At 42.3% G+C, this 70,478-nt stretch overlaps 8 protein-coding genes and 1 pseudogene across 14 annotated transcripts in view; 1 reads left to right on the forward strand and 8 right to left on the reverse strand.

Moving 5' to 3' along the window:
* Window positions 1–15,656: 15,656 nt before the first annotated feature.
* LOC125896755 (leukotriene B4 receptor 1-like) lies at window positions 15,657–22,623 on the reverse strand. The gene is made up of 2 exons (XM_049589611.1): window positions 22,520–22,623; window positions 15,657–19,679 (listed from the first exon to the last, which is right to left on the reverse strand). The coding sequence occupies exon 2, from the start codon at window positions 19,584–19,586 to the stop codon at window positions 18,681–18,683; it is 906 nt and encodes a 301-aa protein (XP_049445568.1). The 5' UTR covers window positions 19,587–19,679; window positions 22,520–22,623; the 3' UTR covers window positions 15,657–18,680.
* On the reverse strand, window positions 22,190–26,983 carry LOC125897563 (leukotriene B4 receptor 1-like; annotated as a pseudogene).
* Window positions 26,984–28,557: 1,574 nt separating this feature from the next.
* Window positions 28,558–54,830, reverse strand: LOC125896754 (leukotriene B4 receptor 1-like). Of its 4 annotated transcripts, XM_049589606.1 has the most exons (4): window positions 53,497–54,830; window positions 48,904–48,994; window positions 38,378–38,421; window positions 36,161–36,264 (listed from the first exon to the last, which is right to left on the reverse strand). In XM_049589606.1, exon 1 carries the CDS (start codon window positions 54,549–54,551, stop codon window positions 53,646–53,648), a length of 906 nt encoding a protein of 301 aa, XP_049445563.1. In that variant the 5' UTR covers window positions 54,552–54,830; the 3' UTR covers window positions 36,161–36,264; window positions 38,378–38,421; window positions 48,904–48,994; window positions 53,497–53,645. The 4 variants fall into 4 exon arrangements, with proteins under 4 accessions (XP_049445565.1, XP_049445566.1, XP_049445563.1 ...); XM_049589608.1 differs by lacking the exons at window positions 36,161–36,264; window positions 38,378–38,421 and adding an exon at window positions 28,558–28,577; XM_049589609.1 differs by lacking the exons at window positions 36,161–36,264; window positions 38,378–38,421 and adding an exon at window positions 33,124–33,143.
* LOC125896752 (leukotriene B4 receptor 1-like) lies at window positions 30,954–43,884 on the reverse strand. 4 transcript variants are annotated; one of them, XM_049589605.1, is made up of 2 exons: window positions 43,838–43,884; window positions 30,954–32,121 (listed from the first exon to the last, which is right to left on the reverse strand). In XM_049589605.1, exon 2 carries the CDS (start codon window positions 32,060–32,062, stop codon window positions 31,226–31,228), a length of 837 nt encoding a protein of 278 aa, XP_049445562.1. In that variant the 5' UTR covers window positions 32,063–32,121; window positions 43,838–43,884; the 3' UTR covers window positions 30,954–31,225. The 4 variants fall into 4 exon arrangements, with proteins under 4 accessions (XP_049445562.1, XP_049445561.1, XP_049445559.1 ...); XM_049589604.1 differs by lacking the exon at window positions 43,838–43,884 and adding an exon at window positions 41,508–41,555; XM_049589602.1 differs by lacking the exon at window positions 43,838–43,884 and adding an exon at window positions 37,859–38,168.
* On the reverse strand, window positions 33,336–35,235 carry LOC125896977 (leukotriene B4 receptor 1-like). Its single transcript, XM_049589982.1, has 3 exons — window positions 35,137–35,235; window positions 34,487–34,496; window positions 33,336–34,344 (listed from the first exon to the last, which is right to left on the reverse strand). Exons 1-3 carry the CDS (start codon window positions 35,233–35,235, stop codon window positions 33,383–33,385), a joined length of 1,071 nt encoding a protein of 356 aa, XP_049445939.1. The 3' UTR covers window positions 33,336–33,382.
* On the reverse strand, window positions 42,511–45,523 carry LOC125897564 (leukotriene B4 receptor 1-like). Its single transcript, XM_049590966.1, has 2 exons — window positions 45,496–45,523; window positions 42,511–43,478 (listed from the first exon to the last, which is right to left on the reverse strand). Exons 1-2 carry the CDS (start codon window positions 45,521–45,523, stop codon window positions 42,511–42,513), a joined length of 996 nt encoding a protein of 331 aa, XP_049446923.1.
* Window positions 49,143–52,347, reverse strand: LOC125897565 (leukotriene B4 receptor 1-like). Its single transcript, XM_049590967.1, has 2 exons — window positions 52,267–52,347; window positions 49,143–50,075 (listed from the first exon to the last, which is right to left on the reverse strand). The coding sequence occupies exons 1-2, from the start codon at window positions 52,345–52,347 to the stop codon at window positions 49,143–49,145; spliced, it is 1,014 nt and encodes a 337-aa protein (XP_049446924.1).
* Window positions 54,831–57,596: 2,766 nt separating the features above from the next.
* Window positions 57,597–58,928, reverse strand: LOC125896756 (leukotriene B4 receptor 1-like). Its single transcript, XM_049589612.1, has one exon. It carries the CDS (start codon window positions 58,735–58,737, stop codon window positions 57,832–57,834), a length of 906 nt encoding a protein of 301 aa, XP_049445569.1. The 5' UTR covers window positions 58,738–58,928; the 3' UTR covers window positions 57,597–57,831.
* Window positions 58,929–69,204: 10,276 nt separating this feature from the next.
* The window catches only part of LOC125897327 (serine protease 23-like), a 6,012-nt gene continuing 4,738 nt past the window's right edge, over window positions 69,205–70,478 (forward strand). Inside the window, exon 1 of the mRNA XM_049590568.1 lies at window positions 69,205–69,454. The gene's annotated coding sequence lies outside the window, so the exon portion shown is untranslated. The remainder of the gene's footprint in view (window positions 69,455–70,478) is intronic.

Genomic DNA, 70,478 nt, shown 5'->3' on the forward strand with positions numbered 1-70,478 from the left:
TTTATCACTTGTCGCTGACTACCGTACATACTTTTTACAAAATAAGGTCTTGTAGGGGACACAAGAAGGGGGCGGACTTCACCTCTCTATTGTGATGTAATAGCATCCTGAGCAGAATAAAGCACTCCCTCTATGGGTGTCGTTATTTAAGTTCCTCTGTTGAAAGAAAAAAAACAAACAAACACTGGGTAGTTTTTTTAGTTTCTCCAAGTGTGGGGTTTCAGCTTGGATATCTGTAGCATCATGTTGGTATCTGCAGCCTACAGAAAATGAATGGATTGTGAAACGACAGAAAATGAGTGAAGGACATACAGAGGTCATACAAGGACAGAGACGTTTAAAATAAAAATCAAGTGGTGAAGAGACATTATTTTTGGCTGTAACTCCAGTTGTTTTTGTGCTGTGAAACTTGGCAACAAAGCTAACCATCTACTTCATACAGACAGAGACAAAGACGCCTAAAACACACAGTGGAGAGGTGAATGATTTATCCATGTGTCATTATGTATGCAGTAACTTTGCCAAACTGTCTCCCACTATCTCACATGACTGAGTGGAGCTTTCTGCTTCACTCCCAAAAGTGAACCCACTGCTTAAACAAGCTGGACGGCTGTCAGAGCATATAGCATGATATAGCACATGGTTGCTGCACACACAAAGAAAGAAGTAAATAAGAGCAAATCTGGTGACATAAATTAACCAGGATGTCAGTGTTCATATTTCAAGCCTGGCAGGTTACACTCAAATATTTTCAGACAGTGTGCCAGCTGTCAAGACTCTTTGTTTGTTCAGTCAGTGCCATGGATTCAACATGCACAGGCTGTGTGCTGGTAAACACAGCTCATAGTAACCACTACATGTGCCAGGTCTTCATCCAGCACGGTTTAAAAGCATGCATTGGTAACAGACGCATAAAAAGACACATGTGGCCGTGATTTAAACATTTAAAAATCAAATCTGAGCCGCAAGGTTTCCACAGAAGTTGGAAATGTCTGCCATCATCTCGACATATTTCTTTTTCTTGGAGCTAAAGCAGAAGTAACATCTCTCGAAATCTGAGTGGGTGTGTGCATCTTCTGCTTAATCACTTCCTAATCGGAGAGCTTCACCAGCTAGAGGGCGTCGTGTCTGAGGCCAGATTACCATGCAGCAAAATTGCCCTTAAATTACATTCATGCAAGCTTGTAGTGTAACTTTTCAAGGTACTAAATCCTCATAATCGTGCTAAAGACACATGTTATTTAGCACCGCACCCTGAGACAAAATGCAGTTTAGCAAAATGTCTGTCTCCTACAAAGTATACATCCAAGAAAAATATTGGCCTGTGTCTTCGTATTAAACTGTAACCAAAAAGAACCGGTTCTCATCCCAGTTTAGTTTCTTAGGAAAGCTCCAGACAGACAACTTTCTTTCCTCAAAATTCCACTCGTGGCATAAAGTCAGTGCATGTGCTATCAATATAATGCACTGATTTCATTTTCCAAGATGTCAGATGCTGTAATTGCACCAAGACTACAGCTCCCAGCTGGTGACTTCTTGCTGCAGACAAATACGGATCCAATTAACTTCCTGTTTTAATGGGGAGAAGTAAGTAAATTACCCATGACTTAAGTCCACATTTATTACAGCCATGGGGGGCTTAGTCAACTTTTTCACCTTTTAGAAAAGACACACACAGAGTTGTTACTCAGCAAGGAGGAGGAGAGAGAAACATTACATGGTCAGAAGTATGTGGACACCTGAATGTTGTTGAAACAAGGCTAAACATGCTTTTACGCTTCTGCGTCAGCGACAGCCATGTCGGAGGCATCGGTAGCATAGTGGATAGTGCCGGCGCCCCATGTATAGATGTGATGCCTCGCTGCAGTGAGCATTTGTAAAGCATTTGTTTTCACAGACATGGAGGTAAACTGTTGCTGTAAACTTGACTGGTTTGCAGAGGAATACAACATCAAGGCAGTCAGACTGTCTTACCAAGGATCAGTGTTCAGGTTGTTCCAACTGCTATACATATGGTGATCAGATTTGAGATGCATAACGCTCTGATAACAGAGAGTAAATACAACAGCACTAACAATTGACCCTTATGATGGCAGAGAGTGTATAAACAGAAACTATGGACCACACACACTTGTACTTGAACACACAGACCGATAGAAACACTCGCACTCCAACAAACATACCAACAGCAGTATGGACATCCAAGTCCCACAAACACAGATGCGCACATCTGTTTTGGTTTGGAATAACAGAACAACAAAACATCCTCCTGTTGGAGTGATAACACATTTACATTTTACACATGGCTGTAATCCGCCAGTAAACAGAGTAGAAGAAGAGGAGGTTGCACACCAAAAACAAACAAGGTCTCCTTGGCCCATGTGACCCATCTACAAAAGAAAAACATAGATCAGTCTCCAGGGATTTTTTCATTTGGGAAAGTTTGAATTGTTCCTTCATGTCAGCATGTTTCATGTTGTCTGGGGACAAAGTCTTGCATTATTTCTCGTAAACTGTCCCTGTTTTTGCTAGGGCCGCCTCAGACTAAGAATTTTCCTAGTCGACCAATAGTCGTCATTTAGAGCCATTTGTCGACAATTCGCCCGCATGTTTACGATATTAATTTAATTATTAAATGATATATTTTGGTGGTTTGAGTTGAAGGTGTGAGAAAGAATAGTATCAGTAACATTGTTAACACTGTGCTACATTACAGAGAAACACAAAACCGTACTAATGAACCTTCATTGATATAGGCCTATATTTTATCTACAAGTGCACGTCACACACTGAGCGAGCCGCCTGTTAATGACGCTGTGGGCTAATGGGCATGTAGCTACTTCCATGTTTCAGATGATACGTCATGTTTGTAGTCGACCAATGAAGATGAGTTTACATATCACCTTGGGTTCGTCCTTCACCTTCTCAAAATGATCCCACACTTTGGATTTCCTGCCCGACATGTTATTAACTAGCCTGTGGAATAACCGCAGGTACCAGCCCTGGAAATTAGAGGCCGTACACATTATGTGTCTTTAACCACCTGGAAACACAAGGTCGGGCGCTGGGTGCTACTCTTGTGCCTTTTCTGTGCCAGCTTTCAAGAGCATGGTGGCAGGTTGAGTCTGAGTTTGCTAAGCAACCTTGACAAGCATCACATAGCCTATTTACCTGTGTAGTGAGTGCAGAGCTTATCTTCTTCTAGATGCTGTTCATAAGTGTGTAGGCCTATCGTCTGTGGGACAGATGTAAAGCTCTGGGTAGCCCTGCACTCACATGATCAACTTTTCCGTATTTATCAGACGAAATATTTACAGAAGAAGAGAAAGATATCTGTCAGCTGTGATTGGTTTGAAACGTGACTCCTGTCTGACTGCTGAGCGTGGACACTTCCTGTGTCTGTCCTTTCAAATTAAATTCCCACATGGTCCAGTCATATAGGGTTTGATTTATTTTGACATGGTGCAGCTCCTAATAGAGTTTCATGTTTGTTTGTTTTTTTCTGAGACTAAGCGACCAATGAAATCTTGCCAACTAATGACCATTTGGTCGACCATGAGGGGGCAACCCCAATATGTGCCTTATTATTAGACCCTCAAAGTGTGTATGACCAACATGCTCACAGTGGCAGAAGCCCTCTATGCTAGCTGATGAGTGTTGTGCAAAATCACCTCTAAAGCAGCTTTAATATTATTCTTATATAGCCCATTCTCACCGAAAAACAATCACACAGGTCAACTATGCAAGCAGCTTATTACAGCCAAAAGACTTTACGTTAATTATACATCAACGCCCTCCAGTGGCCATAGTAATTATTATAGAAGCAGAGCAGGAAGTGATGTGACGTAGCATAAAAAGTGACAAACTGTGCATGATGTACAAATATCAAAAAGGCCCTATAGCCTAGTATGCTAGCACGTGTAGCATACTATGGTAGTGTCATATCTGATGTATGTTACGTGACATATATCACATTACAGCTTGGTGATGATGTTCATGTTCATGATGTTTTTCCTGAACATAACCACATGATTTTGTTGCCTAAACATATTTGGAGCAGAACTGTGACCTTTTAACGATGTTACAGACTATTTTAAAGGGCCTGTGTGTAAAATGGGTTGAAAACAGTGACATCAATGGTCAAATTCTAGATTGCAGGGCTAACTCACTCACCCCTCCCGTCGGGTAAATGACAGTGGCCTCGTAGGGACAAAAAGCCTTGCGTAGACACGAGTTTTTCAGGAGTAGGTCTATCTAGCGACGAGGTGAATATTTATTTAGAAATCTAAACCATGTTACGATATTGTAATGAATCCCTCACGAGCAGGAGACCAGAGGAGTGTTCGGGAAAAAGGCCAGTTTATTTGAGCACTCCAAAAACTCCGGTAACACTCCAGGGGGTAAAAGACTCTGTCCCAAACTCTGACTCTTCTAGTGTAACACACACACTCCATACACACATTCTCGTTTACAATACCAAGCGGAGACCCCCCTCCCCTCTCTGCTCCACCAATCTCCAGCCTGCACACCGACTGACAGCGTAGCCTGTAAACAGAGCTCAGCTGTTTATTTAGCCTAGCAATATCTCCGGACTATAGTAGCTGCAATGGACGACCTCGAACGCGATTTTGAAGAGTTTCTTGTAGCGGTCACAGACCCAGAGCCATACCTGTTTGAGCCAGAGCATACAGATGAGGAACTCCATGTGTTTGATGCTGAGCGGGCGAGAAGAGAGGCTGAATGCACAGAACAGGATTCGGTGCTACTGCTGCCATCGTTGGGGAGATACATCATCAGGAGGAAAAGCACCGCAGAGAGTGCATCACAAGGAGTGAAGTTGCATCTTCTTTTCCTCGCAGATGACGGTTCGGGTTCATTCTCTCCTGTTGCGTGGTAAGTGTGGTCCATTTGCAAACTTTATAACTAAAAAAACTTTTCACTACTCTCTATCGACGAACTACTAACACTCTCTGCTGTTTCCTCCTTCTTCCTTCCTTCCACTGTCTTTGTTGGTTTATTTATACACGCGAAACGTGTTCTCTGGCTCGCTGGATTGTCCGCTCGGGCTGCCGTACATACATGGCGGTGCAAGATGGCGACCTCTGTAAAGCAAGGCCCTTGCTATATATATATATATATAAAAGCATAATTATAAGGCTACGAAAACCAAACAAATTTTATTTTATAGCGATTATACACTTGTATAAACATATTAATGGGTAGAATATTCAGATTCAGATTCAGATTGACAATAAACCATGCCAAATATTACACACTGGCCCTTTAAGCTGCAACAATTTAAACGCTGATGCCGTTTTGGGCCCGGTCATATAAGGCCTAGTCCACACGGACCCATGTACTTCTGAAACTGAAGTTTTTCGGGCTCCGGTTTCCAAATAAAATTCATCCACATGAAAGGTGTGATAAAAAATATGATATCAAAACCGCAAAATCGGCTACCAAGTGATGTAATACACATGCCAAAGCAGTAGGTGACGATGTTACTTCTAATGGAAAGGTCATTTTAACCAATCAGAACTCAGAGCCAATACCGAAATAGGGAAGTGTGGAAAATAAAAACAACCCGATCCACAAAAATAGCGTGACCTAATTCAACAGCAGAGGCGCCTCAACAACCAACTACATTACCACGAAAGCAGCGACGGGCCTGCCAACAGAGGTCCGATCCGGCCGGATCCAGAATCTCCATTGGCAGGCCCGTCACTGCTTTCGTGGTTGTATTTTATACATATGATATTGATTTTGTTTACAGATACCATACAGATACCCCCCATTCAATTTAAAGCATAACTGATTTGAGTAAAGGCACAAGAGCAAATCTGGGTATATAAACGGTTGTTTCTTCAGTTGGCAGTTACACCTGGAGTGAAGCTACTAAAGACCAGTTTTCATTTATTCTTTCAGGTGGGTAAATGTCACCTAAGCACCTTCAGATTTTATCAGTAGTGTACCCTTAATAGATAATGTGTTTATATAGTTTGTGCACTCATGTTCTGTATTAAATATTATCTTGACTTCATTCTAATGTCTCTCCTGATTAAAATGTGCTGCAAGCAAAAAAATTCAGAATGACTTCATATGTACAAAAACAGTAAAGTTTATCACAGTGAACTTTAAATATCTTGTCTTTGTACTGTGTTCAACTGAAAACAGGTGAGAAAGAATTTGCATATCATCGCATTCTTTTTTAATTTACATTTTACGCAGCGTCCCAGCTTTTTTGGATTTGCAGTTGTACATTAAAACCTCCCTGAATACCGGTGTAATCAAATGCAGCAAAAGCTGACGCCTACATAACCAGCTGAAATGACTGGCATCTACTCGTGGAATACTTGTAATACTTGTGGCATGTTGTGGGCAGTGAATAAAGCTCTTTTATATAATTATTAATAACAGTGTTATTGTCGGGAATTGCAACATAATTAGATCAGTAAATATACTTCTTTGTCCATGATCTGTTAGAAACATTACTTATTGTCCAAATATCCACAAAAATGACTCATATTGACGGTATTGTTAAGGATTTCCAGTGTCTGCTGTCTGTATCCCCTCTAATTTAGTCCACATTGTTTTCTGTTAGCTGAAAACACTGGCCAAGAAAATACACACCTATTTCTTCATTACAGCCCTTCCCCTGGCATGCAACATAAATTCTCCACTGAGGCTGCAGAAAGCTGAAAAACACAGTGAGCTCAAATTGCCCATAACATCGATGCTGTCAATTCATTTCAGAGCTGTGGGTGATTTGTTATCTCTTACTTAAAAGGTGTTCGTGGAGGAAACTATAGGCAGCAGTGGTAAAGTCCCTGTTGTGAGTTACGGAGGAAGTCAAGATGAATGTCCCTGAACTGATGTTGAAAAAAGGAAACATATCAGATCTCATTTAGATGAAAATAGAGTTTATGGAAAGCTGTGTTTGAGTACACTGCTCTGCCGTCTGGATTATTTCAGGCTAATGCATGCTTGTTTTTCATCTGAGACTTTACTTTATATCAGCCAGTCAAATGGTTGCAGATGTACATATTCACACTGCAGAGTTGACTGTGTACTAATGTCACAGTTACTTGGCTAATTTAGGCTCACGTGTTAAACATGCCATTATAAAAAGCCTGTGGGTTGGGTAACCAACTTGATTGCTCAACACAGACTGTATCTGAGCTGCTGGCTGATGCCCAGTTTTTTCTCTTTCACTTTACTAACAGAAGCAGGCGTTGATCATGCCTCAAGTTTATGGTTTAAAGTAGGAATTCACAGCTGTACAGTGGCGTGTGTGTGTAAATGTTTGTGCATGTGAGGTTAATTGCAGTGCACATGCATGTATATAAGTGGATGCACATGTGTATGCAGTGTTTTTTATTTGTGCATTAAATGTATTTTCTCAGTGCAAGCACACAAAGCCCTGCAGAACTGATTGAAAGTCTGTGTGATAGAATCCATGGTTTAATTTAATCTGTGTGTTTGCATGTAATATGAACTGTGCTGTCATTGTGCATCCAGAGCATTTTGGTTTACTGTTACTTCAGTCACATGCACTGACACCTGCATGAGGCCAATGTGTGCTGCACTGATGGGCACTTCAAAAACTGTGTCTATTGTGCAGTGGTGGAACGTAACTTTGTATATTTACTTAAACACAATACTAAAATACAAATTCAAGGTACTTGTACTTCCTTTGAGTATTTATGTATGTTATGTTATTTAACTTTTCAGTCCAGAAACAGAATACTCTGCCTCCTATCCCAGGCCTTGCAAGGTAATTCAGCCACCAAAAAAGTTCCCTATCTGAAACAAAACTCAAATTTTTCATGATCTAAATACTTCCACCACTGGCATTATGTCTGCATTTGCTTTTTTTTTAAAATGTCAGACAGTGTTTAGGTGTTTAAGGCCTTATCTTATCACACAGCACAAAGCGGCACACAGCGCAGCCTAACAGTCATTACTACTTTCAGATCAATGCAGTTGTCTTTCTCATGGCCAGCTGGCAAGTTGAGTAAGTGGCAAATGTACTTGCAGTTATCTGTGGTCATGGGCCTAAAATGAGGTGTGCTCAAGTACAATACTGGTACATTGCTATTTTAAGGCAGCAGGAAGTGATTGTGCAATTGACCAACAAAAAAATTGGTGAAATTTACTGCAATACTTTCTACTACGCAGAAAACGGCTCCCTTCTCCAATTCGCCTAATTCGCAGGTGCAGCTGGCCTTTAAAATGAATTGTAGCTGCTCACACTTATTAGAGGCAGTAGCTCAGTCTGCGGTGACTTGCTCGAACCAGAGGGTCATTGGTTGTGTGTGGACTGGCAGCTGGAACTGTGCCTCTTTGGCGATAGCAAGGTACCAAACCTCCAAACTGCTCCACTGACCCTGTGCTACCCCCTTGGTGCACGTGTGTGCTGTGTACGTAGAGAAGATTCACGAAAAGATGCATTTTAACTGCCAACTGCCTGAAAAATTTGACTGACAAATAATAAGCAGTAGTGATCAAGGGACTCATTGCACCCAGATTATGCGCTGTTTAGCGAGCAAAAGTGGATTTGTACGCTCCCTGGATTCACTTGCGACCATGCACTATAGATCATTTAAACAGGACCGATCATGTGATTTTACATCCTGCATGGCCTGTAAAATAAACAAGTTAGAAGCCACACATCCTGCAGGCTTTTCTACAAGCTATCAGAGCAATATTATGTAATTGTGTTTCAAACAATAACGAGCTGCATTCTGAAAGGTACATAATGCTGTTGCATAATTACAGCTTTGAGTGCATGAACTTGCATGAATACCTGTCTGTCTCTATGACCCTGAAGCAAATCACTAGGAATGATCAGTCTGTATAAAAACAACTCATCCAACAACATGTATCCACACGAAGAATTAACCAAACACACACACACACAGTCATCTAAAAAATATTCCTCAGATTGTTTCATCTCACAAACTTTTCTCCTCCGATGAACTTTAGCAAAGAAAGGAGCTAAACACTGTGGATTTATCACAAGTCACTATATTTACATAGCTCTGTTGATTTATCCTTGCAGCTGGAGATATCGGAGCATCCCAAGGCCACGTTATCTGAAATATCACATCCCCCGACTCAGCAGGTCACACGAGCCTGAATATTCTTCTTAGACTGGTGCTGAGGGGGAAACTTTCCACTTAGCTGCAAAATCCCACTCTAACTAAGAATTAGAGTTGGACATGAACCAGTAAAGCTCTATTACAAGAAGACACAGGGAGGTATGGAGGGCCAAGATAAACCAGCTCCTCTTCTCCTCCCTGCTTTCACCTCACTCTCTCCAGCACCTGGCTTCTGTTAACACTGCCAGCTGGAGAGTCGAGAGAGAGAAAGAAGGAAAGACAAACACTCCCGATGTCTTTTAATAAACCTTAACAGAAAGAAGGTAGAGAGAGTGAAAGAAAGGGCAGGATAGATTAGAAACTGAAGGACGAAGAGAAGGGAAAAAGGACAGCAAATCCTAGATGCGTGAGAAGAGAGGAATGAGCAGGCAACAGTGAGTCATCCACCATCCCAGCGCAGTAACGCTAAATGTTATCACTAGTCCTCCACAGACTTGACCTGACTTATTTTAAAACTTCTCATTGCGTCACAGTATCAGCTTCTGCTTCCTTCCCACATTTTCAGTTATTAAATTATCTGGAATAATAAAAGCATGTTTTAATTTCACTGAGTGAAGGCCGTCACACACCACGTCTGTAGTTTTTGTGTATTTTAAATCAGTCATCTGATAAAAATTATTATGCACAGAAACCATGCACACTGAGTCCATTGTGTTTTATTCTACTGGTTGGGAAAACTCACAACTGACCCTTCACACGGATGCAGACTGGCCAATCATAACGTAGCACTGGGCCGGCTCAGACCAGGGTCCGACAACAACACAGCTGTGCTCCATTGACTCTAATGCAGTCGTTTCAGATTTCCTTCATTTTCAGGCTGGTTTTGTGGATTTGGAGCTAAATGTTGTGCCTGGGGCACGTCGTGTATTAATGATACTCGTTACCTGGAGAGGTTGGAAAAAGATGTACGTTTCTTCCCTGTTCCAAAACCAAAATCAAACCCTGAAAAGTGTAGGGTTAGCTAGCTAGCTACTGAAGATATAGCCTACTGAATGTATACACATGCTGCTTTTGCTTTTTAATGATTATAACAGTGAAACAAAGACCGACCCTGCTGTACAGGAGCCAGTGAAGGGAAGCAGGGGAACTTTGCTGATATTCAACCAGCTCTGTGTCATCGCATTGTGTGCAGATGAACATTGTTTGACTTTCCCCAGAGGTCCCTGCCTGTCCAGCAGAGGTCCAGGTGCTGGCAGCGGCACGGGGGTGAAGCCAATGACCGTTCATCTGCACACACTACGATGCCACACAGCTGGTTCAGAATCAGCAAAGTTTCCCTTTATATTCATTGTCTTGTGTGGCGATCAGCAGTGATGTGGTGGTTCACTTTTACACTGTGATCTGTAGCCTATAGTTCGGCTTTAGCTTCTAACTATCTTTGTCTTTTTAACCTGGTGTTGCTGCTGAGTCAGTTTGACATCCTGGATATATCCTTCAAACACAGACTGTAGACCCCTCTGTCTGCTTCTCTCTGGAATCACTCTTTCATTTCTCCAAAAATATGATAATATTTCTTCAGGGAGTGCAGTTAGTTACAGTGTGGGCTCCATGCTTACTCTGACAGCTTGTCGGATCATCACAAAGTGGCGCGGCTTAGCGAAAGGTCAGTACGAGGCAAAATGTAAAGACACATTTTCTCCCTTGAGTCATCTTCCTGGCTGTCACCTCTCTCTGCCCACAACTTACATTTTGACTGACTTAGGAAATGATGCTACTGAATTAAATTAATTTAGAAAGGAATGGATCTTGTAAGATTGATATGTTTTGGGATGGTTTTGTATTGTTATATGATTTTTTGGTTAGTGTTTCGGATATTTATTACGTATTACTTTTGTGACTGCAGTGACTGGGAGAGTTGGGTCACGTGTATATGGGCAGTGACACTAATAATCTATATGAACATCTCATGTCCACCTATGTGGTTTTTTTTTTTTGGTTGGGGAGAAAGGATGAGTGGGTTGCCGTGTTTAATGTTGCCTGCACTTTTTTGTTCACTGTGATCATTTTGATTATAAGTTTGTGCACCTTATGATAAGTTGATTCTTTTTTATTAAAATATTTATTTAACGTATTTTTGGTCACAGGGACAAGAAACTCTCTACGGGCTTTTGAAGGATGCGATAAAAATGAGAACATTGAACTTTGAAAAGAAAGTGAATGCTGGTAAGCATATTATGTGTGGTTATATGTGTAGCGGAAAAGTCAGAGCCAAGGAAATGAAGGCATTGCAGCAGCTGACATCACAACAACAACAACAACAACAAAATAAAGGACAAGGGTCCAGTATAACTACTGGGTTGGTCAACTCCATAAAATGGACAGGAGACTTTACTCTCTCGAACATGCATCTGGTTGGGTCTGTAATATCCCCAGGAAAAATGTGTCAGGTGTATACAGTATATATCTTTCAAAATTATTTGGTTCAATCATTGCTCCAAAGGCCCCATCAGTCCGAAAAATATCCATTGCGGTCAAAAGCCCATCTCTCTGACAGCTTGTTATCCCCGAAACACACGCCCATTACTCTGAAGCCCCATTTCTTAGAAAGTGCACACTCCCTGCAGCTAGTTTCAGTTCCCCAGCAACCACCCAAAAAAGGGTTTGTTAAGTCAAACCAGTGAAGAGTTATTTTAAACAACCCTTTGCATCATTTCCCAGCAAGGTGTGTGTCACCGAGCCAGGTTTTTTTTTTTTCCACTGACCCGTCCCTGCTTTTCTAGTGACCTTTGTGCCACCAAACATGGGTGTTTTAAGCTAAAACATGATCTCTTCCAACGATAACCAACTGGTTTTTGTGCCCTAATGTAATCACACATTCACCACAATGTTGTTAACAGATTATGGTCTGTTGGAGAAATGGGCTTTCAGTCCGTCCATCCATCCATCCATCCATCTTCATCTACTTACCCAGGACTGGGTCGTGGGGGCAGCAGGCCAAGCAAAGCACCCCAGACGTCCCTCTCCCCAGCAACGCTTTCCAGCTCCTCCTGGGGGACCCCAAGGCGTTCCCAGGCCAGATGAGATATGTAATCCCTCCAGCGTGTTCTGGGTCTGCCCCGGGGCCTCCTACCAGTGGGACATGCTCAGAACACCTTCAACAGGAGGCGCCCAGGAGGCATCCTGATCAGATGCCCAAACCACCTCAACTGACCCCTTTCAATGGGAAGGAGCAGCGGCTCTACTCCGAGCTCCCTCCGGATGTCCGAGCTCCTCACCCTATCTCTAAGGCTGAGCCCACAGAGGAAACCTATTTTGGCAACTTGCACCCGCAACCTCATTCTTTCGGTCACTAGCCAGAGCTCATGACCATAGGTGAGGGTTGGAGCATCACTGCAGAAGCTGCACCAAACCGCCTATCTATCTCACACTCCCTCGCTTGAGGCAGAAACTCTCTCCCAACCAAGAGGGGTCCAGTGGGACATTTTTCTGACTAACGTGGCTTTAGAATTTTGGGCCATCAGAAACAAAGGCAGTCCCCGATGACAGAGACAGTGGCGCTGATGAAGACCTGAGAGTTGCAACGTGTTGGTCTTTCTAATTTATACTGCCATGCAAAATAAAGGCATTTTAATATCTGCACAAACCCTACAGTGTGCCAGATTGTTTTGAAGGGGACTTGCATTTTATATTTTTTGATAGAACACATACGTCACTCATGCAATGAGCCCTTCACAAGATGGAATGGGCAGTCCCCATTTTAGATCCATGAATACCTCTATTCCCTACAGGCGGGGTGAGCAGAGGGATATTCAGTTGGTTGCAATCTGCAACCGCGAGATGCCACTAAATCCAACACACTGCTCCTTTAATTAAAACCACAAATTAATTTCCCCAGACACACATGAGGCCTGACTAGGAAACACTTTGAGACATATGCTTATACTGTATGTGAAGGCTGATCCCACTCTCAGCCAGTGGTATCGATCTTCTCATCCAGCTCTCGGCAAGAAAGCAAATAAATGCATTTCTCAAAATAAATCTAACATCAGACTTTTGAGCAAAAACAGGAACAAGTTTTGTGTTATTGTAAATACTCCCTGATTAGATGGATTTAGCAGTGAGTTGGAATTTATCGTGGTGCAATCAGTGACTACAATCTAATTATTATTTCAAAAGTACGAGATGTGATTTATAGGCTCCATAACCATAATTACACCATAATTTATTCTTTGCATGACTAAACATCTTTTCACCACGCTGTATGTAGTGCACTGACAGAGAAATAATAAAACAATTTGCTTAGAGGTTGTTTTAATTTTGTTTTCACGCTCACAAACACACCACTACACCACCCTTTCAGCATGCACGTTTATAAGTGATTCTGTCTCAGATGATTTCTTCCTCTGTGGGTGAAGATAGCCCCCTTCTGATGACCAGAAATGTGTGTTAAAGATCACGAAAAATTGTGAGCGAACATCTTGGCAGCGGTACATGCGCTGAATTTAGAGGAGAAGTCATGTTTGCATGGGAAAGGGATGCTTTCTTTGTTGAGAACCGGCCAGAGAAAACCCTGCCTGGGCCCAAAGGAGCAGCTGGGGGAAACACTGAGTCACAAACGGCACATACACAAACTCCCCCGCAACAGTCTTGACCCTTTGGTTGGACTGGTTTTTATTAACAATGGTGTCTAGACAGAGTTCAGCACAAAGAGGATTACTAGCTGACCCAGCCTGCTGTCCACACAGCCTGAGGAGAGAACGTAAATGGAGGTGTTTCCTCTGCCTCTGATGGCACGACCGGCAGAATAACTCCATGAAAAAAGCTCCTATTCTCAGCCACACACAGGGGAACACCTCCCCGAACCTGGTTTACAAAACATATCAAAGTGTCAGTTACAGTCCCGTCGGAAATTAATAAAAAGAGAGCACATAAGGTGAACTGGCTGAAGAGAGAGTGTAAAGTAAAGGAGAATAAAAAGATGTAGTGAGGGATGTATCCAACTATCATGAGACAAGCCAGTAGAAGACAAACAAAAAGCTTTATTGAGAATTATTTGTACAGCGACTAAACAGTCACAGGCCGTAAAGGAAATTAAGTGAAACATCAAACGACAACAGAGAAATTCTCTTAAGTTAAATTTGGAAGACACTGCCACTGTGCAGGGGAACAGTTCATACTAGGCTGCACCAGTATGGATGTTTTCAACCGACACGATAACTGATATTTCAAAATTTGTATAACCTGTAGTTTATGTCACATGAGGCTAAGAAAGGCTGAGATGTAGTGAGAAATATGGCTGATTTAATATTCCACAGCTCTGACTGAACCAAATCAAACTGACATCACTATTACCAACACAACAAAAACAAAGAATAGTTGTGACTCTTCAAACCTGCCAACATTAAGCCTACCCTCAACGCCCCTGCCCCCATATAACCCTACACTACAGATGAACATGATAAATACAAGGATGTGAAAGTAATATGACTTTTAATCAGTATTAAATTTATAGTTAACGGTAAGAAAGAGGAAATGATGAAGCCAAGTATTGCTGTGTAGTTATCTGGTGTATCAGTAAAGTGTATAAACTACACTTCAGAGTGGAGCCTCTACTAACAGAGACAAACACTGACAGCTGACTCGTGTGAACATCGGCAGGTCCGCGTTACATCTGGTGTATGAAGTGTTTATGTCGTCACGTTGCATCTTTATAAACATCATCCCATGATAGACTAGCCTACAACTACCAAGTAACACTCAACTCAGACAAACAAACAACTGTGTCCCACACACAGACGCAGCCAGAGAGATAACTATACAAATAATCGCTAACTGTAGCATCACATGGCTAGTAGTTATTACGAACTTTCACAACAGACGGTCTTTCAGTGTCTGTTTGGAGGTTGGAGATCAGACCCTCGGTGCAATCCTGATGTCTTCCTCTGGAACTGTGAAAGACGTCCACCCGTCATGCGACATGTTTTGCCCTCACAACAGCGAGCTGCAGTTCTTCTTCCTCTTCTCTGTGTTTATTTGTGGCTCACAAACCAAGTTTAAAGGTACACGTACCGCCAGCCACTATGTCAGGTATGTAGATGCTGCCCGTGTTAAATCAATGAAAGCAGTCTGGCTTCCTATTATCGGCGCTATTTATCGGCTACCATTTTAATTATCTGAATAATGCATAATTATAAAAATGTCCCATTATCGGCCGATAATTTGTGCATCCCTAGTTCATATCATTAAGAAGATGCCGCAATGACCGACACACAGAAAAAAAGTGGATAGTAAACATTGTGGCATGTACTTGAGTACAACAGATAACAACAAATGTCAGATATTTGTACTTTATTTGACTTTTTCTATTTTATGCCATTTACACAGGTACAGTTCCTTAAAGTCTGAAAAGGCATTGAATTCATTAATCTAAAAATAAGGCCTTAAATGGAATTAAAATGTCTTAAATCAATCTTTCATGATGCAGAACAACCAGCCCTTCACCTAGCTTGGTCTTGGCAGGGTGCTGGAAACATGATTGAACCAGCTGTGTGGCATCGCAGGTGTTTGGTTTGCCACTGTGCTCTACCCTCGTCTCTGCCACATGATGAAAAAGTCATGTTTTATTTTACCTGAACATTTGGGCAAAATTTTCCCTTACTTCAAGTAATTAATGTCCGGTCATGGTTTTTTTTTTTTAAATTTCTTTATTGTAAAATTGGTGTTTGATTTCATTGCAAGTGGCATGAAAAAAAAAAAGTCTTAAATCTAGCTTGCCTTAATTAAGCTGTAGAAACCCTGTTATACGCTCTACTTCATTTGAGTAAAAAATATTGCATTTTTTATAACACTACAATTCGTTCACAGCAGTTAGTTATATACAAACACAATATAAGAATATAAAACATAGATTAAAATACAGTAACAGTAGACCATTTAAAACTAAGATCCATCTCAACTAACATCAGTTACTTTGATACTTTAAGTGCATTTTGCTAATAATATTTCTGAAATAATAATACTAACATGGGTATTCACTTTCTTGCTGAGAATTAGGTGAGAGGATTGATGCGACTCATGTCTGGATTGATACCAGTCTCTTTTCTTGCCTGATTCAAAGATCTATTAGTCGAATCCAGACTGTTAAGAATTCAGCTGCCAGAGACAAAATGACATCACTCCAGTTTTAGCTTCTTTACACAGGCTCCCAGTACGTTTTAGAGTCAATTTTAAGATTTTACTGATTATTTTTAAGGGTTCCCCATGGTCTCTCTCACAGCTATATCTCCGACCTCTTAGTGCCGTAGATGCCAGGATGTACTTTAAGGTCCTCGGGCAGCTGATTTCTTTCATCTGTCCCAGCTGAAAACTAAAGGGGCCCCTAGGCTCTGGAACAATCTGCACGAGGAAATCTGGTCAGCCGAATCAGTGATCTCTTTTAGGTCCCTTCTTAATACACACTTTTATCCTGAGTTCTAAGTTCATTTAGACTGTCTGTTATTTCCCTCAGTTTATATAGTGTGTTTATATCAGTTCTTTTAAAAGTTGCTGTTTCCATGTCTTGTCTGTTTTAATTACTGACATGTAAAGCACTTTGTAACGTTGTTCTGAAAAGCACTTTATAAATAAAGATTATTTTAATTATTATTATTGTTACAGTCTCTTTTTGTAGTAAACTTGAACATACATCAAACATCACAGCTGAAGCTTAGGGGACAAAAGTACGTGCTCAGTTTAGAAAAAAAATGGTTTGGCTTAAAACGAGTATGTCTGTTACTTACGTAATGTGACATCATGTGACATACACGTTACATACATCATGTGACATAGGTCACTATCATAGCATGCTACACATGCTAGCACACTACACGGTTATTAAAACAACTCATTGGAATTCTGGTTGCAAACGAGACACAAACAGCAAACTCCCAGGTGAAAGTCCTGAGTTTGTTTGACCGATATTCCCCTCTCATCCACCCTGTACTGACTTTCTCACTCTTTATACTATGGCAGTTATGTGGAGGGTCAAAAATGGCGCCGCCCGGTCATACCACCACTAAAGGGTACCTCAGTGCATTGGTAACAGGCTACTAACCAAGCGTCGATATTTGACATGTTGGGACTGAGATCGCGTTGATATATACTATTAATGTATTGTAATCTCTTTGGGATACAATAACGTCACAATACAACCCGGTCTCACTCCGAAGTCGTCAAAATCCGGTACTTGGGCAGTGACTTGTGGCATCAGACACTGATGAAAAAAGCTGTCCTTTAACGTCAGCATTATACGCAGCCAGAAATAAGTTAAAGTGGCTAAAATCCAAGTAGGGCGGGTGGAAGGGGTGGTGTGTGGGTCCAACAAACACCAATTTTCACCCAGGAGAGTGGTGTTTGTGTTCCATAAGATTATAAAGCCAAACCCTGTTCTTTTTTTCCTAAACCCAAACACCTGCATTTGTTGGCTAAACATAACCACAAGCATTGGTTGTTGGAGAAAAACAAAAACATTCATTTGCATTATTGTACTGACGTGGTGCATTTATTTTAAAGACACTGTATGTAAACATTAAGTTTCTTGTGAAAACAGAAGTGTACTTTGAAAGAAGACAATGTATGTAACAGGTGTAATTGACACAGCGTCCCTGAACGTTAACAAATGGAGAACCGGGTTATCTCTAACATTATATGTGGACATGGAAGGTCCATGAACAAATACTGATATGTGACGAGGTCAGAGTGAGAATGCGTTGCACAATACATCAACACAGTTTACCTGAGACAAAATATATGCAACATATATATATATATATATATATATATATATATAAAATCCAGTGAGAGCTGGAAAAGTCTGCCGTTTGAACATGTGTCTAGCTTTTAGGTGCCCTAAACAGAAGAAAAAAGAATGAATGAATAAATCAATCAATCACTAAATGAGTTTATACATCTGTCTGAATCATAAGTACAGTTCACTTCACCTCTCTTTTCGTCTATTTCTGTCTGTCTGTTACTAAACACTGGAGACAAATGGTCAGTCCTCTCACTGGATGTTCTCCAACACAAACACTATTCAGTCTTTTCATTAACTGTTGTTTCCTCTGCCAGGATCTCTCCCGTAAAAGCTAAGATGCTAATACAGACATTGTCATTATCAGTTAAAAAATGCTAGCTAAGGCTTTACACATCTACATCAACATACACACAGAGAAAAATACATTTTGAAATAAAAAACACGATTATAACCCAAGTTCATTGGTATTGTATTGTCAATGTGATAGAATCTGTCATTTACTTGCTGATATTTTGACTCTTTGCCTGATTCACTGTAACAAACCTCTATTTCTACAGCTCTGGCTGAGGACCAGTTGAAATCAGCACAGAGCTCATTTGAAGGGAGGCGCTGCTTAACCTCAAAGTTCATTACTGAACCACAAACTTTTTTTCATTTTGACAAGAAATAAAATAGTTCCCCAAAGCGTTGTCGGCGTTCTGCAATCTGTTGAGATATCCGGTGGCTTTTCACAGAAACACCAAATGTTTAAACTGACAGGAATGCAAGCTTCTGCATTAACAACAGCATTAATGTTCCCTTTTTTGGCACAAAGTGCACAAGTTTCTGGAAGCAAAAGCATAAAGGAGTGGATCCACACAGCTATTCACAAATGTCAGTGCTCCAGCAATGTTTGAAGCGTCCTCAGAAAACTTAATCAGCCCCTCGTTTTTGAGTGAAAAAGCTGCCACACCAAGCACGTTTATGATATGATGCGGCATCCAGAGGACAAAATAGGTCAAAATGATACTTGTGACCAGCCGGGTCGTCTGTGGGTTGTTGAAGAAAGCTGCCTGGTTCACTTTTCTGTAAAGGCCGATGTATGACAATGCCACAACAGCTATTGAAACAGATCCTACCACAGTCTCTGTCAGCTGCACGGCCACCTGCTGGGCCTCAGAAGAGTAGTGAGGTTGGCAGCTTGTCCAGTTCTGATCTGTCTTCACCTGCCGGACCACTAAAGCAGGGATGGACAGGATCATTGCAACCAGCCAGAGCAGAGCCACCAGCCTCCTCCTTCCTCGCTGATCAAAGAACTTCTGCAGGCGCACCACCTGGAGGTAGCGCTGAATGCTCAGCACACTCACAGTCAGCATGCTTCCATAAATGCTGCAGTAAATGAGAAATGACAGGAGCTTACAGGCCACCAGGCCAAAGATCCAGCCATTCAGTAGAGCGTAAATCCACAGAGGCAGGGTGATCAGGCAGAGCACGTCTGATATGGCCAAATTCAGCATCAGAATCTGGCTCAGACTGGACATGTTCTCCCAGTTTGGTCTGAGGATGATCACAGCGATGTTTCCAGGAACTCCCAGCAGGAAGCAGAAAGACAGCACCAACGAAGGGACCAGACCTCTGGAGCCCCAGGATTCAAGAGGTGGATGTCCAGGAGAGGAGATGTTAGAAGTGACCATAGAGGAGTTGAGTTTTTCCATGCTGCAGACTTGCTGACAGAGAAGCTGAACGTTGTGCACTGACCCAATGATGATGACAACTGTGTCAGTCAGTCAGAGGAACAAGATGTTCCCCTTTGATGCGTAAAAAGAGGAAGGAGGTAAAAAAGAAATGATTGGTGCAAATGAATTGAACTTTTGCCCGGATACCACATGTTCTATCACGGCTGTACTTTTCTGGTGCTTCATTATCTGATTGCATTTCACCTTATTCTGTTTCCTGCACAGGGGACAGTTTTCATCACAACACATTCAGGGAAGTAAAAATAAAGCCTAAGGACCACTTATAATATCTGCAAGAGTTAAGACTTTACACATTCAAACATGATGCAAAGGTAAAGCATTTTCCTCAACAATAATCTCAATTTGTTTTAATGTGTAACTTTGTCTAGACTGACAAGGGGTCAGTCAGTGTCTGCATAACTGGCATGTTTTTATATTAGTGTTTGTAATGATTTGACAGGAAGATTAGCAACTCCTGAGGTGGAAGCTAATGGGGATCCAAATAAAGAATAAAGAATTTGTTCCCCATCAGAAATGATTCAGTCATGTTTGTTCATCATTAAACAGTAATGAATCTAAAACAACATATGCTTTCTGCATAAATGTTACACCCCGAGACACCATGATGATGCGCCAACAACATTTTCGGGGAGAAAAATGGCAATTCTATTGTCATTTTCAGACGTAATTTTAACATTCAATGATATATAGTACAACACTGTGGTCCAACCTAACTGATGTTTCTGCTGTGTTCATTTTATCTACTGTGTTTCTTTGTTAGTCTTTGATAAACCAAATCTACCAGCATGGAAGCTAAGCAATGTACCGCTCTGGTCAAGGCCACAGCAAAACACTTTTTAGCTATCAAAAAAAAAACAAAACAAAACATCAATATCAGTTTAACTATACAATACATTTGGAATATTTTCTTTGCTTTACCTTGCACACAAACCAATAAAGACAGCAGTAGCCCATCAACTCTTGTGTTCTGTGAAGTTAAATTAGTTTGTTTTTGTCAATGGAGACTGGTGGCTTTGAGATAACGGCTTCAGTTCCCTATTGGAAAGGGCTGACAGCAAGGTAGAGTGGTGAAAATATTATGAATATAGCATACACTTAAACTGATGAACTGATTTGTTTTGGTGGGCCTTTTATTGGGTGGATAAAAACTAACAAATTGAGGCAACGTTGATGTGACGCAGGGGGTTTTCTACCTAGAGGTTATTGTAAACGAACATTGTGATGCCGTCTATGTAGCCTATCTATTTTTGTAAGTAATGACTAACTTGATCTTTGCAATTAAAAAATAGATTTTAATAAAGCCTGGCATGTTTTGACAAAATAAACTCCCCACAAGGCCCATTTAGTAGCTGTTAAGCTGTACTAGAGCCTTCAATCATATCATATGATCTTCATCAGCAGATAGAGCTTTCTTACTTGTCATAGAATTGCAGATGTTCAAATTTCTTAAGGCGTCGGTGGCTTAGTGGTAGAGCAGGCGACCCATGTACAAGGCTGTTGCCGCAGCGGTCCGGGTTCGACTCCAACCTGTGGCCCTTTGCTGAATGTCACTCCCTCACGCTCATCTGTCCTATCGATTAAAGCCTTAAAAATGCCCAAAAAATATCCTTTTAAAAATAAATAAATAAAAAATTTCTTGTATTTTGGGAGGGGTACCCAAAGGACTTGTTGACAGCTGCTGACAAACAACTTCTTGTGACTTTGAGAAGCCCTTAAGGGGATACTTTGCAGATTTTTTACCAGGTCTGTGTCACCGTGGAGTGGGGAGTGTGTGCAGATGAACAGTGTTAACACTGCCCCCGAGCTGCCAGCTCCCGCCTATTCACTGGCCAAACTCCACTTAATGACGCATAATCCGGTGGATTTTTGCTCACGTCACAGGTGGGGGAGGTCCCGCCGCTGCCAGCAAGGGGGAGGAGCCAAACACTGTTCATCTGCACAAACTCCCCACACCATGGTGACACAGACCTGGTTGAAAATCTGCAAGGTAACCCTTTAAAGTGGTCGGGGAAGTACGAAGCAGCAACAGAGAAAACTCCACCTGCTGATGAAGATCATGTTATAGGATTAAATGCTTTCCCAAAGCCAGGAATGAACTTTGAATCTTAACTTGAGTATTTAGTGTGCAATAGAACTTTTCAGGTAATTAATCCTGCTATCCACAAACACTATCTGTCAGTATGATAACACTAATAAGTGAGTCTTTGACTGATGTGTGTCTGTATCACTTTAAAATTGGTCCTTTGACTCTTTACCAGATTCATTCTTGATTAACTTCACTTTTACAGCTCTGGCTGAGGACCAGTTGTAATCAGCATACAGTTGATTTGATGTGAGACACTGCTAAACCTCAAAATTCTTCATCATCTGCAGCTCTCTGTGACAAATAAGACAACCACACCCTCAAACTGTGTACCAGCAGGGGAGGTACAGTCTTACGACTAAAAATCGCTGGTTTCAGCTTCTTCCCTCTGTACAGATATCTGGTAGCATTTCATCAATCATACTATGTCAAATGATCAGACTTTCTGGAATAGCAAGTTTCTGCGTTAACAACAGTATTAATGTTCCCTTTTCTGGCACACAGTGCACATGTTTTTAGAAGCAAAAGCATACAGAAGTGGATTCATGCAGCTATTCACAAATGACAGCGCTCCAGCAATGTGCGAAATGTCTGCAAAACACTTCATCAGGCTCTCGTTTTTGAGTAAAACAGCTGTGACACCAAGTACATTTACAATATGATAGGGCATCCAGAGGACAAAATAAGTCACAATGATGGCTGTGACCAGCCGGGTCGTCTGTGGGTTGTTGAAGAAAGCTGCCTGGTTCACTTTTCTGTAAAGACCAAGGTACGACAGTGCCACAATAGCTATTGAAAAAAATCCTACCACAGTCTCTGTCAGTAGCTTGGCCACCTGCTGGGCCTCGGAAGAGTAGTGAGGTTGGCAGCTTGTCCAATTCTGATCTGTCTTCAGCTGCCAAACCACCAAAGTAGGGATGGACAGGATCATTGCAACCAGCCAGAGCAGAACCACCAGCCTCCTCCTTCCTCGCTGATCTAAGAACTTCTGAAGACGCACCACCTGGAGGTAGCGCTGGACACTCAGGACCGTCACAGTCTACATGCTTCCATAAATACTACAGTACATGAGATGCACCAGGAGCTTACAGGTCACCAGGCCAAGTTTCCAGCCGTACAGTAGAGTGTAAACCCACAGGGGCAGGGTGATCAGGCAGAGCAGGTCTGATATGGCCAAATTCAGCATCAGAATCTGGCTCAGACTGGACATATTCGTCCAGTTTGGTCTGAGGATGATCACAACGATGTTTCCAGGAACTCCCAGCAGGAAGCAGACAGACAGCACCACCGCAGGGACCAGACCTCTGGAGTCCCAGGAGGCAGGAGGTGGATGTCCAGGAGAGGAGGAGATGTTAGAAGTGACCACAGAGGAGTTGAGCTGTTCCATGCAGAGAAGCTGAACGCTGTGCACTGAGCCAGTGATGATGGCAACTGTGTCAGTCAGTCAGAGGAACAAGATGTTCCCCTTTGATGTGTTCAAAGAGGAATGATTTACAAAGAATTGATTGGTGCAAATGAATTGAGCTTGTTTTATCAAGGCTGCATTATTTTAGGTTGCTTCATTATCTGATTGCATTTCACCTTATTCTGTTTCCTGTACAGGGGACAGCTTTCAGCACAACACCTTCAGGGAAGTAAAAATAAAACCTGAGGACTACTTTTCATATCTGCAACAGTGAAGACTTCACATTGGTTCTCAATCAAACATAATTCAGTCATGTTTGTTCATCATTAAATAGTAATGAATCTAAAACAACATATGCTTTCTACCTAAATGTTACACCCTGAGTCACCGTGATAATGCGCCAACAACAATAACAATCACTTTCGGGTAGAAAAATGGCAATTGATTTCAATTGCTTAGATATGTGAAAATAGCAAACTTTTTTTTTTATTTCTATTGTCTTTTTCAGATGTAACTGTAGTCACAACCTAACTGATTTTTCTGCTGTGCTTATTTTTTGTACCGTGTTGCTTTGCTAGTCTTTGATAAACCAAACTACTGGCATGGAAGCGCCGCCAGCTCTTAGAGCTCCCCACCTATTCACCAGCCAAAATCCCCCGAATGACACATAATCTGGTAAAGCATCCCTATAAAGTAGACAGGGAAGTGCAAAGCAGCAACGGTGCAAATGTAATCTGCTGATGAAGATCATGTGATAAGATCAAAAGCTTTCAGAATGCCTTCCCAAAGCCAAGATTGAACTTTGAATCTTAACTTGAGTATTTACAGTGGCAAGAAAAAGTATGTGATCCGATTTACATCTAAGTCACGAGTATAGACAAACACAATGTACTTAACCTAAAACCACACAAACAATTCTAAGATTTCATGTCTATTTCGAACATATCCATTAAACATTCCCAGTGCTGCTAAAAAAAAAAGTAAGTGAACCCCTAGGCTAATGACTAAAAAAAGCTAACTGGAGTCAGGAGTAAGCAAACCTGGAGTCCGATCAATGAAATGAGATTGGGCCAAGGTTTAGAGCCACTTTGACCTACAAAAACACTCCAACTTTTTGACTGTGCTATTCACAAGAAGCATTTGCTGATGTGAACCATGCTTGGCAAGAGCGAGATCTCTGAAGACCTACGGTCAAGAATTGTTGAGCTACATAAAGTTGGAAGAGGTTACAAAGCCATCTAAAAGACTGTAGATATTCACCAGTTCACAGTTAGACAAACTGTCTACAAATGGAGATGATTTAGTACTGTGGTTACTCTCCCAAGAAGTGGGAGCCTAGCCAAGATGAAACCAAAGGCACGACGCAGGATGCTCAGTGCAGCAAAAAAGAACCATATGCAAGAAACATCTCCTGGATGCACTGGGACGCATCCTCAGTGATGTATCCTGGGGTCATCGTGTGTTTCGGGTCTCGCAACATCAGCCACCCTCACCCAGGCGACCCAGCCGGGGGTGATCAGGCCCTGACTTGCATCCCAGTAGCAACCCACGGGTCAGCCCTCTTAATCCAAAGCCACCTTGTGGCTTTCTCTGCGGCTTCACTTGCAGATTGGATGGCCCTCTTTTTGGCTGCCCCTGTGACGCCCAATTGGCTGAGGACTTTGCAGAATGAGCGTCCTGCAAAGGCTCTACAGCCAAATTCTATGGGCTCGTAGAATGTCCTCCAGCCCCTGCCCCTGCACTCCTCCACCAGTTCCTGGTACTTTGCGCGTTTCCTCTCATTGGCTTCCTCAATCCGCTCTTCCCAGGGCACAGTGAGTTCCAGCATGTTCAGATGTTCTGAAGCCTCAGAGGTGATGATCATGTCTGGCCAGAGGGATGTTGTTGTGATGTGCTGGGGGAACTTCAGCTGCTTTCTCAGGTCGACCTGCAGCTGCCAATCAGGGGCTGTGTGGAGGAGGCCTGTTGTTGTCGTGCTTGAGGTTTCTCTCCAGCTTTGATGAAGGGGACTGCCTTCTTCGGAGCATGATGGTGTTTGCTGGTGCTGATGGCTAAGTCTATGCTCTCAAAGAGCAAACACGTGAGCACACTCAAATAGAAAAAAATTAATGAGGTGCACAGCAACAAAAACTATAAAATATCAAAGGTGGCCAGCACTCACAAATGTCCTTTTGAAGATCATTTAATCTAGGCAGCAGAGCAAAGAGCCGTAAGCACTTCATCAGCGTTGTGACCACAGGCAGCAATGACACGTATATATATATACACAACAGGTGTGTCAAATTACATCCAATTATATAGCTGAGGTTACAGGTCATAGAAACAGCTAAAAGTTCAGTCTCAATGTCAAAGTCCCAGGTAAATAAATGTCATGAAAAGACCTCTAAACATATCAATATTAGAATGTATGTACTAAACAACAGGCGGAAATAACACATAGATACATGTATCAGGTGTGACAAATAATCAGCTAAGATTACTAATCCCATAAACAGTCTATCGCTCAGTTTCAACATCAACGCCAAACATCCAAGTACATCAACAATATAGAAAAACATATCAATTTTAGAATGAATATACATACCAAACAACGTCAGACGATTCAATCAACAGTAAATCGGAAGAAAATACATGTAATAGAAAAAATAAAAATGTTAACATCCACAAGAAATATACACAATATACAAAAGAACGGGTCCTATCGATTATCCATATCTACCCATCTTAGAGCCAAAACAGCCACAAAAAGAAGCTGAAAAGAAAACAATTACCTGCAGATCCTAATTTTTGGAATGTTTTTTATGATCTGCATGACCTTATAGGATTTGTTTCAATTTCTGTTGTGGCACTGTCATACATTGGCCCTTACAGAAAAGTGGACCAAGCAGCTTTCTTCAACAACGCACAGACGACCCGGCTGATCACAAGCATCATTGTGACCTATTTTGTCCTCTAGATGCCACATCATATCATAAATGTCCTTGGGGTGGTAGCCCAGTATGGCAGGTCTGATATGGCCAAATTCAGCATCAGAATCTGGCTCAGACTGGACAGGTTCTCCCAGTTTGGTCTGAGGATGATCACAGCGGTGTTTCCAGGAACTCCCAGCAGGAAGCAGACAGACAGCACCACCACAGGGACCAGACCGCTGGAGTCCCAGGAGGCAGGAGGTGGATGTCCAGGAGAGGAGGAGATGTTAGAAGTGACCACAGAGGAGTTGAGTTGTTCCATGCTGCAAACTTGCTGACAGAGACGCTGAACGTTGTGCACTGAGCCAGTGAGGATGGCAACTGTGTCAGTCAGTCAGAGGAGCAAGGTGATTTCCCACAATGCATTCAAAGAGGAACAAATAAAAAAGAAACCATATTTTCATAGATTATGTTCCATGCATAGATTGCATGGCTTTAGAATCTGATGCATTTTGCCACATTCTGTTTCCTGCACAGTGAACCGCTTTCATCACAACAGAAGTAACAAGAATAGATGTGCTGCATCATGGAAATGCTGGCTTGGAATTCTTACCAGTAAAAAAGTGAATGTGGATATCTACAACCGCTATTACCACTACTGATTAAAGGATAACTTCAGTATTTTTCAACCTGGGCCCTATTTCCCCATGTGTATGTGTGCGTATGATTCATAGGTACAACTCGTTTTAAAATTGGTTCAGTATTGAGGGAGGCGGATGCAACCGGGAGCCGCGAAACGAGCTAAAACTGTAACGGGAGCAAATGCATCCCGTATAAGTTTGCGCATTAAAAGTGATTTTTTTTCGCCACTGACCAGTTCAGATCGCCAGTGCTATCTCTGTAAATAGCATACTAAGGGTTTACCTGACCCTTCACCTCCTCCCGGCTGTGACGTCATCTCGCAAGAGCTTTGCTCGTTGCTGGAAGAAAACAGAGGAGCCATGCTAAGCGCCGCTCAGAGTGGCGCTGGTTGTCCCGGAGTACAGTTGAGAGTTTGCATATTTACCCAATTTTGAGAATGAGGATGAGCCCTTTTATTACAATGGCTGCCCGTACTTATTTGAGCCCGAGTATACGGACGAGGAGGTCCTACAAACTGAAGAGCAGAAGAGGATAGAGCGAGAGGGCCAACGAGCAGACGAGGGTGAAGCAGCGGCTGCACGAACGCGAATCTCTGAGGACTGGTGGTGCTCCTGTGGATGCTGTGGCTCCATGCCCACAGAGGAAGAAGGCCTGTGTTGCAAGGAGTGGGACCTGTTGCCCAATATTCATGGTCTCGATGTGTCCTGGGATGATACAGAAACTACCAACCACTGTGTAATTACGTTAGAGGATTTCCCCCCCTCTGATCAACAGGGCAGTGCTGGATACCTTTTTTCATGAGACGCACATTTACTGTTGCACACCTTGCCCTCGTATATATCGTACCCTGTTTTCTTACGGCAACAAGCAAAGCTCTCGCGAGATGACGTCACGGCCGGGAGGAGGTGAAGGGTCAGGGAAAGGCTTAGTATGCTATTTACAGAGATAGCACTAGCGATCTGAACCAGTCAGTGGCTAAACAACAAGCACTTTTAATGCGCAAACTTACATGGGACGCATTTGCCCCCATATCTACCTCGCGGCTGCCGGTTGCATCCGCCGCCCTCAATAGTGAAGCAATTTTAAAACAAGTTGTACCTATGAATCATATGCACACATACACATGGGGAAATAGGGCCCAGGTTGAAAAATACCAAAGTTATCCTTTAACTGTGAACAGGTCATACCAGACCTAGGTTACATCCAATGACAATTATGAGCATTGACACAGCACCATGTGTTCTTACCAAAAACAGAGCAAGATAACTTTCTTCAGGACTTTGTTTTGTCTCCAGGGCCAAAGTTGATGCTCACTGTGGTGAGCTGCAACATTTTTTCATAGACAAGCTGAAACCTACACTGTGTCCCACATGACAACGTTCCTGGTAATCTCTTCAGACATCTACCACCACTCTTTCTCTCTCACTCAACCACACACACACACACTGTGATCACACCATATTACAAACAGCATATATGCATCAAACTGTGTGAAGCTTTGCGGGTAGAACAACAAACTCTTTGCACAGCAGCAACAAGAAAACCTGCTTTGAGGTGGTCCAGCCAAAAATACTTAATGTAGGCTGGGGACAATTTCACTAGAACTGACTTGCTCGGAAACAACTTGCGTTCATGTTAACTTCCTGTTAGCTGATGTCATTCACATACACTGCAAATTGCCCCCAACAGGAAATACAAAGGGACACATCTGAAACGTTGATGCGTATCAAACAATCTTTAAAACCCGAGCACTACTTTTTTTACACCTAAGAATGAAGACTCCACATATTCAAATACAGTCAATTCCATTCAATAACAGTATTTATTAAACATGATGTCAAAGTTAAAGCATTTTTCACATTCAACCTCACTCATAATGTTTGTTTATGTCGGTAATGAAACAACATAGCCTGTATATATGTGCACACATGCTTTCACACGTAATGTAGGATATCAATTTTCCCCACAGCATCTTGTTTCCTTCACTTTGTCCCCTTTCACCTCAGGGTTCAACGCTAAGGTTTTTTTTTCACTTGCCCGGTCGGGCAAGTTGGTCAGAGATCTACTTGCCCGAAGTCAGTTTTTATTTGCCCTATAAAAATTGTTTAATTTAAGCGGCTATCAAATAACAACAAAGACTGCAGTTATTTTTATGTTATGTAATCTTTATTCACACTGTATTTATTAATTAAAACAACATATGTCATGTATTGTAGCTTAATTCCTACACAAAAATGACAGTGTCAGGGCTTAAAGCGAAAAATTTGTCAATCGTTCTCCGTCTATAATTTTGCGCCCTACTTGAGCCATGCCCACCTCTATTTATTTTTCACCCCTCTCTCCAGTTCTGCTGTATTAACACCGGGTTTAATATATTTTGCTTCCATCTCTCTGCCCTGCTCTACTCTACTTCAACGCTACTTAGCTCTCTCTCTACTCTACCAGTAGACTACCACATCCACCTGTTGCACCAAATGCACACAGCAGTGTTTCCCCTAGGATGGAGTTGTAGCAGCGAAGGTGAAGCACACGCATGAAAAATAATTTTCACATGCGTGAAACTTTTTTGTATGCTTGCAAAGCACAGCCTGCTGGGATGTTTCTGTGTATCTACTGGCACCAGAAGGGCTCTTTAGGACTAAGTACATACAGCACATGTGTGCACAGTATGAGCAGGTGAAATGTCTGTCTAGCTTACATATGAGGTGTCTCAAGATTTAGGAACATACAATTGTATTGAATATAATAAATAGTGCTGCACGATTTCATAAAAATGTGCGACAATATTGCGATTTGCGATTACAATATAATTACAATAAAATGTAATAAATAAATGGTATCATGAGTCTTTTTTGCTTGATTCAGTGTTTCCCCTACATTATATTAGGGGGGCACTGACCTGACATAGTTATTGTTATGGACAGACAGTGTGTCAGTGACCATTAACAGACTGAGCACAGTCAAACACGCTGCTCACACAGCAGCGCAGCACATCTGCAGATGAAAATTAGCCTGTATGGCTAAATTTGGCACATTTACGTGACTTAAGTGATTATGTTAATTAATGTGCACTGTCCCTTCTTAAATAAAATAAACATAAACACAAACTGTACACACAACGGAGCAAGCCTGTGTTGTGTTCAGGCGTTGTCACGTAAATGACAAATTCCAGCACGCCATAGCACAACACAGCAGCATGTCAAGTGGGTCGAAACAGAGCAAAATTGCTCAATTTTTCATTTGTTATGGAGTCCGTGATTTCCCTGTGACACTTAATGTTTGCTTAACTGTGCTTGGATGTTGTTTTATGAGGCTCTGACGGCTTTCAGTTGTCTCTTTGTCTTTAACGTTACACGGCTCTGCTTTCTCTCGCATGCACTCTTCCTACTTTTCCCTGTGCTGTCAAGTGTTGTTATAGAGTGGTCGTGTTGCCATGGAATGTGGCAACTTTAACTTTTAAACTTTTACACAGCACGTGTTTCAGGTACAGTGACATTGGACAGAAAGACGTGCTGTGTAAACGTTTAAAAGTTAAAGTCGCCACGTCCCGTCTCAAGTGCTGATATAGATTGGTCGTGTTGCCGCAGGACGTGGCGACTTTAACTTTTAAACGTTTACACAGCGCGTCTTTCTGTCCAACGTCGCTGTACCTGAATCCAAAGTATCACCATGTAACAGACGTTTTTGTCGCCACCAACTCAGCCTGTTCATGGTCGAGCTCATGCTCTTCTTCAGCGTCTGTGTTGGTCACTGCTGCACGCACCAGGATAGCTTATGGGCGTGATGTCAACAAACTCCACACACTACAGGAGAGGCAGTCACGTTCACAGGCACACACGTTAACATTTATTTAGCCTACAATGAATCGCAAATCGCAGCCTTTTATGCGGTTATGTAATCGCACAGCCTGACATCGTAATTGCAATTGTGATTAGATTAATCGTGCAGCACTAATAATAAAGTAAAAAGTCACTTGCCGTACTGAGCTGCTGTGCGAGCAGTGTGTTTGTCTGTGCGTAACAGCAGTATGTTGGTGGTTATTTACACAGTGTCCATAACAATAACTTTGTCAGCTGACAAACTGCACTGGGCTCGGGGTCAGGTTTGGTCAGGAAAATGCGACCCGAGCCGCTCTAGCATGCTCACCTGTGTGTGTGGCGGAACTCCGCCGTGCGCCTGCATCAGAGCAGAAGAGCACGTTTTAAAATACATTTATTTTATCAATTAGTTATTAACTTTTACTATGTTTAGCAACTTGCCCAATCGGGCAAGTGAGTTGTTAGTTTACATGCCCGACCGCGTTTTACTTGCCCCGGGCAATCAGGCAATCCTTATTGTTGAGCCCTGCAACCTTCACATCTACAACTGTTCAAAGTTTTCTGTAAAGTCTCATCCTCAGCTCCTTCAGGTGTCTTTCTTTGACTTTTCATCAGTCATACTACATCAAATGATCAGACTTCCAGGAAAGGTGAGCTTCTGCTTTAAAACCAGCATTAATGTTCCCTTGTTTGGCACACTGTGCACATGTTTCTAGAAGCAAACGCATAAAGGAGTGGATTCAGGCAGCAAATGTCAGTGCTGCAGCAATGCCCCTGCTGTCCACAAAAAACTTCAACATCCCCTCATTTTTCAGTAAAACACCTGCCACACCGAGCACATTTATGATATAATATGGCATCCAGAGGACAAAAAAGGTCACGATGATACTTGTGACCAGCCGGGTCGTCTGTGGGTTGTTGAAGAAAGCTGCCTGGTCCACTGTTCTGTAAAGGCTGATGTATGAAAATGCCACAACAGAAACTGAAACAGATCCTACCACAGTCTCTGTCAGTAGCTTGGCCGCCTGCTGGGCCTCGGAAGAGTAGTGAGGTTGGCAGCTTGTCCAGTGCTGATCTGTCTTCAGCTGCCGAACCACCAAAGTAGGGATGGACAGGCTCATTGCAACCAGCCAGAGCAGAACCACCAGCCTCCCCATTTCTTGCTGATCAAAGAACTTCTGAAGACGCACCACCTGGAGGTAGCGCTGGACACTCAGGACCGTCACAGTCAGCATGCTTCCATAAATGCTGCAGTATATGAGATACATCAGGAGCTTACAGGCCACCAGACCAATTTTCCTGCTGAACAGTAGAGTGTAAATCCACAGAGGCAGGATGACCAAGCAGAGCAGGTCTGATATGGCCAAATTCAGCATCAGAATCTGGCTCAGACTGGACATGTTCTCCCAGTTTGGTCTGAGGATGATCACAGCGATGTTTCCAGGAACTCCCAGCAGGAAGCAGACAGACAGCACCACCGCAGGGACCAGACCGCTGGAGTCCCAGGAGGCAGGAGGTGGATGTCCAGGAGAGGAGGAGATGTTAGAAGTGACCACAGAGGAGTTGAGTTGTTCCATGCTGCAGACTTGCTGACAGAGAAGCTGAACGTTGTGCACTGAGCCAGTGAGGATGGCAACTGTGTCAGTCAGTCAGAGGAGCAAGATGATTTCCCACGATGCATTCAAAGAGGAGGAAATAAAAAAAAGAAACAGTATTTCAAATATGCAAATTATGTTCCATGCATAGATTGCATGGCTTTAGAATCTGACGCATGTTCCCACATTTCCTACACAGGGGACATCTTTCATCACAACAGAAGTAACAAGGATAGATGTGCTGCATCATGGAAATGCGTCAAAAAAGCAAATGTTGATATCTACAACTGCTATTACCGCTACTGATTAAATGTTTAGAGGTCATACCAGACCTAGGTTACATCCCATGACAGTTATGAGTATTGACACAGCACCATGTGTTCTTACCAAAAACAGAGCAAGATAACTTTCTTCAGGACTTTGTTTTGTCTCCAGGGCCAAAGTTGATGCTCACTGTGATGAGCCGAAGCATTTACTCAACAAGCTGAAACCTACACTGTGTCCCACATGACAACTTTCCTGCTAATCTCTTCAGACATCTACCACCACTCTTTCTCTCTCACTCAACCACACACACACTGTGATCACACCATATTACAAACAGCATATATGCATCAAACTGTGTGAAGCTTTGCAGGTAGAACAACAAACTCTTTGCACAACAGCAACAAGAAAACCTGCTTTGAGGTAGTCCAGCCAAAAATACTTAATGTAGGCTGGGGACCATTTCACTGGAACTGCATTGCTCAGAAACAACTTGCGTCCATGTTAACTTCCTGTTAGCTGATGTCATTCACATACACTGCAAATTGCCCCCAACAGGAAATACAAAGGGACACATCTGAAACGTTGATGCATATCAAACAATCTTTAAAACCTGAGCACTACTTTTTTTACACCTAACAATGAAGACTCCACATATTCAAATACAGTCAATTCCATTCAATAACAGTATTTATTAAACATGATGTCAAAGTTAAAGCATTTTTCACACAATGATGATTTGTTTCACATTCAACCTCACTCATAATGTTTGTTTATGTCGGTAATGAAACAACATAGCCTGTATATATGTGCACACATGCTTTCACACGTAATGTAGGATATCAATTTTCCCCACAGCATCTTGTTTCCTTCACTTTGTCCTCTTTCACCTGAACTTTCACATCTACAACTGTTCAAAGTTTCCTGTAAAGTCTCATCCTCAGCTCCTTCAGGTGTCTTTCTTTGACTTTTCATCAGTCATACTACATCAAATGATCAGACTTCCAGGAAAGGTGAGCTTCTGCTTTAAAACCATTATTAATGTTCCCTTGTTTGGCACACTGTGCACATGTTTCTAGAAGCAAACGCATAAAGGAGTGGATTCAGGCAGCTATTTGCATATGTCAGCGATAAGGCAATGCCCCTGCTGTCCCCAAAAAATTTCATCAGGCCCTCGTTTTTGAGTAAAACAGCTGCCACATCAAGCACATTTATGATATGATAGGGCATCCAGAGGACAAAAAAGGTCACGATGATACTTGTGACCAGCCGGGTCGTCTGTGGGTTGTTGAAGAAAGCTGCCTGGTCCACTTTTCTGTAAAGGCTGATGTATGAAAATGCCACAACAGAAATTGAAATGAATCCTATCAGGGTCTCTGTCAGTTGCACGGCCACCTGCTGGGCCTCAGAAGAGAAGCTCCAATCGCAGTGTGTCCAGTTCTGATCTGTGGTCAGCTGCCGAACCACTAAACGAGAGATGGACAGGATCATTGCAACCAGCCAGAGCAGAACCACCAACTTCCTCTTTCCTACCTGATCAAAGGACCTCTGGCGCACCACCTGTAGGTAGCGTTGAAGGCTTAGGACCATCACAGTCAGCATGCTACAATAAATGCTGCACAATACAAGATAGGTCAGGAGCTTACAGGCCACCAGGCCGAGGTTCCAGCCATACAGTAGAGTGTAAATCCACAGAGGCAGGGTGATCAGGCAGAGCAGGTCTGATATGGCCAAATTCAGCATCAGAATCTGGCTCAGACTGGACATGTTCTCCCAGTTTGGTCTGAGGATGATCACAGCAATGTTTCCAGGAACTCCCAGCAGGAAGCAGACAGACAGCACAACTGCAGAGACCAAACCGCTGGAGTCCCAGGAGGCAGGAGGTGGATGTCCAGGAGAGGAGATGTTAGAAGTGACCACAGAGGAGTTGAGTTGTTCCATGCTGCAAACTTGCTGACAGAGAAGCTGAACGTTGTGCACTGAGACAGTGAGGATGGCAACTGTGTCAGTCAGTCAGAGGAGCAAGATGATTTCCCACGATGCATTCAAAGAGGAGGAAATAAAATAGAAACGATATTTTCATATGCAAATTATGTTCAATGACTAGTTTGCATGACTTCAGAATCTGACGCATTTTCCTACATTCTGTTTCCTGCACAGGGAACAGCTTTCATCACAACAGAAGTACTTTAATTTCCGCCGGGTTATGTGAACTGCATATATTCTAATCCTCACTCAGAGAAAAAAAACGGTCACGTAGCTTTGGGCTACGACAACACTCAACTCCTGAGCTTGCCTGAGAAGGACTAAATGCACAAACCTGCTATTTTTAAATATCCCATGGAGAGAGACTCTCACTGCAGCCTGTTTGATTTTGTTCTGAAAATGTTGGCGTGCAGCCTCGTTCTGTCGACAATAAATGAGGTGCAGACTTCCATCTGTGTCACCGGTGATGAGGAAATACAGTGAGTGCTGGACGGAGCAGTGAGTGACAACAACCCTGCCCTCAGTTAAGAGTACTGTTTGCAGTGGAAACACTAGGGTCTAGGTACCATGTCTGAAGGGTTACTTTTGGTTCCAAAGGTACCTATTGGAGCCAAATGCTTGATTTATATTTTGAGGAATATTTTATTTTTTCTAGTTTGCTATTATTATTTGTCTGATTGGCTATGAGATATGAACATGAAATATTCTGGTTTGAATTATGAGTTGAATTGATAACAATTATGAAATTGTGAAGTGTTGCTAATTTTGATTATTCGCTGCTATGCATAATTGATGCTATTTCTCACCTCCGCCTCCTCTTTGTAGACAGGTGACTGCAGCACCTGGGATATATTAGTGTTGGCTATTGGGGCCGTGGGAGCTCTCGGTTTCAGGCACGCAGCCATACAGTTTTAGACCGCTGCTAAGTGTTGTTTTTTGTTTTGTTTGAATGGATGGAAAAGAAAGAAATGAACCGATATGATCTGTCTGTCACTCCATGATGCGGTAAGAAACCCCTAAGTTTTTTGGAAATAAACGTTTTGAACCAGAGAAGAGAAGTGTGTTGGATTTCATGGTCACTTTAAAACATTTGACAGCGCATGGTGCGCGTCGGACTTGGATGCATGTAAGCCGAAGAGCCAAGAGCATATTTATAAGAAAAGATCACGCTTATAGTACCATACCAAAAGTGTTAGGTGGAAAAAACAAGGCTTATTATTGCTGTATCATGGAAATGTTGGCTTGGAATTCTTACAAGTAAAAAAGCGAATGTTGATATCTACAACTGCTATTACCACTACTGATTAAATGTGAACAGGTCATACCAGACCTAGGTTACATCCCATGACAGTTATGAGCATTGACACAGCACCATGTGTTGTTCTTACCAAAAACAGAGCAAGATAACTTTCTTCAGGACTTTGTTGTGTCTCGAGGATCGAAGTTGATGCTCACTGTGATGAGCCGAAGCATTTACTCAACAAGCTGAAACCTACGCTGTGTCCCACCATATTACAAACAGCATATATGCATCAAACTGTGTGAAGCTTTGTAGGCAGAATAACAAACTCTTTGCGCAGCAGCAACAAAACCTGCTTTGAGGTGGTCCAGCCAAAAATACTTAATGTAAGCTGGGGACCATTTCACTGGAACTGACTTGCTCGGAAACAACTTTCGTTCATGTTAACTTCCTGTTAGCTGATGTCATTCACATACACTGCAAATTGCCCCCAACAGGAAATACAAAGGGACACATCTGAAACGTTGATGCATATCAAACAATCTTTAAAACCAGAGCACTACTGTTTTTACACCTAAGAATGAAGACTCCACATATTCAAATACAGTCAATTCCATTCAATAACAGTATTTATTAAACATGATGTCAAAGTTAAAGCATTTTTCACACAATGATGATTTGTTTCACATTCAACCTCACTCATAATGTTTGTTTGTGTCGGTAATAAAACAACATAGCCTGTATATATGTGCACACATGCTTTCACATGTAATGTAGAATATCAATTTTCCCCACAGCATCTTGTTTCCTTCACTTTGTCTTCTTTCACCTGAACCTTCACTTCTACAACTGTTCAAAGTTTCCTGAAAAGTCTCATCCTCAGCTCCTCCAGGTGTCTTTCTTTGACTTTTCATCAGTCATACTACATCAAATGATCAGTCTTCCAGGAAAGGTTCTGCTTTAAAACCAGTATTAATGTTCCCTTGTTTGGCACACTGTGCACATGTTTCTAGAAGCAAACGCATAAAGGAGTGGATTCAGGCAGCTATTCACAAATGTCAGTGCTGTAGCAATGTCCCTGCTGTCCCCAAAAAACTTCATCAGGCTCTGACTTTTGAGTAAAACACCTGCCACACCGAGCACATTTATGATATAATATGGCATCCAGAGGACAAAAAAGGTCACGATGATACTTGTGACCAGCCGGGTCGTCTGTGGGTTGTTGAAGAAAGCTGCCTGGTCCACTTTTCTTTTGAGGCCAATGTATGAAAATGTCACAACAGAAATTGAAATAAATCCTATCATGGTCTCTGTCAGTTGCACGGCCACCTGCTGGGCCTCAGAAGAGAAGCTATAATCGCAGTTTGTCCAGTTCTGATCTGTGGTCAGCTGCCGAACCACTAAACGAGAGATGGACAGGATCATTGCAACCAACCAGAGCAGAACCACCAGCCTCCTCCTTCCTACCTGATCTAAGGACTTCTGTAGGCGCACCACCTGGAGGTAGCGCTGGACACTCAGGACCGTCACAGTCAGCGTGCTTCCATAAATGCTGCACAACACAAGATAGGTCAGGAGCATACAGGTCACCAGGCCGAGGTTCCAGCCATTCAGTAGAGTGTAAATCCACAGAGGCAGGGTGATCAGGCAGAGCAGGTCTGATATGGCCAAATTCAGCATCAGAATCTGGCTCAGACTGGACATGTTCTCCCAGTTTGGTCTGAGGATGATCACAGCGATGTTTCCAGGAACTCCCAGCAGGAAGCAGACAGACAACACCACTGCAGGGACCAGACCTCTGGAGTCCCAGGAGGCAGGAGGTGGATGTCCAGGAGAGGAGGAGATGTTAGAAGTGACCACAGAGGAGTTGAGTTGTTCCATGCTGCAAACTTGCTGACAGAGAAGCTGAACGTTGTGCACTGAGCCAGTGAGGATGGCAACTGTGTCAGTCAGTCAGAGGAGCAAGATGATTTCCCACGATGCATTCAAAGAGGAGGAAATAAAAAAAGAAACTGAATTTTTCATACGTAAATTATGTTCCATGTATAGATTGCATGGCTTTAGAATCTGATGCATTTTCCCACATTTCCTACACAGGGAACAGCATTCATCACAATAGAAGTAACAAGAATAGATGTGCTGCATCATGGAAATGCGTCAAAAAAGCGAATGTTGATATCTACAACTGCTATTACCACTACTGATTAAATGTGAACAGGTCATACCAGACCTAGGTTACATCCCATGACAGTTATGAGCATTGACACAGCACCATGTGTTGTTCTTACCAAAAACAGAGCAAGATAACTTTCTTCAGGACTTTGTTTTGTCTCCAGGGCCAAAGTTGATGCTCACTGTGATGAGCCGAAGCATTTACTCAACAAGCTGAAACCTACACTGTGTCCCACCATATTACAAACAGCATATATGCATCAAACTGTGTGAAGCTTTGTAGGCAGAATAACAAACTCTTTGCGCAGCAGCAACAACAAAAACTGCTTGAGGTGGTCCAGCCAAAAATACATAATGTAGGCTGGGGACCAACTTGCTTCCATGTTAACTTCCTGTTAGCTGATGTCATTCACATACACTGCAAATTGCCCCCAACAGGAAATACAAAGGGACACATCTGAAACGTTGATGCATATCAAACAATCTTTAAAACCTGAGCACTACTTTTTTTACACCTAACAATGAAGACTCCACATATTCAAATACAGTCAATTCCATTCAGTAACAGTATTTATTAAACATGATGTCAAAGTTAAAGCATTTTTCACACAATGATGATTTGTTTCACATTCAACCTCACTCATAATGTTTGTTTATGTCGGTAATGAAACAACATAGCCTGTATATATGTGCACACATGCTTTCACACGTAATGTAGGATATCAATGTTCCCTGCAGTATCTTTTTTCCTTTCACCTGAACCTTCACTTCTACAACTGTTCAAAGTTTCCTGAAAAGTCTCATCCTCAGCTTCTGGAGTCCGCTGGAGTCCCAGGAGGCAGGAGGTGGATGATCAGGAGAGGAGGAGATGTTAGAAGTGACCACAGAGGAGTTGAGTTGTTCCATGCTGCAGACTTGCTGACAGAGAAGCTGAACGTTGTGCACTGAGCCAGTGAGGATGACAATTGTGTCAGTCAGTCAGAGGAGCAAGATGATTTCCCATAATGCATTCAAAGAGGAGGAAATAAAATAGAAACGATATTTTCATATGCAAATTATGTTCAATGACTAGTTTGTGTAACCCAGGTTAAATAAGTCTGCCTGAATAATATTGTTGCACTCCGGACACGTCAACGTCACCTCCTCACGTCACCCGGTCATGTGACCGCGGCCGACCAATCACGGCACTCAGAGCGAAATTTGTAGCAGCTGCGGCGGATCTCCCACTCAGAGTTGCGGGGAGAGCCGGTCAGCAGCTGTGTGCAGGTTCGTTCACCACCTCGTCTTTTAAGGACACTCGCTATTTCGATTGTTTTTACTCAGCATGCTAAGTATATTGTAACCTTTTAGATCCGACAACCGGGCCGCCGGGAGTGTGTGCCTCCGCCGTCGTGCGTAGGTTAACAAAGGAACTGGTGAGTGTTGTATGGTTAAGATGTTATGCTAGTACCGTTGGCATTAGCATTAGCATCAGCCGTAGCAGCAGCCGTTCGTAATTTATGTGTCTGCTATGTAGTATAAGTAGGCTAGCATTATCTTGTGGGTTGGTGCATGTATTTCGGCTGTGGCACAAGCTAGGTTTCTACATGCCCACAGTGAATACATTGCTGTTCATTTGTATTGTGTTAGTGTGTGCAAGCTATATGCTAACCTGTAATACTTAGGATGAAGCTAAAACATGGAAAACTTTGAAAGCATTTTGGATGTTTTATGGTTTGTATTTTGTATGTTATGATTGTTAATTTTTTTTTTGTGTACACAAAGGGATAAATGAGGTAAAAGTTAATACAGCTAATTGCCATGACACCCTGATTTGACTGGACCTGTTATCTTGATGCAGGCCAGGTGTCTCCTTTTGTAGCTGAAAGATGGCGAGCTACTGAAACTATGGCTGGGAGCCTACAACCTCATAGCACTACAGCATCACAGCCCTGCTGCTCTGGTAGGAGGCTGTCACAGCCCCCCCCCCCCCCGCAATTCTCATTAAACTGCCACAACTCCACGCACATCCCCTCTCCTCCTAATGGACAATAACCAATGGAAAATTTCTATGAACGCTCACTCAGACCCTCGTGGATTGTGGCAGTGTGTAGATTGTGTGAAGCAACTTTGGGGTTATATTTATTTTCGCATTATGAATTTTTTGTATGCTGTTGTGTTATCCTGAACCAAACTGAGCCATATTTAAAGTGCACTTAAATAACATTCTAACTGGTTGCCATAACTGCAGTTTGTACATATTTTGGGGGTTTTTTTTCCCTTTTCTCACCATTTGTTGTTGTAAATATTTTGGGTTGTCATTTACTTTACAATACAAGGTACCTGCATAAATTAACTGCCTTCGGTGTCCTTATTGGTTGCTGACCACCAGCTCCCGCAGCCGCACCTAAACTTCTGAGCAGATTTCTTAGCCCATAGCCACAGTGTATTGGTTAGCCCAACTGGCTAACATTAACAGCTTATTGACAATTGGCTAACGAGCGCAATTACCCGCTACATTTGCATGGCTTTAGAATCTGACGCATTTTCCTACATTCTGTTTCCTGCACAGGGAACAGCTTTCATCACAACAGAAGTACTTTAATTTCCGCTGGGTCATGTGAACTGCATATATTCTAATCCTCACTCAGAGAAAAAAAACGGTCACGTAGCTTTGGGCTACGACAACACTCAACTCCTGAGCTTGCCTGAGAAGGACTAAATGCACAAACCTGCTATTTTTAAATATCCCATGGAGAGAGACTCTCACTGCAGCCTGTTTGATTTTGTTCTGAAAATGTTAGTGTGCAGCCTCATTCTGTCGACAATAAATGAGGTGCAGACTTCCATCTGTGTCACCGGTGATGAGGAAATACAGTGAGTGCTGGACGGAGCAGTGAGTGACAACAACCCTGCCCTCAGTTAAGAGTACTGTTTGCAGTGGAAACACTAGGGTCTAGCCACCATGTCTGAAGGGTTACTTTTGGTTCCAAAGGTACCTATTGGAGCCAAATGCTTGATTTATATTTTGAGGAATATTTTATTTTTTTTAGTTTGCTATTATTATTTGTCTGATTGGCTATGAGATATGAACATGAAATATTCTGGTTTGAATTATGAGTTGAATTGATAACAATTATGAAATTGTGAATTGTTGCTAATTTTGATTATTCGCTGCTATGCATAATTGATGCTATTTCTCACCTCCGCCTCCTCTTTGTAGACAGGTGACTGCAGCACCTGGGATATATTAGTGTTGGCTATTGGGGCCGTGGGAGCTCTCGGTTTCAGGCACGCAGCCATACAGTTTTAGACCGCTGCTAAGTGTTGTTTTTTGTTTTGTTTGAATGGATGGAAAAGAAAGAAATGAACCGATATGATCTGTCTGTCACTCCATGATGCGGTAAGAAACCCCTAAGTTTTTTGGAAATAAACGTTTTGAACCAGAGAAGAGAAGTGTGTTGGATTTCATGGTCACTTTAAAACATTTGACAGCGCGTGGTGCGCGTCGGACTTGGATGCATGTAAGCCGAAGAGCCAAGAGCATATTTATAAGAAAAGATCACGCTTACAGTACCATACCAAAAGTGTTAGGTGGAAAAAACAAGGCTTATTATTGCTGTATCATGGAAATGTTGGCTTGGAATTCTTACAAGTAAAAAAGCGAATGTTGATATCTACAACTGCTATTACCACTACTGATTAAATGTGAACAGGTCATACCAGACCTAGGTTACATCCCATGACAGTTATGAGCATTGACACAGCACCATGTGTTGTTCTTACCAAAAACAGAGCAAGATAACTTTCTTCAGGACTTTGTTTTGTCTCCAGGGCCAAAATTGATGCTCACTGTGATGAGCCGAAGCATTTACTCAACAAGCTGAAAACTACACTGTGTCCCACCATATTACAAACAGCATATATGCATCAAACTGTGTGAAGCTTTGTAGGCAGAATAACAAACTCTTTGCGCAGCTGTCATTCACATGCGCAGCTGATGTCATTCACATACACTGCAAATTGCCCCCAACAGGAAATACAAAGGGACACATCTGAAACGTTGATGCGTATCAAACAATCTTTAAAACCAGAGCACTACTGTTTTTACACCTAACAATAAAAAACATTTTAAAGCATTTTTCACACAATGATGATTTGTTTCACATTCAACCTCGCTCATAATGTTTGTTTATGTCGGTAATGAAACAACATAGCCTGTATATATGTGCACACATGCTTTCACACGTTTGTCTTCTTTCACCTGAACCTTCACTTCTACAACTGTTCAAAGTTTCCTGAAAAGTCTCATCCTCAGCTCATACTACATCAAATGATCAGTCTTCCAGGAAAGGTTCTGCTTTAAAACCAGTATTAATGTTCCCTTTTTTGGCACACTGTGCACATGTTTCTAGAAGCAAACGCATAAAGGAGTGGATTCAGGCAGCTATTTGCATATGTCAGCGATAAGGCAATGCCCCTGCTGTCCACAAAAAACTTCAACAGGCCCTCGTTTTTGAGTAAAACAGCTGCCACATCAAGCACATTTATGATATGATAGGGCATCCAGAGGACAAAAAAGGTCACGATGATGCATCTTGGCCACAGCATCTTGTTTCCTTCACTTTGTCCTCTTTCACCTGAACCTTCACTTCTACAACTGTTCCAAGTTTCCTGAAAAGTCTCATCCTCAGCTCCTTCAGGTGTCTTTCTTTGACTTTTCATCAAGTCACACTACATCAAATGATCAGACTTCCAGGAAAGGTGAGCTTCTGCTTTAAAACCAGCATTAATGTTCCCTTGTTTGGCACACTGTGCACATGTTTCTAGAAGCAAACGCATAAAGGAGTGGATTCAGGCAGCTATTCACAAATGTCAGTGCTGTAGCAATGTTTCTATTGTCCACAAAAAACTTCATCAGCCCCTCGTTTTTGAATAAAACACCTGCCACACCGAGCACATTTATGATATAATATGGCATCCAGAGGACAAAAAAGGTCACAATGATACTTGTGACCAGCCGGGTCGTCTGTGGGTTGTTGAAGAAAGCTGCCTGGTCCACTTTTCTTTTGAGGCCAATGTATGAAAATGCCACAACAGAAATTGAAATAAATCCTATCAGGGTCTCTGTCAGCTGCACGGCCACCTGCTGGGCCTCAGAAGAGAAGCTAGATTGGCAGCTTGTCCAGTGCTGACTTGTGGCCAGCTGCCGAACCACTAAACGAGAGATGGACAGGATCATTGCAACCAGCCAGAGCAGAACCACCAGTCTCCTCCTTCCTCGCTGATCTAAGAACTTCTGTAGGCGCACCACCTGGAGGTAGCGCTGGACACTCAGGACCGTCACAGTCAGCATGCTACTATAAATGCTGCACAACGCAAGATAGGTCAGGAGCTTACAGGCCACCAGGCCGAGGTTCCAGCCATACAGACGAGTGTAAACCCACAGAGGCAGGGTGATCAGGCAGAGCAGGTCTGATATGGCCAAATTCAGCATCAGAATCTGGCTCAGACTGGACATGTTCTCCCAGTTTGGTCTGAGGATGATCACAGCGATGTTTCCAGGAACTCCCAGCAGGAAGCAGACAGACAACACCACCGCAGGGACCAGACCGCTGGAGTCCCAGGAGGCAGGAGGTGGATGTCCAGGAGAGGAGGAGATGTTAGAAGTGACCACAGAGGAGTTGAGTTGTTCCATGCTGCAAACTTGCTGACAGAGAAGCTGAACGTTGTGCACTGAGACAGTGAGGATGGCAACTGTGTCAGTCAGTCAGAGGAGCAAGATGATTTCCCACGATGCATTCAAAGAGGAGGAAGTAAAAAAATAAACAGTATTTCAAATACGCAAACTATGTTCCATGAATAGTTTTTATGGCTTTATAATCTGATGCATTTTCCCACATTTCCTACACAGGGAACAGCTTTCATCACAATAGAAGTAACAAGGATAGATGTGCTGCATCATGGAAATGTTGGCTTGGAATTCTTGCCAGTAAAAAAGCAAATGTTGATCCAACTGCTATTACCACTACTGATTAAATGAGAGGTCATACCAGACCTAGGTTACATCCCATGACAGTTATGAGCATTGACACAGCACCATGTGTTGTTCTTACCAAAAACAGAGCAAGATAACTTTCTTCAGGACTTTGTTTTGTCTCCAAGGCCGAAGTTGATGCTCACTGAGGTGAGCAGAAGCATTTACTCAGCAAGCTGAAACCTACACTGTGTCCCACATGACAACTTTCCTGCTAATCTCTTCATAGGCAAGGCAAGGCAAGGCAAGTTTATTTGTAGAGCACAATTCGTACACAAAGTAATTCAAAGTGCTTTACAGAACAAGAAAATGCATTAAAATCACAGTACAAAATAAAAACATAAATAATCATTATAAAATGAACTTTAAAAGAGAAGAGTGCAGATAAGATTCTTTCAGTCATATGCACAGTGAAATAGAGCTGTTTTGAGCCTAGATTTGAACATTGTCAGAGTAGAGGCCTGTCTCACATCTTCAGAAAGACTGTTCCAGATTTTAGCTGCATATAACTGGAATCCTGATTCCCCATGTTTAGTCCTGACTCTGGGCACCAGCAGGAGGCCGGTCCCTGAGGTCCTCAGAGTCCGAGATGGTTCACATGGCACTAACATGTCAAAGATGTACTTTGGTGCTAGGCCGTGGAGAGACTTGTACACAAGCAGAGCTGCTTTAAAGTCTATTCTCTGAGCCACAGGAAGCCAGTTTAGAGACCTGAGCACAGCACTAATGTGCTCGTACTTCCTGGTTCTGGTCAGGACCCGAACAGCAGCATTCTGGATGTACTGCAGCTGTCTTACGGCCCGTTTGGAGAGGCCAGTGAGCAGGCCGTTCATACATCTACCATCACTGTTTCTCTCTCACTCAACCACACACACACACACACACTGTGATCACACCATATTACAAACAGCATATTTGCTTCAAACTGTGTGAAGCTTTGCAGGTAGAATAACAAAGTCTTTGCGCAGCAGCAACAACAAAAACTGAGGTGGTCCAGCCAAAAATATATAATGTAGGCTGGGAACCATTTCACTGGAACTGAATTGACCTATGGCTAAGTCCCGCCCTCAAACATGATGAGCCAATCACAGTGCGTATAGCCATTCCCATACACTCGGACATTCTCTGTCTGGATGTTCATTGAAATGCATTACAGAGAGTCAGTTTTGTTCAATTTTATGAGCTTTTTCGATATGGATTTGAAGTTTAAAAATGGTCAAACGGTGTAAATGGGGTACATGCAACTCTGACACAAGGTATCCTGAGAGGCTGGGCGACGAGGTGTATTTTTTACACTTTAAACCACATCTCAACCGAGAAAAGTGTCTCCTTTGGATAAAGTTGTGTGGTAACGTTAGACCACAACATCAACTCAACGTGAATAAGATTAACAATGATGTCTACATCTGTTTTAAGGTAAGTCAACATTGTGTTTGAGGCAAAATATTGTCACTTTGCTGGAAAGAAATATAAAGTTATCTTTAACATCTCTAGCTAACGTTAGCTAAAGTTAGCCTAACGTTAGCTCCTAGCTGCGTTGTTCATCATGTCACCTTGTTTGCTGGGAGTTCATTAGCCTATTGTGTTCTAGTTTTGTACTTTCGTGATCGTCACGCCACTCAGCAACAGTTACTATACTAGATGTTTATCAGATAGTGCTGTCGCAAAATTTAAGGAAACGATTCCTCCGTCGTTAAATTTAATACCATGTCCTTCAGTAACAGAGGTTTCCCGTACTGACTTTAATCTCTCCCGAATTGATCATCTTGTCGATAGCGCCGTAGGCTCGCTGCGAACAACACTTGACTCTGTAGCTCCTCTTAAAAAGAAGTTACCAAAGCAAAGAAAGTTCACTCCTTGGTATAACTCTCAAACCCGTAAGTTAAAACAAATATCGCGAAAATTTGAAAGGAATTGGCGATTAACCAAACTGGAAGAATCTCGTTTAATCTGGGCAGACAGTCTCAAAACGTATAAGAGGGGCCTCCGCAATGCCAGAGCAAACTATTACTCAGCATTAATAGAAGAAAATAAGAATAACCCCAGGTTTCTTTTCAGCTCTGGAGCCAGGCTGACTGAGAGTCAGAGCTCTATTGAGCCTTGTATTCCTTTAGCCCTTAGCAGCAATGATTTTCTGAGCTTTTTTAATGACAAAATTCTAACTATTAGAGGCAAAATTCATGACCTCCTGTCCTCAGATAGTACCTATCTGCCCTCAAACACAGCTGTAAGATCTAATATATATTTAGATTGCTTCTCCCTGATTTCTCTTCAAGAATTGACCGCAGTGATTTCTTCATCTAAATCATCAACGTGTCTCTTAGACCCCATCCCAACTAGGCTACTTAAGGAGGTCTTACCTTTAGTTAACACTCATATATTAGATATGATCAATATATCCTTATTAGCTATGTATCACAGTCTTTTAAGGTAGCTGTAATCAAACCTCTCCTAAAAAAGACCACCCTGGATCCAGAGGTGTTAGCCAACTATAGACCAATATCTAATCTTCCCTTTCTTTCAAAGATCCTTGAAAAAGTAGTCGCAGACCAGCTGTGTGATTTTCTCCATGATAATAATTTATTTGAAGAATTTCAGTCAGGATTTAGAGTGCATCATAGCACTGAGACAGCACTAGTTAAAATTACAAATGACCTTCTGATTGCTTCAGACAAAGGACTTGTCTCTGTACTTGTTTTATTAGATCTTAGTGGGGCGTTTGACACAATTGATCATCAAATTCTGCTACAGAGACTGGAACATTTAATTGGCCTAAATGGTTCTGCACTAAGCTGGTTTAAATCTTATTTATCTGATCGTTTTCAGTTTGTTCATGTTCATGATGAATCATCCTTACGTACTAAAGTTTGTTTTGGAGTTCCGCAAGGTTCTGTGTTCGGACCAATCCCATTTACTCTATATATGCTTCCTTTAGGTGACATCATTAGAAATCACTCTGTAAATTTCCATTGTTATGCGGATGACACACAGTTGTATTTATCTATGAAGCCAGAAGAAAGTAATCAATTAACTAAAATTCATAATTGCCTTAAAGACATAAAAACCTGGATAAGCATCAATTTCCTGATGTTAAATTCAGACAAAACTGAAGTTATTGTTCTTGGCCCCAAACAACTCCGAGACTCTTTATCTGATGACATAGTTTCTCTAGATGGCATTGCTCTGGCCTCTAGCACTACCGTAAGAAACCTCGGAGTAATATTTGATCAAGATTTGTCTTTTAATTCTCATTTAAAACAAACCTCACGGACTACATTTTTTCATCTGCATAATATTGCTAAAATTAGGCCTATCCTGACCCGAAAAGATGCAGAAAAATTGGTCCATGCTTTTGTTACCTCTAGGCTGGATTACTGTAACTCCCTATTATCAGGTAGCTCTAGTAAGTCTTTAAAAACTCTCCAGCTAATTCAGAATGCAGCGGCACATGTAGTAAAAGGAACTAAGAAACAAGATCATATTTCTCCTGTTTGAGGTTCTCTGTGTTGGCTCCCTGTAAAATCCATTTAATCCATTTAAAATCCTTCTGTTAACTTATAAAGCTCTAAATGGTCAAGCTCCATCATATCTTAGAGAGCTCATAGTGCCATATTATCCCACCAGAACACTGCGCTCTGAGAATGCAGGGTTACTCATGGTCCCTAAAGTTACCAAAAGTAGATCAAGAGCCAGAGCCTTCAGCTATCAGGCTCCTCTCCTGTGGAATCATCTTCCTGTTGCGGTCTGGGAGGCAGACACCGTATCCACATTTAAGACTAGACTTAAGAGGCCCAATTCCAATCCGGCCCCTAAAGACTCAAGCCCTGAACCCTCACTGATTTAACTGACGTCAGCTGTAAGTGATTGAGTGTGAGAGTCTGAAAGGGCTCCGGATGCTACAAATAGGAATGGGACAGCACTTATCCCCCTCTCTACAAAATGCTGTTAACATTGGCGGCTCTGGACGTGATCATTTATCGGTTATTGTCAGCATATATTTCACACACAAGGAATATAATCTCTCTCTCTCTCTCTCTCTCTCTCTGTTCTGTACAACATCTATTGCACGTCTGTCCATCCTGGAAGAAGGATCCCTCCTCAGCTGCTCTTCCTGAGGTTTCTACCATTTTTGTAAAGGTTTTTTGGGGGAGGTTTTTCTTATCCACTGCAAGGGTCCAAAGGACAGGGGGATGTTGTATGCTGTAAAGGCCTGTGAGGCAAATTGTGAATTGTGATATTGGGCTTTATAAAACTGATTGATTGATTGATTGATCATTGTTAGCTGTTGTCCAAAGGGCTCTAGTTAAGCTAACGTTAACTTCTGGAGCTTAGCTTCATTAATTTATCTGTAATTCCAGAGATAACAAAGGTTGGCAAACGTTATGCTGAATGATTCAGTGTAAATACTGTAGCACCAAACTAACAGAGAGACACTGTTGGTAAAGATGGTAAAAAGGCCATTATCCTTTTCTCATATTCTGAGCCAAAACCTTAACTTCAGTGGCACTTTAACTTGTTGTCTTTGATGGCGACAGCAACGAGATGCGGTTCACAAGCGTACACTGTGACCTGTAAATTTTGGCTTGTAATTTAAGCTTTTCATCGACCTTCTCAACAATAAAATGATGAATATATCCCTCCAATGCGTAGTTTAGGCGCTTTTGGTTACTCCTCAATGACATCTGATCGTTATGTCCCCAAAAATCATCAATTCCCTCCTGCTGCGAAATGCCATGTACTGTGACACCTGCCACAGCGCCGGTCACTGAATATTGATAGTTTGTCCGAGTGAGTGGAGGGGGGCGTGGCTTAGCCACAGGTCAATTGCTCTGGAACAGCTTGCGTCCATGTTAACTTCCTGTTAACTGATGTCAGTCACATACACTGCAAATTGCCCCCAACAGGAAATACAAAGGGACACATCTGAAACGTTGATGCATATCAAACAATCTTTAAAACCTGAGCACTACTGTTTTTACACCTAACAATGAAGACTCCACATATTCAAATACAGTCAATTCCATTCAATAACAGTGTTTATTAAACATGATGTCAAAGTTAAAGCATTTTTCACACAATGATGATTTGTTTCACATTCAACCTCACTCATAATGTTTGTTTGTGTCGGTAATAAAACAACATAACCTGTATATATGTGCACACATGCTTTCACATGTAATGTAGGATATCAATTTTCCCCACAGCATCTTGTTTCCTTCACTTTGTCCTCTTTCACCTGAACTTTCACGTCTACAACTGTTCAAAGTTTTCTGAAAAGTCTCATCCTCAGCTCTTTCAGGGGTCTTTCTTTGACTTTTCATTGGTCACACTATATCAAATGATCAGACTTCCAGGAAAGCTGAGCTTCTGCTTTAAAACCAGCATTAATGTTCCCTTGTTTGGCACACTGTGCACATGTTTCTAGAAGCAAACGCATAAAGGAGTGGATTCAGGCAGCTATTCACAAATGTCAGTGCTGCAGCAATGTTCCTGCTGTCCACAAAAAACTTCATCAGGCTTTCATTTTTGAGTAAAACACCTGCCACACCGAGCACATTTATGATATAATATGGCATCCAGAGGACAAAAAAGGTCACGATGATACTTGTGACCAGCCGGGTCGTCTGTGGGTTGTTGAAGAAAGCTGCCTGGTCCACTTTTCTGTAAAGGCCGATGTATGAAAATGCCACAACAGAAATTGAAATGAATCCTATCAGGGTCTCTGTCAGCTGCACGGCCACCTGCTGGGCCTCAGAAGAGAAGCTAGATTCGCAGTGTGTCCAGTGCTGATCTGTGGTCAGCTGCCGAACCACTAAACGAGAGATGGACAGGCTCATTGCAACCAGCCAGAGCAGAACCACCAGCCTCCTCCTTCCTCGCTGATCTAAGAACTTCTGTAGGCGCACCACCTGGAGGTAGCGCTGAATGCTCAGCACAGTCACAGTCTGCATGCTACAATAAATGCTGCACAATACAACATACGCCAGGAGCTTACAGGCCACCAGGCCGAGGTTCCAGCCATACAGTAGAGTGTAAATCCACAGAGGCAGGGTGATCAGGCAGAGCAGGTCTGATATGGCCAAATTCAGCATCAGAATCTGGCTCAGACTGGACATGTTCTCCCAGTTTGGTCTGAGGATGATCACAGCGATGTTTCCAGGAACTCCCAGCAGGAAGCAGACAGACAGCACCACCGCAGGGACCAGACCGCTGGAGTCCCAGGAGGCAGGAGGTGGATGTCCAGGAGAGGAGGAGATGTTAGAAGTGACCACAGAGGAGTTGAGTTGTTCCATGCTGCAAACTTGCTGACAGAGACGCTGAACGTTGTGCACTGAGCCAGTGAGGATGGCAACTGTGTCAGTCAGTCAGAGGAGCAAGGTGATTTCCCATAATGCATTCAAAGAGGAGGAAATAAAAAAAGAAACAGTATTTCAAATATGCAAACTATATTCCATGAATAGTTTGCATGGCTTTAGAATCTGACGCATGTTCCCACATTCTGTTTCCTGCACAGGCAACACCTTTCATCACAACAGAAGTAACAAGAATAGAGCCCTGTTTCCACCGAGTAGTTCAGTTCAGTTCAGTTCAGTTCAGTACGCATTTTTTCCGTTTCCACTGTGAAAAGTTGTGGATGGTACCAATGGGACTGTTCCAAACATCCCCATGTTTGGTCCCCCCCTCTGTTGGGGTACCTAGCACACAGATCTGGTACTAAAAGGTGGAGCTGTGAACACTGCAGTCTGTTGATTGGTCAATAGAGGACGGTCACTCTGCTCAGGGCTGAGTTGTGGCTGGTTTTGAGGCTCATGTAACGACTGTTCATACTGTGGAGAGTTTTATTAGTAAACTGTAACTATAAAATTACAGCATGTTTTGTTGCCTCTCACAGCAGCTGGAGTCTGCGAAAAAAATAACTTCATTCACTGGGCCGACTGTTGGCGACTTTTAAGGTGGAAAGCTAACTTGTAATGTTACACAATGCATGAGATGAAGATGTGAATCCCTCAACACACCTTAAATATTCCAAATGACAACACTGACCATTCCTTTAGTTTCTATATGACATACACTTTTAGTAATGAGTGGATCTTCAAGTGTTACTATATTTTAAGTTTGGCCTGGTTACGTGAACTGCATATATTCTAATCCTCACTCCAAGAAAAAAATGGTCACGTAGCTTCGGGCTACGGCAACACTAAACCCCTGAGCTTGCCTTAGAATGCACAAACCTGCTGTTTTTAGATATCCCATGGAGAGAGACTCTCACTGCAGCCTGTTTGATTTTGTTCTGAAAATGTTAGCGTGCAGCCTTGTTCTGTGGACGATAAACGAGGTTGACTTCTATCTGTGTCACCGGTGATGAAGAAATACAGTGAGTGCTGGACGGAGCAGTGAGTGACAACAACCCCGCCCACATTTAAGAGGACTGTTTGCAGTGGAAACACTAGGGTCTAGCTACCATGTCTGAAGGGTTACTGTTGGTTCCAGAGGTACCATACGAAGGTATTTGGTGGAAACGGGGCTTAAATGTGCTGCATCATGGAAATGTTGGCTTGGAATTCTTACCAGTAAAAGAGCGAATGTTGATACAACTGCTATTACCACTACTGATATGGGGCCCTATTTAGATGGTCTAAAGCGGACGACGGAGGGCGCATAATCCATGTCGCAAGCGTCATTGCTATTTATATGCAGGCGCAGTTGTCATTTTCACGCCCTGCGCCCTCGTCGTCTAACTAGCAAATGAACTGGCGCTTCTCTGGGTGTGTTGGTCTAAAAATAAGGAGTGGTCAGGCGCAGTCATGGCACGTTGCTAGTTAGATGATGTAAAAAGCAAACATGCCAGTGACCAACAAAAACCTGGTCTAAAGTCAATGGTGCAGTATTTCGCTGTTAAACAAGTTAGTAATATGCGTCTCTAGGCGGGTGCACAACACGCGTGCACTCTGCTCAGACACACACGGAGCAGCCACACATATGCAAAAGCTAACAAATAAAAATATGATTACAATGTGAAAGGTTATTATTGTGCACATTAAAATATTTATCAGGAACATGTCTTAATGGTCAGTCATTAATCAAAATGATCTAATCGCAATAATAATGATCATCATAATCTGTAATAATGACAAATAAAACTGTGAAATTATCTGACCAATCAATCATTTTTTTTGATTGAAAACCAAAGCCCACACATTGCATTTATTTTAACATGTTATACTGGACTACATTATATTATATTATTATATTGTTATCTGAGTGTAGAGAGGACACACATGCAAATAAGAGGCAGAACACAGCTCTAGGAAACATGTGAAAACAATTCACAAACGTGGGTGGGGGAGAAAATGCTGAACAGGTCCTAGCTGCAGGATCAGCACTTTGGGGAGCTCTGCAGCAGTCCTGACAGCTGTGCTCTGTTATGTGATGAAAACAGGTTTGAATAATATTCCACAGATATTTAGTAAGATCTTTCTTGTATTAGTGATCCCACGCCTGCTTTACCTCGGGGAGCTTGGGTGCCTGTCTGCTGTCCCCGTAGATCTGATTCTGACGGGCCTTCACCTCCCGCACAAGGAGATCCATCTCCTCAGCTGTAAAACGCTCACTCTTTCCAGTTGGTAGGTCCGCCATCTAACTAGCTCTCTGCCATGCACTCCAATCACGCCTCTTTACAAGGGAATGAGAGGTGACACTCTGATTGGCTTATTGAATGATACGCCCAAAACACACCCATGACTAATTCACAGAGTAAGTCCAACCCTTTTAGACTCTCCGCCATGGCGCACAGTCTAAAAACGTGCTGTCTAACTAGCAAGTGACTGGGACACACCCATGCGCCACACACCTGGCACGTCGCGTTTTAGACCATCTAAATAGGGTCCTAAATGTGAACAGGTCATACCAGACCTAGGTTACATCCCATGACAGTTATGAGCATTGACACAGCACCATGTGTTGTTCTTACCAAAAACAGAGCAAGATAACTTTCTTCAGGACTTTGTTTTGTCTCCAGGGCCAAAGTTGATGCTCACTGTGGTGAGCTGCAACATTTTTTCATAGACAAGCTGAAACCTACACTGTGTCCCACATGGCAACGTTCCTGCTAATCTCTTTATACAACTACCATCACTGTTTCTCACTCACTCAACCACACACACACACTGTGATCACACCATATTACAAACAGCATATTTGCATCAAACTGTGTGAAGCTTTGCAGGTAGAACAACAAACTCTTTGCACAACAGCAACAAAACCTGCTTTGAGGTGGTCCAGCCAAAAATATAATGTAGGCTGGGGACCATTTGACTGGAACTGAATTGCTCGGAAACAGCTTGCGTCCATGTTAACTTCCTGTTAGCTGATGTCATTCACATACACTGCAAATTGCCCCCAACAGGAAATACAAAGGGACACATCTGAAACGTTGATGCGTATCAAACAATCTTTAAAACCAGAGCACTACTGTTTTTACACCTAACAATGAAGACTCCACATATTCAAATACAGTCAATTCCATTCAATAACAGTATTTATTAAACATGATGTCAAAGTTAAAGCATTTTTCACACAATGATGATTTGTTTCACATTCAACCTCACTCATAATGTTTGTTTATGTCGGTAATGAAACAACATAGCCTGTATATATGTGCACACATGCTTTCACACGTAATGTAGGATATCAATTTTCCCCACAGCATCTTGTTTCCTTCACTTTGTCCTCTTTCACCTGAACCTTCACTTCTACAACTGTTCAAAGTTTCCTGAAAAGTCTCATCCTCAGCTCCTCCAGGTGTCTTTCTTTGACTTTTCATCAAGTCATACTACATCAAATGATCAGATTTCCAGGAAAGGTGAGCTTCTGCTTTAAAACCAGCATTAATGTTCCCTTGTTTGGCACACTGTGCACATGTTTCTAGAAGCAAAAGCATAAAGGAGTGGATTCAGGCAGCTATTCACAAATGTCAGTGCTGCAGCAATGTTCCTGCTGTCCACAAAAAACTTCATCAGGCTCTCAATCTTGAATGAAACAGCTGCCACACCGAGCACATTTATGATATAATATGGCATCCAAAAGAAAAAAAAGGTCACGATGATACTTGTGACCAGCCGGGTCATCTGTGGGTTGTTGAAGAAAGCTGCCTGGTCCACTTTTCTGTAAAGGCTGATGTATGAAAATGCCACAACAGAAATTGAAATAAATCCTATCAGGGTCTCTGTCAGTTGCACGGCCACCTGCTGGGCCTCAGAAGAGAAGCTAGATTGACAGTTTGTCCAGTGCTGATCTGTGGTCAGCTGCAGAACCACTAAACGAGAGATGGACAGGATCATTGCAACCAGCCAGAGCAGAACCACCAGCCTCCTCCTTCCTCGCTGATCTAAAAACGTCTGTAGGCGCACCACCTGGAGGTAGCGCTGGACACTCAGGACCGTCACAGTCAGCATGCTACTATAAATGCTGCAGTATATGAGATACATCAGGAGCTTACAGGCCACCAGACCAAGTTTCCAGCTGTACAGTAGAGTGTAAATCCACACGGGCAGGATGATCAGGCAGAGCAGGTCTGATATGGCCAAATTCAGCATCAGAATCTGGCTCAGACTGGACATGTTCTCCCAGTTTGGTCTGAGGATGATCACAGCGATGTTTCCAGGAACTCCCAGCAGGAAGCAGACAGACAGCACCACCACAGGGACCAGACCGCTGGAGTCCCAGGAGGCAGGAGGTGGATGTCCAGGAGAGGAGATGTTAGAAGTGACCACAGAGGAGTTGAGTTGTTCCATGCTGCAGACTTGCTGACAGAGAAGCTGAACGTTGTGCACTGAGCCAGTGAGGATGGCAACTGTGTCAGTCAGTCAGAGGAGCAAGGTGATTTCCCACGATGCATTCAAAGAGGAGGAAATAAAAAAAAGAAACAGTATTTCAAATATGCAAACAATATTCCATGAATAGTTTGCATGGCTTTAGAATCTGACGCATGTTCCCACATTCTGTTTCCTGCACAGGCAACACCTTTCATCACAACAGAAGTAACAAGAATAGAGCCCTGTTTCCACCGAGTAGTTCAGTTCAGTTCAGTTCAGTTCAGTACGCATTTTTTCCGTTTCCACTGTGAAAAGTTGTGGATGGTACCAATGGGACTGTTCCAAACATCCCCATGTTTGGTCCCCCCCTCTGTTGGGGTACCTAGCACACAGATCTGGTACTAAAAGGTGGAGCTGTGAACACTGCAGTCTGTTGATTGGTCAGTAGAGGACGGTCACTCTGCTCAGGGCTGAGTTGTGGCTGGTTTTGAGGCTCATGTAACTACTGTTCATACTGTGATGAGTTTCATTAGTAAACTGTAACTATAAAATTACAGCATGTTTTGTTGCCTCTCACAGCAGCTGGAGTCGGAGAAAAAATAACTTCATTCACTGGGCCGACTGTTGGCGACTTTTAAGGTGGAACGCTAACTTGTAATGTTACACAATGCATGAGATGAAGACGTGAATCCCTCAACACACCTTAAATATTCCAAATGACAACACTGACCATTCCTTTAGTTTCTATATGACATACACTTTTAGTAATGAGTGGATCTTCAAGCGTTACTATATATTAATTTCGGCCGGGTTATGTGAACTGCATATATTCTAATCCTCACTCCAAGAAAAAAAATTGTCACATAGCATCGGGCTATGGCAACACTAAACTCCTGAGCTTGCCTTAGAATGCACAAACCTGCTGTTTTTAAATATCCCATGGAGAGGGAGTCTCTCTCCAAGGGGGGGGTTACGTCCTTGGCACGTGGGGGGTTACGGCCTTGGCACGTGTCTTATGTCGATCACTACCACGTTATTTTAATATTTTGCATCACATGCAAAAGTGAGCGTCTCCGGCTTGTCAGCGCAGCGGTGTCGGAACGGACACCGTTGCGCAACCGGAGACGTGTTGCTCCTCCTCACTTCAAGTCGCTGTCATTAACTTTTAACCTGCAAACTAGTGCCGCAACATTGTAGGAATTTATGAAAGCCTTTGTGAACATTTCAATAGTCACACATTAAAACAATATTTATTTGCAATTACTCTATTGAACAACCCCGAAGCATGAGCAAACGGGCCATGTCACTTCGGATCAAAGAGATGTCACTGTCAGCGCAGGGCTGACAGGGCACCCTCCGCTGAGCAGAGAGGGAGGAGAGGAGATGGATTGTAGGTCTGTTTGTAAACGGGTCCTCTCTAACAGTCATGTATTTTCCCCAAAAAACATCTCTTAATGAGGGCGGCACGGTGGTGTGGTGGTTAGCACTCTCGCCTCACAGCAAGAGGGTTGCCGGTTCGATCCCGGGCGTGGGAGCCCTTCTGTGCGGAGTTTGCATGTTCTCCCCGTGTCAGCGAGGGTTCTCTCCGGGCACTCCGGCTTCCTCCCACAGTCCAAAGACATGCAGATTGGGGACTAGGTTAATTGGTAACTCTAAATTGTCCATAGGTGTGAATGTGAGCGTGAATGGTTGTTTGTCTCTATGTGTCAGCCCTGTGATAGTCTGGCGACCTGTCCAGGGTGTACCCCGCCTCTCGCCCGATGTAGCTGGGATGGCTCCAGCCCCCCCCCGCGACCTTCAAGAGGATGAAGCGGTTAGAAGATGAATGAATGAATGAGCATTTCTTAATGCACGATAGAGCGCTGTTTTTTGTTGCTGTTTTTTTTTTTTTTTTTTACAAAATCGTCTTGATATCCAGCAAATCGCCTGGCAACCCTCCAATCGGCAATATACAATTTGATTGCTGATCGTCCCAGGCCTAGTGCAGACTTCCATCTGTGTCACTGGTGATGAGGAAATACAGTGAGTGCTGGACGGAGCAGTGAGTGACAACAACCCCGCCCTCATTTAAGAGGACTGTTTGCAGTGGAAACACTAGGGTCTAGCTACCATGTCTGAAGGGTTACTGTTGGTTCCAAAGGTACCATACGAAGGTATTTGGTGGAAACGGGGTTTAAATGTGCTGCATCATGGAAATGTTGGCTTGGAATTCTTACCAGTAAAAAAGCAAATCTTGATACAATTGCTATTACCACTACTGATTAAATGTGAACAGGTCATACCAGACCTAGGTTACATCCCATGACAGTTATGAGCATTGACACAGCACCATGTGTTGTTCTTACCAAAAACAGAGCAAGATAACTTTCTTCAGGACTTTGTTTTGTCTCCAGGGCCAAAGTTGATGCTCACTGTGGTGAGCTGCAACATTTTTTCATAGACAAGCTGAAACCTACACTGTGTCCCACATGGCAACGTTCCTGCTAATCTCTTCAGACATCTACCATCACTGTTTCTCTCTAAACCACACACACACACTGTGATCACACCATATTACAAACAGCATATTTGCATCAAACTGTGTGAAGCTTTGCAGGTAGAACAACAAACTCTTTGCGCAGCAGCAACAAAACCTGCTTTGAGGTAGTCCAGCCAAAAATACTTAATGTAGGCTGGGGACCATTTCACTGGAACTGAATTGCTCGGAAACAACTTGCGTACATGTTAACTTCCTGTCAGCTGATGTCATTCACATACACTGCAAATTGCCCCCAACAGGAAATACAAAGGGACACATCTGAAACACTGATGCATATCAAACAATCTTCAAAACCAGAGCACTACTGTTTTTACACCTAACAATGAAGACTCCACATATTCAAATACAGTCAATTCCATTCAATAACAGTATTTATTAAACATGACGTCAAAGTTAAAGCATTTTTCACACAATGATGATTTGTTTCACATTCTACCTCACTCATAATGTTTGTTTGTGTCGGTAATGAAACAACATAGCCTGTATATATGTGCACACATGCTTTCACACGTAATGTAGGATATCAATTTTCCCCACAGCATCTTGTTTCCTTCACTTTGTCCTCTTTCACCTGAACCTTCACTTCTACAACTGTTCAAAGTTTTCTGAAAAGTCTCATCCTCAGCTCCTCCAGGTGTCTTTCTTTGACTTTTCATCAAGTCATACTACATCAAATGATCAGACTTCCAGGAAAGATGAGCTTCTGCTTTAAAACCAGCATTAATGTTCCCTTGTTTGGCACACTGTGCACATGTTTCTAGAAGCAAACGCATAAAGGAGTGGATTCAGGCAGCTATTCACAAATGTCAGTGCTGCAGCAATGTCCCTGCTGTCCCCAAAAAACTTCATCAGGCTCTCATTTTTGAGTAAAACACCTGCCACACCGAGCACATTTATGATATAATATGGCATCCAGAGGACAAAAAAGGTCACAATGATACTTGTGACCAGCCGGGTCGTCTGTGGGTTGTTGAAGAAAGCTGCCTGGTCCACTGTTCTGTAAAGGCTGATGTATGAAAATGCCACAACAGAAATTGAAATAAATCCTATCAGGGTCTCTGTCAGTTGCACGGCCACCTGCTGGGCCTCAGAAGAGAAGCCATAATTGCAGTGTGTCCAGTGCTGATCTGTGGTCAGCTGCCGAACCGCTAAACGAGAGATGGACAGGATCATTGCAACCAGCCAGAGCAGAACCACCAGCCTCCTCCTTCCTCGCTGATCTAAGAACTTCTGTAGGCGCACCACCTGGAGGTAGCGCTGGACACTCAGGACCGTCACAGTCAGCATGCTACTATAAATGCTGCACAACACAAGATAGGTCAGGAGCTTACAGGCCACCAGGCCGAGGTTCCAGCCATACAGTAGAGTGTAAATCCACAGAGGCAGGATGATCAGGCAGAGCAGGTCTGATATGGCCAAATTCAGCATCAGAATCTGGCTCAGACTGGACATGTTCTCCCAGTTTGGTCTGAGGATGATCACAACGATGTTTCCAGGAACTCCCAGCAGGAAGCAGACAGACAGCACAACTGCAGAGACCAGACCGCTGGAGTCCCAGGAGGCAGGAGGTGGATGTCCAGGAGAGGAGATGTTAGAAGTGACCACAGAGGAGTTGAGTTGTTCCATGCCGCAAACTTGCTGACAGAGAAGCTGAACGTTGTGCACTGAGACAGTGAGGATGGCAACTGTGTCAGTCAGTCAGAGGAGTACGATGTTCCCCTTTGATGTGTAAGAGAGGAGTTAAAAAGAAATGATTGGTGCAAATGAATTGAACATTTGCCCGGATACTACACGCAGGTGTAGTATCCGTGCGTCATTATCTGATTGCATTTTACGATATTCTGTTTCCTGCACAGGGGACAGTTTTCACCACAACACCTTCAGGGAAGAAAAAATGAAACCTGAGGACTACTTTTCATATCTGTTAAAGTGAAGACTTCACAATTGCTCCCCATCAAAAATGATTCAGTCATGTTTGTTCATCATTAAACAGTAATGAATCTAAAACAACATATGCTTTCTACATAAATGTTACACCCCGAGACACCAGGATGATGCGCCAACAACAACTATCACTTTCGGGGAGAAAAATGGTAATTGATTTCAATTGCATAGTTATGTGAAAACAGCAAACTTATTTATTTCTATTGTCATTTCAGATGTAACCGTTACATTCAACAATGTATAGTACAACACTGTGGTCCAACCTAACTGATGTTTCTGCTGTGCTTATTTTATCTACTGTGTTTCTTTGTTAGTCTTTGATAAACCAAATCTATCTATCTATTTTCTTTGCTTTACCTTGCACACAAACCAATAAAGACAGCAGTAGCCCATCAACTCTTGTGTTCTGTGAAGTTAAATTACTGTTTGTTTTTGTCAATGGAGACTGGTGGCTTTGAGATAATGGCTTCAGTTCCCCATTGGAAAGGGCTGACAGCAAGGTAGAGTGGTGAAAATATTATGAATATAGCATACACTTAAACTGATTTGTTTTGGTGGGCCTTTTATTAGGTGGATAAAAACTAACAAATTGAGGCAGCGTTGATGTGACGCAGGGGGTTTTCTACCTAGAGGTTATTGTAAATGAACATTGTGATGCCGTCTATGTAGCCTATCTATTTTTGAAAGTAATGACTAACTTGATCTTTGCAATTAAAAAATAGATTTTAATAAAGCCTGGCATGTTTTGACAAAATAAACTCCCCACAAGGCCCATTTAGTAGCTGTTAAGCTGTACTAGAGCCTTCAATCATATCATATGATCTTCATCAGCAGATAGAGCTTTCTTACTTGTCATAGAATTGCAGATGTTCAAATTTCTTGTATTTTGGGAGGGGTACCCAAAGGACTTGTTGACCATGTTGGTCTGAAATATGGGATTCAGAGTTCACTCTTGACCTTGGAAACAGCTGCTGACAAAGGACTTCTTGTGACTTTGAGAAGCCTTTAAATGTCATGTCTTGGTTTAGTATCTGTTTATGTTTCATGTTCTGCATTTCCTGTTTTATTTTGAAGATCACTCACCCCTGTCTCTGTTTCAGGTTTGTGTCCTGTCCCTTCCCCCCGTCATGTGCGCACCTGCCCCTGATTGTGTCTCCCCACACGTGTCTCCAATCACTCCCCATTACCTCTTGTATTTTACCTCTTGTCTCACTCTGTCTCGTCGCCAGTTCGTTGAATGTCATGTCACGTTCCAGCATTGTTCCTGCCTTGCTCTCTAGTTTTTTTTTGATCCTGTTTGTTTATCGACCTTGCCTTTTGCCTCTCGTTTTTGGATACCTCTGCCTCGTCTGACTGCCCTCCTGTGTACCGAACCCGGTCTGTTATTAAACAACGTTTTTTTGGGAAACCCTCGTCTTAGAGTCTTGCATTTGGGTCCTGTCTCTGGTTTTGTTCATGACATTAAAGGGATACTTTGCAGATTTTTAACCAGGTCTGTGTCACCGTGGAGTGGGGAGTGTGTGCAGATGAACAGTGTTAAGACTGCCCCCGAGCCACCAGCTCTCAGAGCTCCCTGCCTATTCACTGGCCAAAATCCACCGAATGACACATTATCTGGTGGGTTTTTCCTCAGGTCACAGCTTGTCTCTCAAAATAGCCTATATTCTAAGATATGGCCTGCCCCACAGTATTTGTTAATCAAACCAGATCACTTTGCATTTTTCCATTCACCTCACAATGGCAGGACTGTCATAGTTTGTAGACATGCACCAAGTTGGAACTACGCAGGCAGAACTGATGTGTTGTCATAAACAAATGGTAAACGAGCCAACACTTACGAAAACACATTAACTGCTATGAGGCAGACATGGCCATAGCAAAGAAGCCTTAACTCGAAAGTGAGAGCCACCGCTTTCAGGAGCAGTTGAAAGTTGAATACTTTATCACTTTAAGACAAAACAGTTGCATTTTGCGTACTTTTTTTTTTTTTTTTTTTTTTAAAAAACCATATCATGTGAAAAGCAGCTGGCCCCCAGGTTAGGGGTGGCCCTAAAATAATATCATAATATTTCAGGGCAGTTTTGAGATAACAATATTGTTGACAAAATGACAAATTAGTAAAAAATAATAATATTGCAACAAAATAAGAGATATAGTTTTACAGTTTGCTTCAAATACTCAGTAAAAACTAAACAGAAATGATCTCTCATTTCTTTAGTTTGTGAACAACAACAGTAACTCAGAGTGAGACTCAGGTTCTGTATATTAATAGTTCAACAAAATAAAATCTACCACAAAAAATTACACATTTAAACAGCTCCCAAATACAAAAAATGTTCCCTGGCATGTATATATATATATATATAAATCAACAGGTGTTTTCCTTCTTTTAGTAAAATCCTAAATGATTGAGTTGGGTCTTTTTTCCACCTGGACCTTTATGCTCTGCCATTTCTCCTCTAATCATCACGCTGTAACCTGTGACAGGCTGTTATGACACCAGAACTATCACACATTCACATATATGGAGTTTTTAGTTGAGCCACAAGCGTCACATAGGTTTATATTACCAAAGGTTTGTGACAAAATCACTTGACGACACAGACTCCCGTGCGCACACAGCGAGAGAAGAGAGGGAGAGACGCTGTGCTGCTGCCAGAGGAGCCGCTGAATGAGTTCCCTCTGAGTGGTAGGCTAAGTCACAAAAACAGTCTGAGAAGTCCGGGGCTGTTCATAAAACATTCAGGACACCACAGTTTATTCCACACTACTGTAGCTGCTCCTCTTTTTGGAACCACAGAGGAGTTTGCAATAATTTTGCTTTCAGCCATGCTTGTTGTTGTCGTGGGTAACAGTATGACATCAATTATGTCAACTAGGGCTGTAGTCTCCTGGTCAACTAGTCGATTATTTGGTCGCTATGCTCTCGCCCGACCAAATTCTCATTGGTCGAGTAATTGCCGTGTTACTTTCATAAGGAGAAAAGTGCTACATCAGCAGCTTTCCAGGATTAATCCATTATTTCCTGCGGCGGGAGGGACAGGCTAAGTTACCTGTGAAAATGGGGGTGTTTTCAAAACAGCCCCATTGTTGACAGAAAGTTGAACTTGCCCACCCTCAGCGTCGCGCTGACGCAGACCTCCTGTCAGTTTCTGTATACTCCGTGGAAACGGAGCTTGTATTTACTTGTATTTCACAGATAAGAAACAATAAATTAGTCTGATCATTTGATGTAGTATGACAAAAAATTGTGAAGACAGCAAAGCCTCCACTAAAATAGATTTTTAAGTCGTGTGTGTGATTTATCCTTTAGGGATTTATACTTCGGGATTTATCCTGGCTTCATATGAGCAGAGGAAATCTCCGCTCATTGCTAGGCTAATGTATACCATGTAAAATGCCATAGGCTGGCACAAATAACGTTAGCATGTTGTATTTGCTTGGAAAATGTGTTTAGTATAAGACAGTTGTTTTGTCGGTGAATGTTGTGAGTTGTAATGGAGCCAAATTATGTACTGTTGCCTTTGTTAGATGCTGCTGTTGTCCCTGGTTTTATATGAGAAGAGGAAAAGATCGCTAGAGGCTAGGCTTATTTATACAATGTAAATTGCAATAGACTTGTGCTAATAACGTTAGCATGTTGTATTCAGTTCTGCGATTTATAGTGAAGCCAGTTTGCGTAACTGTGTTTGAAATTGTCTCTATTAAGCCATATTTAATGTGTGTTTTGAATCGACTATATAAATAAAGTTTGATTTGAACTAAACTTTACAGCAACACATTCCTCCACCGTCGACTAGTGTTTTGGAGGTGTAACTGCAGAGTGACACAGACACACCACCGCAGAAGTAAAAATAACATGCACATGGTTTTTTTTTTCCCCACGACCAATCGATTAGTTGAGGATTATGTGCGACTTTAGTCGACCAAGATTTTCTTTGGTTGACTACAGCCCTAATGTCAACGAGTTGAAATATCGCGAGTATCATGAATTTTTCATATGATATTAAAAACTATACTAGTACTATCGTGAATGAAATGATATGGCGCATCCCTAACCCAGGTATTTCCACATTATCTAATCTGGTCCCCACTCAAAAAAGTCTGGACATACCTGCTGTAGGAGAGCTACAGTACCTGACGCAGATAGGCTAAAACACGACTAGGGCCAGTGTTTGGTTCGTCCACTGTGCTACTGTAGAGTAACGCAGGAAGAGAACCCACTCTCTATGTAGACATAAACAGCTCATTCTGAGGTTAAAAACCCCACCACATCAATTCTTATTATCAGGTTATTAAAAACTAATGAAAACACTTATGAATATTATATAACACTTCTGCCAACAGATGCCCCTAAATCCTGCACACTGGACACTTAAGGACTTTTCATCCATGCCAGCCTAAAATACTAGATTCAGAGTTCACTTTTTATCAGATGCAGACTGGGAATTAGGGGCGGGGCGGGGGGATCGATACAGCATAGTATCTCGATATTTCTGTGTGGCAACATGATATGGAAAGAATCTGATAATGCTGAAAAACTTTAAGACATTTCAAAATGTCTTGCTACACCTGTCTCCTCGGTTTGTACAAGCATGTCACTACTAAATCAAAACAAGACCAGGCCAGGCAAGCCTGGTTGAGCTGCAACACTAAGCATACTTCAAAATACTGAACCAAAATGTATGCATTCACTTAATATAGTGCTGAAACAGTTGCAAATGCTAACACATATATGCGCACTTGGATACACCATGATTTTCAAAATATAACCCCAAAGCTACAAAGCAGTTCAATAAAAATAGAGCAAATAAAAAGTGTGTCTTTGTGGTTAAGAAACAAAAACATGCAGCTTAATATTAAGCCAAAATCAATTAAATAAATATCAGGAGACATAACAACTCACCTCCAAGTTGTACAGGCCTGTATCTTCTCAGAACCCCAAAACAAACAGAGACTGTCCTACCTCCCATCACCAGCCAGCCTCAGAGCAGTCAAACAGTCCTCAGGAGTTTGGATAACTGTCATCACAGCAAGCCTGACCCTTCCACCACAGAAAACAGCTGTCAATATGGCGCATTTAGGTTATATTAACATGTGTGGCTTTTTAGCTTGTAGCTTTTCTCCACCATATCATTTTTTATCAGCTTCTATCTTCTCTGTCGCCGCCATTTTAGTTAATTGCGTTTACCAAGGGAAAAAAAATTTCAGGCAGGTGGAAACGGTTAATGAGGAAAATGGCTGAGCCAATCAGATTTCAGCAAAGACGAGGATTAGTCCAAATCGGAGGGGTGTCTCGTATTCCCCCCTCAATATTTCAAGTATTAGTTTGGCCCATCTGACAGGCAGCTTCCGGTCTGTGGCTGTTATGCCATAAACGGCTGTCAACTACTGACATAGAGTCAAAAAATTTTAAATTATTAGTATTATCATTATTATTTTATATCTATTGCGTTTATCACTAAAAAGGCCAGCTAATGAGAAATCAACACAGACAAACAACTTTGCCTTTTCATTTTGTGTTACTCAAGTGCTCTACCCATATTCTCCACTCCACCATTATGTCCCGGTAGGGTGGCACCCGAGGCGGCTGCTGCCTGTGTTTCCTATAGGAAGATAAGCCACTGACTTCTTGTAACTTTTGGATACCCTAAAAGTTCTTGAAAAAATGTAAAGTGACAATGGGGAAGTTCTCGCTATAACGGTGCATTCATGCGATGTTAAAATAATTGGAAAAATTCACGTGACTCTGAGTATCTCAGAAAGTTGGTGAAAATTTTGGTACAGGAGTTGCCAAGTTCACATCGTATATGCAAAAACATGGCAGTAAATGTTTGGTTGATAGTAATAAACTTAAATTCACATATTGCACATCAATTTTTTGCTCACAAAAAACACACCGCCCCTGAGTAGGTATAACTGCAGCTGGAGCAGCTTTGTGACCCACCCTCTAGCTACATGAATTGCCCGCTATGACGTATTAGGTCAGAAAAGAGGTGGTTAAGTTTAGGGTAACGCCAGGGCCACACTGTCCGCGGAAGCGCAGCGCACCGAAATTCTCGCGTGCGCCGGGGGACCTCCGTTCACATCAGACGCGCATTTCTCCACGCCATCGACGAGCGATTCTGCTCCCAGCTCTTGTTTTTCACTGCCTGGCTTGTCAGATTCGCTCGCGGCTTGCGCAGAAAATAGACCAGACGCCGAACTGATCGCTGCAAATCGTGAGCCTGCTGCGGAGCTTCCCGGCGCGGCACGGCCAGCGTGGACGACACAGTCGGTTAACATGGGCGCCGAAAGGAAACTGCCTTCTCTTCTCGGCGCTTCGAGGCTATTCGCGGCGCTTCCGCGGGTGGTGTGGCCCCAGCGTAAGGGTAATAGAGTGCTCCAGGGATGATGTTTCTCTGTAGTCCGACACGGAAGTTAGCATCTCACTGGTTTACTCATCAAAAAGCCTATGGGATTTTTCCACTGGATAACTGCCAAAAATAAGCTCTGTGGCAATCAAATATTTATGATACTTACATATTTTGCTCAGCAAGATAATCTTAAGAAATGCAATCGCCAGAGGTAAAAAGCTAACGTTAGGCTACCGAACTTTACTGCAGTTGCATGACGAAATGCCACCACCATGATAAGACTGTGAAGCTGTGTTTGGCGCGGCACGGCGCGATGATGTTCTGTAGTCTCATTAAGCCACGCAGCAACTTTTAATGACACAAATTAGCTTCATAATTCACTGGTGGGGTTCTGACGCATTTTGTGTCCAAGAAAGAATCGTGAAAGTTGCATTAGCTTGTGTTAACCACAGACCTTATTTCAGGCATCTGACCCAAAACGCAAAACTATGAGACGAGGAAAGAGTGGTAATATGCTAACACATGGTTTTAGGACTCGTTCCTGGGGCACTCTATGGGAGGGCAACATCTTGTTACTTATGGTAATGCTAAATCAGAGATTAGCTAGCCATGAAATATTACTGTAAAAGAGAGGCTTCGCAAAGAGGATAACGGTAATGTGAAGGGTTACATCTTGGTACTCATGAAGTGAACTGTGTCTTCATGTATTATGACTTATAAAGTGGATTATTGCTACATTTGTGCTGTGTCTCAAATCGCATACTTCTATACTTACCCTTAATATTTTGAGTGCATAAGTGCGTTCACACTGAGAAGTATGGAAAAATGCAGTGCATTATGAGTACCCGGATGGTGCACTCAAAACGGTCAAGAAATTGAGTGTGGAACTATGGACACTTCTCGCCCTTAATGGTCGCCATCTTGGCTACGTAGTGGAAGGAGAGGGACCACTTTTCAAACTGGAAATGGCGGCTGAGGACTGTGCAACTGTGCATTGTACAGATATACGTATTTTTGCGCTAAGCACCACTATACTAGCCTAGAAGTCCAGACTGAAATCTAGAAAGATTTTGAGTCTGGCCCTCATTGTTACACCCTTCCTACCCAAGGGGTGGCACTAAGACACATTAAATGCCACCGCACGCAGTTGGATAGCACGATAGCCAATCAGAGCAAAAAACAAGGTGACATATTCATTGCAGTAAGCCCCATTGGTTTGCCGACCAGTGGGGCTAACTGATATATTATGCTTTTGCCATATCCTGTCGGCAAAATGGCAAAAATGTCCTTCCTGGAAGCGTTCCTTTCTTCTGTTCCTTTCTCAAGGAAAAAGATAAGTGTAGTTGGCTTAGCGTTCCTTCCAAAGCTAAATTGAATGGACGCGGTCCTTTGGCAGCTGCCATCTTGGCTGTTTACTTTTAGACTCTTGAGGCGCAGCGCTGTCGTCATCATGTTAGGCCCACCCAGACCCCGCCTCTGTCAGATAGACTGATCTGATTGGTCCGATGGCGATTCAACAGGCTCTGCTTGTCGGGGCCAGATCCCCGTGCAGAGCAAATTCGAATTTGCTAGGGGCGGGGCATCTAGATTTCAAGGTTACCACTATACTGTTGTCGGGTATAAGCCAGCAGTATGTTTATTGGGTTTATTTTTGCAGTCCATAATGATTTGGTACTGCGAACGATAACGTGAATGCTAATGCTAGTTTGCGAACTAACTTACAGCTGCGGTCATCTTTCGCGGTAATTCCACAATGGCCATGTTTGGTTTGAGACAACACTACCCTGTCGAAATTCGCGCACTACGCCAATAAGTACATAGTATACTACATAGAAGTGTAACAGAAGTACGCAATTTGAGACACAGCATTGGTCTCATCTATTCACTACAGTGTAGCATTGCAGCAGGGTCAAGTTACAGTTTTTCTCAATTGTTTACACACAAATACTGGTACTTGAGACAAAATGACCACAACATGTAACTCATGCACCAACCCCCTGAACCAATTCTGCTAAACTACAAGCACAATTCCTGCTTTACACTCAAATTGCAGTTCTAAAACACATTTTTTTCAAAACACTACACACAGTTCTCTGCATTTGGCACAATTTTCAACAGGTGAGCTTTTCTGTTTTGGAGCAGTGGATGCCAACGTTGGAAACAGAGGCAGAGCCAGAGCCAGAGGAGTGAGAGTAAGAGGAGGAGGATGGGGAGGACGAGGACGAGGAAGGCCAAGGGCCGTAATCTCTGATGAGATCCGAGCCACTTTTTCTACCTGGAGATGGAAAGTGTATGACCGAAATCCACAAACGTGTATACCCCTTCTCCAAGCTATGGTAGACGCATGTGGAGATATAGCAGTTGATGCTTTTCATGGCTGGATTTGCCATGCTAAGCGATATTTCCCCCGCTGCTTGGCCAGGGAAAACATTGCTTGTGATGTGGATGAGGTGCTGTGGCCAGACCGAAACAGAAGAGAGGATGCAGCATAGTTTTGTTTTGTTTTTTTACTGTAACTGTATACAGTAAATTCTTCTGTTGTTTTGTATGTAGACCACTGTATGTGCAACTTTGTGTTGGTTGGAATGTACACTGTGTACATTGTTTTTGTGGGAAAAATAAAATATATTTGTTACCGTGTATTTTTGTGTTCTGAGTATAAAAACAATATTCTAAAATATTTTACAACACACTTATGTATGTACTGTCTGTAGTAAGTGTAACACTGAACAAAAAAGGCCTAAGTCATTATGATGAATGGAGAAGAAGTGTTTTCCATTCATCATAGTGTTTTACATTGAGCACATCAGTGTTCAACTGGTTCTTATAAATGTCTATTCGTATGATGGTTTGTGTGTGTCATTTGAAAACAAAATAACATTTTGAGAAGAAATAACATTGTTTTGAATGTAAAGTTTCATTTTGCAGGAGAATTGAGGGGTTTTGCCCATTGCGTGTGTGTTTTTTGATTTGTGTGTAGAGTTCTGAGAGTATGAGGCATGCTTTCAGAAAATGTGTGTAAACAATCGAGAAAAACTGTAACTGTTGCGTTGGTGGGTTTGTCTTGTAGCCTACTAGTGGTGGCTGCAGTTTGTAGAGTCGTGTCCTGCACACTACAAACTCAATGTGTCTGCAGGTGTACATGTCTCCTGGACCGCTGCGCCCAAGGGCCAAGGATGAACATTACATCTTCACTTTTTTTTTTAACTATTTTGTTAGCCAAACATTCAGATAGCATCGTCAGTTTGATAACTAATAAGTGTGTGTGTGTGTGTGTGTGTGTGTGTGTGTGTGTGTGTGTGTGTCTGTGTGTGTAAGTGTAGGTGTATGTTTGTATGTTGGTGTTACATCTAATCACGGAAAAAGGAGGCGTTCGTGCTCTGAATGAACTCCTGTTGCACCGAGCAGAGAAACACTTGTCAAAATAAACCAACAGGGGTTAAAACACAGGTTCCATGAGAGGTGTAGTGTGTGTGTGTGTGTGTGTGTGTGTGTGTGTGTGTGTGTGTGTGTGTGGAAACACTTCAAACGTCACCTGATATAAATCGAAACTTTCATTTTTGACCGCAAACGCACCGGATAAACACACACTCAAAGGCAACATTTTGTGGGCAGGTCTCTGTAAATAGCTTTAACATCTAAATTAATTTCCTCCCATTGAAAGCCTCACTGTCCTCTGCCTCTTCCCGACGTAATCAAAATATTTGTGGAATCCGAGGAGAAAAAAACACCCCAAATTCTCTCCACATGGTTCCACTTCTGACCCAAAATGTCATGTCATCACATGATCAAAAACTTCATTCATGCTTGCCCCCTCCTGGCTGCCTCCCCCTGTCTGCCTGTCTGCCCGTCGCTTTTTTCTGCAGCAGAGTGGGATGTAGGTTTTTATGAGGATCTCTCACAGCTTCTCCTCGCTCCAGTTTTTTTTAGTGAATGATGGGAGCCAGTCTGCTGGAAGCCGTTTGGATGGAGAGGATTTTTTATTGATGAGAAAGAGACATTTTGCTGCAACTTTTGGGGGTGTTTCTGTTTTATGTTTGCAGGTAGGAACAGTTTAAGGCATTTGTAGCTATGTCATGACTTTCTTTTCAAAATAAAATCACCATCGTTCCTTTTAATGTTTAGAAAGGCTATGTTCTGTCCTGCATTTTATTCTTCTGCTTTTATTTTTTACCAGCACTGATTCTTAATTATCTTTAGTTTCAGACTTCTTTTCTAACCCTTTGAGGCTAATAGAATAATATTAGACTTTAAAAAATAGTCAGTACTCGTGTTAAAACTTTTCTTTGTGTCACTGAAAGAATGTTGCATGTAATAACAATAACATTTCTGCATTTTAAGCTGTGAATTTTAACTGCAGACAGCGTATTTTATAGTTAAATATGACAGCTGCACTTCGGTGCTCAGGGGTTTATTGTTTAGAAATTGAGCTCGTGCGCCCTCTGCTGGTCATATGGTATATAAAAGCAACATCAATGCTACTAGTAGGAGCTATGGGAACATGCAGTGAAGTAAAAAAAAAACTTAATCGAGTTTATTGCTCACAGGTCATACATAAACAAAGGAAAACAATATTAATAAAATAATTAATATCTAAAAAATAATTGAAATACCACTATTCATGGCAATGGTGAAAATATAAACAGAAAAATCATTCCTTTCTTATGGCCCAAAATTGTTTGTACAGTAGTTTCCGTATGTAACCACACAGAAAATGGCAAAAAACTAATTTATCTTCTTCAATCACTGTGCAAATCTGAATGTAGCTGAACTACTAGTTTAATTACATGTAGTTTACTACTCCCAAACACTGGCAACATGCATAGTATTTTCCTCTTGGCCTGAAGTAATGGATGTTCAGAGATTTGGATCCATAGCATTTTTCTTTAACACCTGGGTCTTCAACAGGGAGTCCACAACCCCAGGGGGACCTCAGAGTAACTGCAGGGGGTCCGCTTTTGTATTTGTTTGGTAGTTTTATTTTTATTTTTTGTTTTTTCTTTTCATTAGATATGTCAGAAGATACACATTAACATGAATCCAACATAAGGTAAGGTAAGGAGAACT

This window comes from Epinephelus fuscoguttatus, linkage group LG11 (genome assembly GCF_011397635.1).
Source record: "Epinephelus fuscoguttatus linkage group LG11, E.fuscoguttatus.final_Chr_v1".
NCBI lineage: Eukaryota > Metazoa > Chordata > Actinopteri > Perciformes > Serranidae > Epinephelus > Epinephelus fuscoguttatus.

Bases quoted from the DNA above. Each gene is read 5' to 3' on its own strand.
- LOC125896755 (XM_049589611.1), bottom strand. From the start codon at position 19,586: ATGGAAAAACTCAACTCCTCTATGGTCACTTCTAACATCTCCTCTCCT.
- LOC125896752 (XM_049589605.1), bottom strand. From the start codon at position 32,062: ATGGAACAACTCAACTCCTCTGTGGTCACTTCTAACATCTCCTCCTCT.
- LOC125896977 (XM_049589982.1), bottom strand. From the start codon at position 35,235: ATGGCTGCGTGCCTGAAACCGAGAGCTCCCACGGCCCCAATAGCCAAC.
- LOC125897564 (XM_049590966.1), bottom strand. From the start codon at position 45,523: ATGATCAATTCGGGAGAGATTAAAGTCA. The intron at 43,479-45,495 runs GTACGGGAAACC...TGACTGACACAG, and splicing joins TTCGGGAGAGATTAAAGTCA to TTGCCATCCTCACTGTCTCA.
- LOC125897565 (XM_049590967.1), bottom strand. From the start codon at position 52,347: ATGGATCTCCTTGTGCGGGAGGTGAAGGCCCGTCAGAATCAGATCTAC. The intron at 50,076-52,266 runs GTAAAGCAGGCG...CACAACGTTCAG, and splicing joins AGGCACCCAAGCTCCCCGAG to CGTCTCTGTCAGCAAGTTTG.
- LOC125896754 (XM_049589608.1), bottom strand. From the start codon at position 54,551: ATGGAACAACTCAACTCCTCTGTGGTCACTTCTAACATCTCCTCTCCT.
- LOC125896756 (XM_049589612.1), bottom strand. From the start codon at position 58,737: ATGGAACAACTCAACTCCTCTGTGGTCACTTCTAACATCTCCTCTCCT.